At 34.2% G+C, this 72,089-nt stretch overlaps 4 protein-coding genes and 1 long non-coding RNA gene across 7 annotated transcripts; 3 read left to right on the top strand and 2 right to left on the bottom strand.

Moving 5' to 3' along the window:
* Positions 1 to 25,203: 25,203 nt before the first annotated feature.
* On the top strand, positions 25,204 to 26,137 carry LOC140865852 (uncharacterized). Its single transcript, XM_073270672.1, has one exon. It carries the CDS (start codon positions 25,268 to 25,270, stop codon positions 25,823 to 25,825), a length of 558 nt encoding a protein of 185 aa, XP_073126773.1. The 5' UTR covers positions 25,204 to 25,267; the 3' UTR covers positions 25,826 to 26,137.
* Positions 26,138 to 27,384: 1,247 nt separating this feature from the next.
* On the bottom strand, positions 27,385 to 34,625 carry LOC140861728 (pentatricopeptide repeat-containing protein At5g50390, chloroplastic). 3 transcript variants are annotated; one of them, XM_073264746.1, is made up of 3 exons: positions 30,549 to 34,625; positions 30,056 to 30,320; positions 27,385 to 27,774 (listed from the first exon to the last, which is right to left on the bottom strand). In XM_073264746.1, the coding sequence occupies exon 1, from the start codon at positions 34,401 to 34,403 to the stop codon at positions 32,292 to 32,294; it is 2,112 nt and encodes a 703-aa protein (XP_073120847.1). In that variant the 5' UTR covers positions 34,404 to 34,625; the 3' UTR covers positions 27,385 to 27,774; positions 30,056 to 30,320; positions 30,549 to 32,291. The 3 variants fall into 3 exon arrangements, with proteins under 3 accessions (XP_073120847.1, XP_073120848.1, XP_073120849.1); XM_073264747.1 differs by having other exon boundaries at positions 27,385 to 27,768; XM_073264748.1 differs by having other exon boundaries at positions 27,385 to 27,754.
* Positions 34,626 to 36,549: 1,924 nt separating this feature from the next.
* On the top strand, positions 36,550 to 39,833 carry LOC140866466 (protein LOWER TEMPERATURE 1). Its single transcript, XM_073271456.1, has 6 exons — positions 36,550 to 36,786; positions 37,805 to 37,850; positions 38,212 to 38,335; positions 38,449 to 38,525; positions 39,301 to 39,401; positions 39,529 to 39,833. The coding sequence occupies exons 1-6, from the start codon at positions 36,649 to 36,651 to the stop codon at positions 39,556 to 39,558; spliced, it is 516 nt and encodes a 171-aa protein (XP_073127557.1). The 5' UTR covers positions 36,550 to 36,648; the 3' UTR covers positions 39,559 to 39,833.
* Positions 39,834 to 40,547: 714 nt separating this feature from the next.
* Positions 40,548 to 41,142, bottom strand: LOC140894318 (uncharacterized). Its single transcript, XM_073302794.1, has one exon. The coding sequence runs from the start codon at positions 41,106 to 41,108 to the stop codon at positions 40,632 to 40,634; it is 477 nt and encodes a 158-aa protein (XP_073158895.1). The 5' UTR covers positions 41,109 to 41,142; the 3' UTR covers positions 40,548 to 40,631.
* A 7,452-nt stretch (positions 41,143 to 48,594) lies between these two features.
* Positions 48,595 to 49,404, top strand: LOC140894507 (uncharacterized). The gene is made up of 3 exons (XR_012153846.1): positions 48,595 to 48,855; positions 48,948 to 49,166; positions 49,311 to 49,404. It is a non-coding gene; the product is annotated as an uncharacterized lncRNA (long non-coding RNA).
* Positions 49,405 to 72,089: the final 22,685 nt, after the last annotated feature.

The raw sequence follows: 72,089 nt of genomic DNA, 5'->3' as shown, positions 1-72,089 counted from the left end.
AACTAGTAATGTTACTTCTAAACTTACTAAAGCACAAATTTTATTAAGGGAACGGACGAAACGTCCACGAGGATCCTCAAGTTTCAGTCAGGAACTTGAGAATTATTTTACCACTACTTTTGATTTTAGTGATACAGATGAGGAAAACTTCGACATTTTGAGATGGTGGTCGCAAAAAATACAAATATATCCAATTTTGGCTATAATGGCAAAAGAAATTCTAGCTTGTCCGGTTTCAACAGTTGCAGTGGAGCAAGCATTTAGTATTGGAGGAAATACATTGGACGAGAGACGTTCTAGCTTAAGGCCGGAAAATTTGGAAGCCCAATGTTTGCTCAATGATTGGTCAAAAGCCGCTACTCGAACACAACATATTCAAAGTGATGAAGAAGACCAAGATGATATCGAAGGAACATCCGGAACTACGACGGGAGGAAATGCGAGTGAAGTAGAATAAAATGTAATAGATTTGTAATATTAAGTCATAAGATATTAAGATGTTAAAATTCTAATATATTGTTTATTTAATAAATGTAATAGATTTTTATTATGAAGATATGAAATATTTGATTGAGATTATTTAAAGAATATGTCTTATTAAAAATTTGTTTAAAAATTTTTAAAAAATTAAATTTAAAAGTTGCAGTGCCCCAGCCTTGTTTTTGCAGCGCTGGGGCGCTGCCAAAACAGTGCTGGGGGCGCTGCAAAATTTTTTATTTTTTTTTTAAATTGCACGGGTTAGCCCAGACCCTGAACCGGCGGTTAACCGGACCCGGACCCGGACCGAAACCGCCGTTTCACCGACCCGGACCAGAACCGGCCATGGGCGGGCTAGTTAAGGGTTGGTTAAATGTCAACCCGGACCCGGACCGTGGCCAGGTCTAGTTATAGTTATGGTTTCTATACGGGCTCATATACTTTTGGACAGTATATATATATATATATATATATTAAAAAAGCTACCTTATTTGATCGGGTTGGGTATCCGAAACTCGACACAACAATTGTTTTAAATATTTTTTTTATTATATATATATATATATATCAAGAATTCAGTTACTCGGCTAAATCCTTCTTCAAACGATTTATTTGAAAAATTGGTGTGTCACTTGGGACTAGATATATATATATATTGACAAGCGTATCATGTATACATAATACATATTGGCCTCCATGATAAATGGATGATCCAAAAGCTTATAAGATGCGTATTTTACCTGATAGATAGACTCAACAACAATGAAAAATGAATTTATGTCGAACTGAGATGTGCTGCAATCAAAAGACAATGAGCGCGTTTTGGTCATTGCAGCAACAAACAGGCTTTGTGACCTTGATGTGGTCGTGATAAGGCGGTTCCCACGTAGGTAAAAACAGGACTAAAATGTTCTGAATATTCAAGTTTGAATGCATGAATAACATATAATTTTTTTTTAAAAAAACTGGGTTCGCTAGACTCGAGAGTGATGGTTCTTGTCATATCCCAGGCCCAAGTCCGCACTTGTGCGACTTCATAATTGACATATAGAAGTCCATGATAGCGCAATATAAACTCATTTTAAATCCTTTATTTTTTCAAGGTAGGACAATTGGACAAGGTATCATAATCACCTCCCTTTCAAAATGTTGCGTCTTCGTAGCGGCCTGACCCCTCGATCCACCAGCACCGGAAATCTGTAAGTGGCTCCAGTCATGTAGCACTTTGTGTCGCAGGTTCAAAAGGTGGCTTCCTCACACATAACACTTTCCTCGCATCGCACCTATTTCTTGGGATTCTTGCTGGTGACTGTTTGTGATACCATTTTGTCACACTTTGGCTCAGGCCTGCACCTGCGCGGCTGTACGTGGATCGCTATAACAACTAATTTGTATTCGTTCTCGCTTTACAAAAATGATTAACCCAAGCTGCTATAGAAGTCCATTGTAGTCCAATATAAACTTGTAAGGCCCGAAATTATTAAGTTATAAATTACGAAATTTGAGATTTAAATTATGTAATTTATGGATTTGAGAATTTATGGAAATTATAGATTTAATTTTCTAGCCGAAAATATTTAATTTGAGAATTTATGGATTTTGAGATTTAAATTCCGAAAATTCTTAAATTAAAAGATTAAATATTTGATTTGAATATTTATGGGATTTAAGATTTAAATTTCAAGTTTCGGGAATTAAAGAGGATTTAATTCGAAGATGCAACCTGATCAAGGACTGATTTGTAAATATTAAAGTTTCAAGGGCTTAAGTGCAAAGTATCTTTTTAATTATAATCCGAGTATATTTAATTTGGGAATATTTAGAGTTTCGATTTAAATTCTGATATTCTTAAATTATTTAGGATTGAAATTGAATTAAAAAGATGGCTGAGGACTGAATTGCAATTTTTGAAGGTTCAGGGATTAAATTGCAATTTATGCAGTACATATCCGATTTAATTAGATAAATCAAAATTGATACGTGTGAAATTTATATTGAAGTCGGAAATCTGAACAGAAGCCGAGACCATTTTCAATTTCTTTTGATTTCCTTGATTTTCAAAACCACGTAACTTTTGATCCAATTGTCCGATTTCGATACCAAAAATTGTTCTGGAATCCTTGCAACGAGAACTTCGATTTTATGTAAGTCTTGATTTATTTTGGCATGTTTTGACGATTGACATCTGATGGAGATCAGAATTTGATTGTATATTTGTGTTCTTGAACGTTTATATTTCGTATATTCAAAATTGAATCAACGAACGGCAATCGTTTGTATTTGTTATGATTTCCAGCATGTGTTTGATTTGTATATACTATGATTACGCTGGTTTCGATGGTTTATGACTGAGATGAATTGAGTAGAAGTTGCTTATGAAGTTAGAATGGTTTCGATATGTTGTCGATTACCAATTTGCAATCGCTACGCCATCGATTCATGTTTTGAGACAGTTTTGATAGCCTATGACTGAGCTGAGATCTTATTTGAGATGTTATTGATGTTTTAGAAATTTTGTTCTTCAATTTCAGATTAGTTTTGAAGGCTAACGAATCAAGAACTTTGAATTCGAACCGAAGAAAAAGAAGTTGAGGTTTGAAGTGAATTTGGTTGAAGATGAATGCTGATTTTGAATCGATTATGAAATGATAAGATTGAATGAAGTTTGATATGAATGTTTTGATGTTATGTTTCAGATTTGAAGCGTTCAAAATAGAGAATATACGAAGGTATAAGACGATATCGCGAGTCAGGGATTTGAAACTCGAGAATGAAGCTTCTTGAGTTGTCCTGCCAAAATCACATACTTGTTTATCTTTTCGATTTGATTTTGATGTTGTCAATCCATCTCAGGTAGTGGATCTTTAAGTTTGAGTCGATATGATTACGATATGATATTATATTGAATTGATTTTATGCCAAGATCTGAGGCGATCTTATTTTCTAGTCTGAGACGACTACGATAGATGGATATCCATGTCAAGATTGGTTACGAATCTTGATGGCAACGATGATATCTGAATCAATTCTTGATCGATATATGCGTTATTTACTCTATCGTTGAGTCGATTACGATTAGAATTGATATGATTTATTTAACGCAATTATATGTTGATTATACGGGAAATTATATTCTCACAGGAGTTTATCTGGCTGTTGCTTTGTTTTGTATGTGTGCATGGCAACAGATGGGGCAGAAAACTAATCAAAGACGACACTGATAGCTCGGGAGAGAGATGTAGCAAGTGTGGACTCAGGTTTAAGCTGAAGAATGGTAGATATATAGCATCAAACTTAGCAAGAAACTTGAGATTTGAAGTTTGTTTATGATATGTTAAATAGCTTGTAGTTTTGTACTTTTTGAGCTATTAATTTGATGTAAGAAATGCATGAATTGATGCTTGAGCCTTGTTACATGTATAACTGCATGTTTGAGATTTTATAAACCATGATTTGAGTTGGTTTTTGAGGATTGAGATTGAGTTTCCAAATTTTGATAGCAAAAATGATTCTGCAGGATTCTGAAGCAGAGGAGCCCGCTCGATCGGGTGAACTCCACCGATTGAGAGAGGCCTTTAAATTTTGGAAACAAAGAATCGATCTTTTGGGCTCGCTCGATCGGGTGAGTTCATCCGATCGAGCGAGGCCAAAGTTGATGCAGACCCGAGAAATTGATTTTCAAGCTCGCTCGATCGGGTGAGTTTGTCCGATCGAGCGAGGTGCTGATTTTTTAATAAAAAAAATTTAGCTCTTGGTTTTAATATTCCTTTATTATTTGATTAATTGTTCATTAATCATTGATTGGCCTAAGATGAGATTAGCAACCCGAGGTCCCCACAATGTTGGACTAATGGCTATTCTGGAAGTTACCTAAATGTTAGCTTTAGTCGCAAATTATTTGTAGGAGTAGGGCACTCGTTAATCTAACATCTGTTTTTTTTCATTAGAGATCCTGTGTGTGACAGCTGCACTGCACTGCACCGAATCAACAAGATTTTCGAAAACGAGAAAAAAGGTAATTTCACATGTTTGATATTTTATCAAACTTTATTGAAAAATCCAGAGGGACTCAGAAACAGATTTCTTATGAGATATGAGAACTAAACTTATGTGGCATGTGTATCATGTCATGGGTTTTGGCTGATCAAGTATGCGACTTTCTAATCAATTTACTGCAACGATCATTTACCAAGCCTTTTAGCTAGGCATGGCAATGGGGCGGGGCGGGGTGGGGATGAGGATGCCTTCCCCGTCCCCGTACCCGTCCCCGAATTCAAACCCCTTCCCCATCCCCGCCCCGATCCCCATAATTTTTTACTGGGGATTCTCCATCCCCGCGGGACCAAGTCTCCATCCCCGTCTAGGGGTGGCAAAAATTCTCGAAATTCTGACCCTTCCCGAATCCCATCTCATTCTCGTCCCGAAAAATTCCATCCCGACATTTTTCCGACCCAAATTTTTGGGATTTTTCCCATCCCGATTAATATCGGGAGAGGGATTGAGAATAAAACTTATCCCGATGACAATCTCGATCCGTCCCGAAATAATATTATAATATATTTTATTAATATATTTAGCTAAATATTACTGTGTTTCAACTCAAATAGTAATTATAATATTGACTTAATTCACATAATTGTTTATTGTTGAAACTATCGAATAGTAGAATCATGACATTTTATTTTTGTGTATTTTCTAAAAATTAAATTAATAATTTAATTAATTCATATTTATAATTATATAATTAGAACAAATACGTAGAATAATAAATGCAATTTGACAATCTATTTAACAAAATTTATTGATAATTTGTATTCAAACATTTTATTAATAATTATCTGATGCACAATATGATGATTTTCTCTTAGCAAAATTTTGAACCATTATCCAAAATATTTTACTATTATATGTTTTAAGATGAATATTTATTTTTATTTATAAATATAAATTTCTAAATAGAATTTTTTTAAAGTAAAATAATCACATTTTTTAACGAAATCTAAATGAAAAAAAAAAAATCAGAATTTCCTCTCCATACATGACAGTATCACGGATGTTTGTGATTCAGAATATTTGGATCCCTAAATGTGTCAGGTACGGGATCGGGAAAAAAAAAGTTTCCCGATTCTTTTCGGGACGAAAATTAGATAAGAGGGTTACGGGATAGGTCCCGACCCTATTCCATCATATCCCCGTCCTCAATAACCGAATATATATGTATATATATTATTAATATTATAATATATATGATATTAGTAAATTTTATTATATAAAATAAAAAATATTATTCAATTTTATGATAAAATACATAAAATATTTTGAGTAAAAATTTTGATTATAATATTAAATTTTATAATTAATCAAAATATATATAAAAAAATTTTAAATAAAATACTATATATAAAAAATTATTAAGTATATTGTTTTTCTAAATTTATCAAAAATAAATAACATAATATACATATATTAATATTAATAGTTTATATGTCTACGTAATATTAAAAAATTTGATACATAAAAAAGAATAGTAATTCTTTTAATTTTAATATATATAAAATTTTAAATTTAATAAAAATTTGATAAATAAAATATTTGCACATTTCATTATTATTATTATTATTATTATTATTATTATTATTATTATTATTATTATTATTGGGGCGGGTTCGAGGATGGGGATATCATCCCATACCCTCCCCAATATGTTGCGGAGATTTTTTAAAATTCCCAAACCTGAACTCATACCCGAATATTCTTTCCGAACCCGCCCCGTTTCGGGTTTTTCCCGTGGGGACCCGAACCCACGGGAAAAATTGACATCCCTACTTTCAGCGAGCTTTCTTTCTTGTTGTTTCTAATGAATGGATTATTTTGAGGATGTTTAAGATCTAGAGTTCATCTGACTATTTTGTTGCAGTTATTCTATCCTGATTCTGGATGGCATATTTCCTCTGTTAGCCTTATTTGCTTTTAGTATATATGACAAAAACTTCCTAAATTGGAGAAAAGGATCAACAAAATTAATTTGTTTGCATATATATTTTTCTAAAGAGAAGTTGTCCCATGTCTTTATTAGTTGGAGTTAATTGATAGGAACAAGCTGCTGCTCTCGTTGAAGGGAGTTCTCCGCTAGCTTTAAGTGGTAGACCCGATATCCGCCCGTTAAATATAACGACTTCAAATTGGCTCGTGAAATTGTGCACCAAAAACCATTTTGAACTCTGATACTTTTCACCATCAACTCATATCCTTGTTCTTAAATTTTAATTAACTGTTAACATGTCTTTCTTATACATAGGTCTCGGAAAGTGTTGTATCGTCAAACATGACGCAACTTCTCCAGTAGAATGAACTTTACGGTGAAGGAGTCTCAAGGCAAAACTATTCGTATAACTATTTTAATTAAAGGTGTTAATCAATGGCCGTGATAAGGCGGTTTCCACGTAGGTAAAAACAAGACTATAATGTTCTGAATATTCAAGTTTGAATGCATGAATAACATATAATTTTTTTAAAAAAATATTTGGGTTTGCTAGACTCGAGAGTGATGGTTCATGTCACATCCCAGGCCCAGGTCCGCACCTGTGCGATTTCATAATTGACATATAGAAGTTCACGATAGCGCAATATAAACTCATTTTAAATCCTTTATTTTTTCCTGGTAGGACAATTAGACAAGGTATCTGATAAGTACATTTTGTATGCATTAGTTCGTGATTTTTTTATGTTTATTTTGTGTGCATTTATATTGTTTTATGTGCTTTTATGTGTTTTAGTACATGTGTGTGTATTTCACTCCTCGGGTGTTAATTTTGTAGGAAAATAGATTTGTGAAGCATTAATTACGGAGCAGTCTTGGTCAAAAATTCAAATTTAATTTTATAGAGCTCCAAATCCAATCTTTACCGTTCAAAATGAAGTTCCAGATTTTTGAAGCTGCTGTCCAAATTTCAGCTCGATCCGATGGCTAGAACTAAAGATATGAATTTTTCAAGAAAACTGCGCGCAGGCAAGGATGTAAGCACGGACCCCGTGCAAGGGTCCGGATAAGGGTCCGTGCATCTTCGTAAAAAAATCGGCGTTTCCAGTTTAATGCACGGACCTAGACACGGATCCTTATCCAGGGTCCGTGCATGTCGCAGAATCAGAAAAAATAGAATTTTCGGGAACTAAAACTTTCAAGTTTCCGGGCTTTATTTCTTGGGCTTTCAAAGACATATAAATAGGAGATTGTCAGACGTGAAAGGGGGTTGGAATCGCATAAGAGAGACGGAGGCTAGGAGGCTTGGAGATTGAAGAACGCTCCATTCGAGTTTTTCTTCTTTTCTTCTTTAGATTATTAAACTTTTGTTTGAACTATATTTTCATTTATTGATTAGTTTTTCTTCAACCAAGACCGCGAGATTGGGCCAGACAGTTTTATGTTGAATATTTGGATGTTTATTTAGGATTTTTGGATTTTTGTTAATATTATTGATTGTTGGATTTAAATTCCGTCTTGTGAATAACCTGATCAACTATTTACTTGCTTGTTAATTGATTCCAAGTCGACAGAGGAGGAATTGATTTCGATCACTCCAATAATTGACATATGGTTAAACCGACTAGAAATAGTATTCGGTTTCAGTATGCGGCTTTAGGTGAAAACTGAATTATCACAAATATTGAATGCATTCATGTTTGATTAGAATTATGAAAATTAATCCGTCATAACTTGAATAGGTTTAACATGTTCTAGAAATAGACTGTTAAACAAGATAGGATAATTCGCCGTGATTTAAGATTAAATCTGGATCCTGGATTTGCCACTTGTTTGCATGATTTGTTTGGTACCTTCTTGTGTCTTGGTTGTCTCTATTTAATTGAATCTATTCTTCTTCTAGTTTAATTCTTATTTTATTTTTGTAATTAAATTTTAGTTAATTCTTAGCACTTGTTTTATTATTTTGTCTAGATTAAGTAAAATAATTAATTCTTGAGAATTGACAACAGTCCCTGTGGGATCGATACTTGGACTCTCTGTCCACTTTACTATTACTTGACCTAGTGCACTTGCTAGTTGATACCGAATTAAGCGGTCAAGTTTTTGGCGCCGTTGCCGGGGACAGTTCAGTTAATATTAGGATAGATTATTTGTTTGAGACTAGACATTTTTTTAATTGCATTTTTTTATTTTTAATTTTTAATTATTTTTTTTCTTACTTGTGAGGTACTTGGAGATGGATCATCGACAGGTGTTCACAAGGTTTGGCCAACAATACTCGGAGCCCTTCTCTGCTGCTTGGGAGAGATTCAATGATTTGGCTAACAGGTTTAGAGGTCATGATTTTTCGAACTACACTTTAGTTCAAATTTTTTATGGTGGTTTGGATGAGCTAACAAGACGTTGGGTAGATTATGGAGCTTTGGCCACTGGCAGTCACTTGTTCAGCAGAGATGAAAATAGTGCGATGCACTTGTTAAATGATATGACAGATTTCGACTACCATTGGCATTGTGATCTTTCACTGCAGGGTTGGAGTCACCAATATCCTCCAGTTATCGACTCTAAAAATTTTTCGAACCAACCACCGAAGCGTCAAGAAGAGTGTGTAGGGTATTTTGAAGATCATGTGGCTCAGTTGGAGAATCTTTTGCGGCAACAGACAGAGACAAATCAATTCTTAGAAAGCCGTATCAAGTCTTGGGGTCTTTTGGATGAACAGATTGCGCTTCTTAGAGAACCAAATTTGGAGATCTGCCAAGAGAGTGAAGTAACTGAGCCAGCGCATGAAGAAATAATTTTTGAGGAATTTTCTTGTGAAGAAGAGCCAATAGTGTACTTGGAGGAGGAAGAAACATACAAGGCTACATATTTTACCTCGTCAATGGTCGTTCCATGTATACCGTTAGAAGATTCTTTCTTGCCATTGATGCCACCTCCAACATATTCCATCCTCTATGAGCTTCAGCCTAGATTCGGAGTCTCCTTCCAAAAGAAAAATTTCAGACCAAGTGTTGTTGGACCGACGAGCTTACAAAGTATATATCACGCCAAGCTTGAGGGCGAAGGAAATCAAGACCCATACGTAGAGTCGTATGATTCTTACTATGGGCGGCAGCCGCTCTTTGATGGTGGATTCTGCATAGTAGGGCTATAGACTATAAATTTAGCGTTGACTGAGAGGCAACCCAGTGTTTTTGTTTTTGCTTTTTATTTTGTTTTTGTTTGTTTTTATTTGATTTTTGTTTCTTTTCCATGCCAGTTTGTCGTGCCTTCTGATAAATCTAGACTGCTGATACCGTCCCAGCGGATACTGTCAAGAAGGAAGAGGATGAATCAAAAACCAGGGGAGTGTTATTTTTGTTTTCATTGTGTTTTTGTTTGTCTTGCATTCTGTTTATTGTTCTGGAGCATTGAGGGCAATGCTTTGGATAAGTATGGGGGGTAGATTAGTTATTGCATTATTATCTATGTTTTTGTGTTGCATCTGTCATGTTTCGTGTTTGTTTTCATATTGTTTGTTTTTGTTCATTTGTGTTATCTTGCATGAGTTGGATGAGTCATAATAGCCAATGATGATGAAGTTTATTTGAAAAAAAAAATGGTTTTTTGAAAATTTTTGCTCTTGACTGAACATGAGAAACTGTAGGTTGAACCGTGAATATTTTTAAGCACTAATGTTAGACCAGTGAATTGTAGCGAAAGATTTGATGAAGTTTCTGTCTGTTTGACCATTGCACGGCAATAGGTGGTTTGTGGATCTTAATTGTGTTCTATGAATTTTGATGAGTCTCTAGTAAGACACTTATGATCTTGGGCGCACCTAGAAAAAAAAATTATTCAATTCCATCCGGGCCTTGAAAGGATTAAAATCCTATAAAAAATTAAATTTAAGGCTAAGTATGCGGGTTAAATGGGATTGATGCTCCATCCGGGCTATAGACGAGGGGATTAGAAAGAAAAAATAGAATGATTTTTCGTATCCTAGCAAGTTATAGCTAAGTCAGTGGGTAATTATTGGGGCTAAAGCAATACCGGGTGCAAAATCCGGAGGTGTGTAATACATTATCTCAAGGGAGGTGAGTTTAGTCTAGAGGTCGTTGGAAGGAATGGGCACTAGATTGTGATACTTGCACTGATTTGTCATAGGTCCCTAAACAGATTTGAGACGAATTCGATCTAAGTTGCATGAAATCGGAATGACATTTCACACACACACGTTCATGTTAAACCGAAAGCGTATTATGAAAAGTTGAGAGCATGTCTATGTTTTTGGTTTTGTGATTGAACTTCTCGGAGGCTGTGCACATTTATGAATCATCCTTACTTATGTTTTTGTTTGCATATTTTTTTTGCATGTCTTGCTCGAGGGCGAGCAAGAGTTAAGTATGGGGGTGTTGATAAGTACATTTTGTATGCATTAGTTCGTGATTTTTTTATGTTTATTTTGTGTGCATTTATATTGTTTTATGTCATTTTATGTGTTTTAGTACATGTGTGTGTATTTCACTCATCGGGTGTTAATTTTGTAGGAAAATAGATTTGTGAAGCATTAATTACGAAGCAGTCTTGGTCAAAAATTCAAATTTAATTTTATAGAGCTCCAAATCCAATCTTTACCGTTCAAAATGAAGTTCCAGATATTTTGAAGCTGCTGTCCAAATTTCAGCTCGATCCGATGGCTAGAACTAAAGATATGAATTTTTCAAGAAAACTGCGCGCAGGCAAGGATGTAAGCACGGACCCCGTGCAAGGGTCCGGATAAGGGTCCGTGCATCTTCGTAAAAAAATCGGCGTTTCCAGTTTATTTCACGGACCTAGACACGGACCCTTATCCAGGGTCCGTGCATGTCGCAGAATCAGAAAAAATAGAATTTTTGGGAATTAAAACTTTCAAGTTTCCGGGCTTTATTTCTTGGGCTTTCAAAGACATATAAATAGGAGATTGTCAAACGTGAAAGGGGGTTGGAATCGCATAAGAGAGACGGCGGTTAGGAGGCTTGGAGATTGAAGAACGCTCTATTCGAGTTTTTCTTCTTTTCTTCTTTAGATTATTAAACTTTTGTTTGAACTATATTTTCGTTTATTGATTAGTTTTTCTTCAACCAAGACCGCGAGATTGGGCCAGACAGTTTTATGTTGAATATTTGGATGTTTATTTAGGATTTTTGGATTTTTGTTAATATTATTGATTGTTGGATTTAAATTCTGTCTTGTGAATAACCTGATCAACTATTTACTTGCTTGTTAATTGATTCCAAGTCGACAGAGGAGGAATTGATTTCGATCACTCCAATAATTGACATATGGTTAAACCTACTAGAAATAGTATTCGGTTTCAGTATGCGGCTTTAGGTGAAAACTGAATTATCACAAATATTGAATGCATTCATGTTTGATTAGAATTATGAAAATTAATCCGTCATAACTTGAATAGGTTTAACATGTTCTAGAAATAGACTGTTAAACAAGATAGGATAATTCGCCGTGATTTAAGATTAAATCTGGATCCTGGATTTGCCACTTGTTTGCATGATTTGTTTGGTACCTTCGTGTGTCTTGGTTGTCTCTATTTAATTGAATCTATTATTCTTCCAGTTTAATTCTTATTTTATTTTAGTAATTAAATTTTAGTTAATTCTTAGCACTTGTTTTATTATTTGTCTAGATTAAGTAAAATAATTAATTCTTGAGAATTGACAACAGTCCCTGTGGGATCGATACTTGGACTTTCTGTCCACTTTACTATTACTTGACCTAGTGCACTTGCTAGTTGATACCGAATTAAGCGGTCAGTATCATAATCACCTCCCTTTCAGAATGTTGCGTCTTCGTAGCGGCCTGACCCCTCGATCCATCAACACCGGAAATCTATAAGTGGCTCCAGTCATGTAGCAATTTGCGTCGCAGGTTCAAAAAGTGGCTTTCCTGCACGTAACACTTTTCTCGCATCACACTTATCTCTCGGGATTCTTGGTGGTGACTGTTTGTGATACCATTTTGTCACACTTTGGCTTAGGCCTGCACCTGTGCGGTTGTACGTGGGTCACTATAGCAACTACTTTGTATTCGTTCTCGCTTTAAGAAAATGATTAACCCAAGCTGTTTTAGAAGTCTATTATAGTCCAATATAAACTTGTAGCCTATTATATCAACCTTTTTATAGTAATGGCTTCTTACAACGAGATTTATTTGATCCCACAGTGGAGATTAACTCTCCAAAAAAATTTTAAATTTACAAGTCTAGAAGCTTCCATCTAGATAATTCTACACAAGCCATGTATATACAAGTGTATTCTACAGATATTCCAAAAAGTTGGAATGAAGATTAACTCTTCAGAAGCTTCTGACATGTACTTTATGGAAAATACACCCTGATAATATATTTTCAAAAGTTGGAATGGGGAATGCGTTGTAAGTTCTAACTTGTTTATTTGATTATGTTTTCTAAATGAGACATTTATCTGCTTTTGATACATTGCAATAATGCAACTGTTGATTGAAGTGATAGCAAGTTAAATTAAAGTAATTATCATATAGGGGAATATAGAAATGGAATGGAGATATATTTTTGATAAAAATTTTTGAAAGTAATTTAGGTATTTTTATCAAACATGAATTATTTTTGAAAAACATAAAAAATATTAGCTATATTATTTCTCGAACATACATGAATTTATTTCAAGAAAACATAAATATTTATTTTAGTTGTATCTGTACATTCTTGGTTTCAGTTGAACCCTTTTATTTATTGTATCTCATGCAGCCCAACAAGGTATACTTCTATTTGGCCCCCTGGAACAGAAAAAGACAATGCTTGCAAATGTTGTGTAATTCTTGTGGATTAATGGTTAACTTATCGGATGTTGCTAATAGGGCTAAGATCTTAAGAGTGGTTCTGGCTAAGGAGGTGTTATCTACTGATCTGGATCTGAATTCCGAAGCATGTTGGACTAATGGATACTTTGGAAGCGACCTAAATGTTAGTTTTAGTCGCAAATGATTTGTAGGAGCAAGACACTCGCTAACTTAACATCTGTTTTTTTTTTCATTTCAGAACTTTGTGTGACAGCTCCACGGCACCGCACCGAATCAACAAGATTTTAGAAAACGTTACAAAGAATATTTCACATGTTTGATATTTTATCAAACTTTATTGAACAATCCAGAGGGAGTAAGAAACAGATTCCTTATGATATATGAGAACTAAACTTATGTGGCATGTGTATCATGTCATGGTTTTTGTCTGATCGAGTATGCATCTTTCTAATCAAATTACTGCAATGGTCCTTTACCGAGCCTTTCAGCTAGGGATGGCAATGGGATGGGGATGGGGATCTCTTCCTCATCCCCATCCCCAAATTCAAACCCCATCCCCATCCCCGCCCCAATCCCCATAATTTCTTATCAGGGATTCCCATTCCCACGAGGACCAAGTCTCTAGCCCCGTCTAGAGATGAAAAAAATTTCCGAACTCCCGACCCTTTCTGAATCTCATCCCATTCTCGTCCTGAAAAAATTTCATCCCGACATTTTTTCGACCCGAATTTTCAAGATTTTTGTCATCCCGATTAATAACGGAAGATGTATCGGGAATAAAACCTTATCCCGACGAGATTCTCGATCCGTCCCAAAATAATATTATAATATATTTTATTAATATATTTAGCTAAATATTATTTTGTTTCAACTCATATAACTATGGATTTAATTAGCATAATTATTTATTGTTGAAACTATCGAATAGTAGAATCATGACATTTATTTTTGTGAATTTTTTAAAAATTAAATTATTGATTTAATTAATTCATATTTATAATTATATAATTATAAAAAATACGTAGAATAAGAAATGCAATTTGACAATCTATTTAACAAAAGTTATCGAGTAATTTGTATCCAAATATTTTATTAATAATTATCGGATTCACAATAACTTGACAAAACTTTGAACCATTATCCAAAATATTTTACTATTATATGCTTTAACGAAATCTAAATAGAATTTCTAAATAGAATTTTTTTAATAAAATAATCACATTTTTTTAACGAAATCTTGAAAATGAAAAAAAATTCAGGATTTCCTCTCCATACCTGACAGGATCCCGGATTTTTGTGATCCCAAATATTCGGGTCCCTAAATGTGTCGGGTACAAGATCAGGAGAGAAAAAGTTTCACGTTTCTTTTAGGGACGAAAATTGTATAGGAGGGTACGAGACAGGTCCCGACCCTATTCCACCTATATTCCCATCCTCATACCCGAATATATATGTATATATATTATTAATATTATAATATATATGATATTAGTAAATTTTATTATATAAAATAAAAAAATATTATTCAATTTTATGATAAAATTAAAATATTTTGGTTAAAAATTTTGATTATAATATTAACTTTTAAAATTAATCAAAATATTTTAAATAACAAAATTTTAAATAAAATACTATATATAAAAAATTATTAATAATATTTTTTTCTAAATTTATCAAAATAAATAACAAAATATACATAGATTAATATTAATAGTTTATATGTCTACGTAACATGAAAAAATTTGAGAGATAAAAAAATAATAGTAATTCTTTTAATTTTAATATTTATAAAATTTTAAATTTAATAAGAATTTGATAAATAAAATATTTGTACACTTTATTATTATTATTATTATTATTATTATTATTATTATTATTATTATTATTATTATTATTATTATTATTATTATTAGGGCGGGTTCGAGGATGGGGATAACATCACCTACCCGCCCCAATATGTTGCGGGGATTTTTTAAAATCCCCAAACCTGAACTTTTACCTGAATATTCTCTCCGAACTTTTCCTGTTTCGTGTTTTTCCCATGGGGACCCGAACCCACGTGGAAAATTGACATCCATACTTTCAGCGAGCTTTCCTTCTTGTTGTTTCTAATGAATGGATTATTTTGAGGATGTTTATGATCTAGAGTTCATCTTATTATTTTGCTGCAGCTATTCTATCCCGATTCTCGATGGCATATTTCCTCTGTTAGCCTTATTTGCTTTTAGTTTATATGACAAAAGACTCATAACATGGAGAAAAGGATCAACTCAATTAATTAGTTTGCATATATCTTTTCCTGAAGAGAAGTTGTCTCATGTCTTTATCTGTTGGAGTTAATTGATAGGAACAAGCTGCTGCTTTCGCCGGAGATCTCCTCCAGCTTTAAGTGGTAGACTCGATATCCGCCCGCTAAATATGAACGAATTCAAAATGGCTCGTGAAATGGTGCACCAAAAACCATTTTGAACCATGATACTTTTCATCATCTACTCATATCCTTGTTCTTAATTAACTGTTAACATGTCTTTCTTATACCTAGGTGTTGGCTATGGAATGGAGATATATTTTTGATAAAAATGTTTGAAAGTAATTTAGGTAATTTTTTTCAGACATGAATTATTTCTGAAAAAATAAAAAAAAATTAGCTATATTATTTCTGAAACAGACATGAATTTATTTTAGGAAAACATAAATAGTTGTTTTAGTCATTTCTGCTGCATTTGGACTGCTTAATTTTATTTTGGGGAGATTGTATCTGTATACAATCTTGGTTTAAGTTGAACCCTTTCATTTATTGTTTCTCATGCAGCCCTACAAGGTATACTTCTATTTAGGCCCCTGGAACAGAAAAGACAATGCTTGCAAATGTTGTTGCCACTGAAGCTGAACTTCATTAACGTTTCAATGTCCAGTATAGCTTCAAAGGTCGTTCGTTCAAAAGCTAGCTCAATTGATTGTTATATCATTTCAGATGATTTCATAAAAATAAGTGCATTCATCCATATAACTCTAATGACTTTCTTATTTCTACATGCAGCATGTTGGTGAGATGGAGAAATATTCCAAATATGTCTTCTCACTAGCTCACAAACTCGCTCCTAGTGTTATATTTGTTGATGAAGTATGTCATATTAATGTATATGCACAGTGTTACTGATCCTTTAAACCTTTCATATTCTGCTCTGATCCTTTCAGATGTTATGTTCTTTTTTTATCAATATTGTAGGTTGATGGCGTGGTGGGAGGAAGGGGAAACTATGAAGAAAATTGTCATACGTACAATGAAAAAATGAATTTATGTCAAACTGGGATGGGCTGCAATGAAAATACAGTGAGCGTGTTTTGGTCCTTGCACCAACAAATAGGTCTTTTGACCTTGATGTGGTTGTGATGAGGCGTTTCCCACGTATGTAAAAATGAAACCAAAAATGTTCTGAATCTTCAAGTTTGAGCGCGAAACATTCGATTCTTGTGGATCTAAATTCAGAAGCATGTTGGACTAATGGCTACTCTGGAAGCGACCTAAATGTTAGATTTAGAAACAAATGATTTGTAGGAGCAGGGCACTCGTTAATTTAACATCTATTTTTTTTTTCATTTCAGAACGTGTGTGTGACAGCTGCACTGCACCGCACCGCACCGAATCAACAAGATTTAGAAAACGATAAAAAAAAAGATATTTTCACCTGTTTGATATTCTATCAAACTTTATTGAAAAATTCAGAGGGATTCAGAAACAGATTCCTTATGAGATATGAGAACTAAACTTATGTGGCATTTGTATCATGTCATGGGTTTTGGTTGATCGAGTATGCGTTTTTCTAATCAAGTTACTGCAACGGTCCTTTACAGAGCCTTTCAGCTAGTGATGACAATGGGTCGAGGATGGGGATGACTTCCCATTCCCGTCCCCGAATTCAAACTTCGTCCCAATTCCCATAATTTCTTATCGGAGATTCTCATTCCCGCGAGGACCAAGTCTCTAGCCCCGTCTACAGATGGAAAAAATTTCTCAAATCCCAACCCTTCCCGAATCTCATCCCATTCCCTTCCTGAAAAAATTCCATCCCGACATTTTCCCGACCAGAATTTTTGGGATTTTTGTCGTTCCAATTAATAACGGGAGAGAGATCGGGAATAAAACCTTATCCCGACGGGAATCTCGATCCGTCACAAAATAATAGTATAATATATTTTATTAATAATTTTATTAATATATTTAGCTAAATATTATTGTGTTTCAACTCATATAATAATTAAACTATGGACATAATTTGCATAATTGTTTATTGTTGAAACTATCGAATAGTGGAATCATGACAATTTATTTTTGTGTATTTTTTAAAAATTAAATTAATGATTTAATTAATTCATATTTATAATTTTATAATTATAAAAAATACGTAGAATAAAAAATGCAATTTGACAATCAATTTAACAAAATTTATCGAGTAATTTGTATCTGAATATTTTATTAATAATTATCCGATGCACAATAACTTGACAAAACTTTGAACCATTATCCAAAATATTTTACTATTACATGTTTTAAGTTGAATATTTATTTTTTATTTAGAAATACAAATTTCTAAATAGTGATTTTTTTAATATTAAATAATCACATTTTAACGAAATTTTGAAAATGAAAAAAAAAATCAGGATTTTTTCTCCAAACCCGACAGGAACCCGAAAGTTTGTGATCCCTAATATTCGGGCCCCTAATTGTGTCGGGTACGAGAACGGGAGGATAAAGTTTCCCGATTCTTTTCGGAACGGGAATTGGATAGGACGATTACGGAACGGGTCCCGACCCTATTCCACCTCTATCCCCTTCCCCATACCCAAATATATAAGTATATATTATTAATATTATAATATATATATATATATGATATTAGTAAATTTTATTATATAAAATAAAAAAATATTATTTAATTTTATGAATAAAGTCAAGAGTGTTCGAGAAATTCAACTCCCATCAGACATTATTATAGAATGTCTTTTCAAATTGGATGTTGCAGATGTACTCACATTCAAATCAGTTTCGGGAACCAATGTTTTGAAATCAAGTTTCATTCGTGATCACTACAATCGCGCGAAACAGATTTTGGGCAGGTACAGGGTCGTATACAAAGCTAATATCGGGCAAAATAATTGTATGGCATCAGTCCATCTGCAATCCGTACTATATGATAGCTTAATTACAAAAATTTATCCCTGTCTTGCTAGGGATTTGAGATTGTTGGTACATGTAATGACATTGTATGTGTTGAGAGCCGAAAGAATATTTCAATTTGTAACCTTGCTACAGGATATTCCTTTGAGTTACCATCTACTCATTGGGTCTATTACCACTTTATCTTATCTGACCGAGTGTTTGGATTTGGACTCATTGAGTCAACAAACGACTATGTGGTGTTGGAGGTTCGCAAACGACTTTGTCGTTTGAAAATAATTATGAATATGATTTTATACCGCTCAGGTGTGTGGAAGCAGTTGAAAGAGCCCCGCAGTACCCTAAACGCATCATATTTGTCAATGATAGTTTGTATTGGCTCGCCACTAGGTCTAGCTCGACCGCGTCTAGCTCAAATATTATTGTTTGTTTCCATATAGAAAAGGGTAGTGATGGCAATAGGGCGAGGCGGGGATGGGTTTGTCATCCCCATCTCCATCCCCGAAATTAAAACTCACCCCGATCCCAGTCCCCATCCCCAGTTTTTTTTGGGTTCGAGGAATCCCCAAACTCGAACCCACGGGGATTGAACCCCATCCCCGTCCTCATCCCCACGTTGGAGATGAAAATGAGCCAGCGATGGGGGTGAATGCCCGAACCCATGGGGATTAAATCCTCGAATCCATCCTCGTCCTGCTTGAAATATTAAATTTATTCTTAAAAATAGAAAGAAACAAAGAAGATGGCCAGTTGGGAAACTCGGAGTGGTAGGGAAGGAACGAAGAGTGCGACGGGGTGAGAGAGGAACCGACGAAAATGAAATTTGGGTATTAGGTTTTCAGTATGCTTTGTTTAAGAAAAAGCTTGAGGGGCTTCCTGATAATGTAATCATAATTGGTTCAGATATTCAGACTGACAGTCGCAAGCAAAAGGTGGAAGTCTTTGTGAATTCATATTTGTTTAGGAGTATTATTTTGCTTCCCCTTCACTTGTTTAATAATGGAATGCACGGGAGTTGTTCAGTGTTTTTTTGATTCAAACCTCATCAACTTGGTTTTCCTTTTGGAGTGTTTTTTATTTTGACTTCTTGAAGTATCTCTGTATATAATTTTGGTTCTTGTCATATAGTCAGTGTATTACAGTTTCTTGTGTTTAGATTGATAATATTGTTCTGGCTATTTATCACTTTTGATGTTGGGCTCATATAATTTATTATTGATTACCCCAGTATAAAAACAAGTATCACCTCAAGGCAGCTACTCGTTTGTCCGAACTATTTCCCAACAAAGTAGATGTTGAAACCTTGAAACCAATGGCCATTCTGTCTGATATATGAACGGTGAGAACCTTTTTTCATTTTATACATATATGTATACATATATAAACACACACATATGATTCTATGATTCTACATTCTTATTACGATGATATCACCAACTATATAAATTGCGCTCGACATGGATCTCTTTTAAGTGAGCAATTTTAGTTCCTTCAGTCAAAATCACTGTTATCCCTATTTGACATTTAATCTGATGAATCTTCTTAGTTAAACTTCTTTCCATCAAACATTTACAAAATTTTAGTTGTTACTTGTCCCTATTTCACAACATATGCAATAGTGATGCATTTGTCCCTCACTATTCTCTTTTATTCCTCGTGATAGGAAATTAAGTTACTTATTGCATCTTTGATTAGAACATGAACTGTGGATTGCAGATAAAACTCATATTGCACTAATTGGAATTTGTGTCAATCTGCAGGTTTTTGGTTAGGGGTGCCCAGAGACGGATTTACACTTGGCTCATGTTGTAGCCCAGCCTATTGTTTTCTTTTTGCTAAGGATATGGTAGACTTAAACCCAACCCTATTGTTTTTTGGCAAGCATATAATGAATTCTAATTGGAACATACATATTCGGCCCATTTATATAAATATGATAAATTCATTGATTATTGTTTTTTTTTTTATCATTGTTAATTAAATTTTCCAAATCCCTGTGACCCTTATGCCTCTCCGACTATTATTATTTTTAATTAATTTTTATTTATAATTTCGAGTGCTCACCTGAATAAAATTTAATTTTTTCTAGAGTAAACCTTCTTTGGGCATATACAAATATAATATGAACTTCTAGCAAATTAATTGAAGAACAATAAAAGTATGATAATCTATTTATCAAATCTTTATTTAATAATTTTTTTTCTTTTTTGTTGTTTTATTTAATAAAATTTAAATTTTAAGGACATTTAAGATATACTAAAAAATAGTTTTAAAATGAAAATTTTGCATGTTACGTATTAATTTAATTAACAAATAGAAAAAATTTGAAAAATGGTTTTCGTTATTTTTATTTTTTTTTTAAAAAAAACTTATCATCCTAAGCGTATTTGAACCATTGTTTCAAGCACTTTTTTTTAAGTTTGACCAAATTCATTTTCTTGCATATATTTCCCTTCATTTTGTGTCTATCCGCATTAAATATTAATATGTCATATTTGATTTATTAAATTTTCAGAACGTGTGCGTGACAGCTGCACTGCACCGCACCGAATCAACAAGATTTTAGAAAACGATAAAAAAAAAAGATATTTTCACCAGTTTCATATTTTATCAAACTTTATTGAAAAATTCAGAGGGATTCAGAAACAGAATCCTTATGAGATATGAGAACTAAACTTATGTGGCATTTGTATCATTTCATGGGTTTTGGCTGATCGAGTATGCGTTTTTTTAATCAAGTTACTGCAACGGTCCTTTACCGAGCCTTTCAGCTAATGATGACAATGGGCCGAGGATGGGGATGAGTTCCCATTCCCGTCTCCGAATTCAAACCCCGTCCCAATTCCCATAATTTCTTATCGGGGATTCCCATTCCCGCGAGGACCAAGTCTCTAGCACCGTCTACAGATGGAAAAAATTTCCCGAATCTCAACCCTTCCCGAATCTCATCCTATTCCCTTCCTGAAAAAATTCCATCCCGACATTTTCCCGACCAGAATGTTTGGGATTTTTGTCGTCCCGATTAATAACGGGAGAGGGATCGGGAATAAAACCTTATCTCGACGGGAATCTCGATCCGTCACAAAATAATATTATAATATATTTTATTAATATTTTTATTAATATATTTAGCTAAATAATATTGTGTTTCAACTCATATAATAATTAAACTATGGACTTAATTTGCATAATTGTTTATTGTGGAAACTATCGAATAGTGGAATCATGACAATTTATTTTTGTGTATTTTTAAAAATTAAATTAATGATTTAATTAATTCATATTTATAATTTTATAATTATAAAAAATACGTAGAATAAGAAATGCAATTTGACAATCAATTTAACAAAATTTATCGAGTAATTTGTATCTGAATATTTTATTAATAATTATCCGATGCACAATAATTTGACAAAACTTTGAACCATTATCCAAAATATTTTACTATTACATGTTTTAAGTTGAATATTTATTTTTTATTTAGAAATAAAAATTTCTAAATAGTGTTTTTTTAATATAAAATAATCACATTTTAACGAAATTTTAAAAATAAAAAAAAATTCAGGATCTTCTCTCCATACCCAACAGGAACCCGAAAGTTTGTGATCCCGAATATTCGAGCCCCTAATTGTGACGGGTACGAAATTGGGAGGAAAAAAAGTTTTTCGAATCTTTTCGGAACGGAAATTGGATAGGAAGGTTATGGAACGGGTCCCGACCCTATTCCACCTCTATCCCCTTCCCCATACCCAAATATATAAGTATATATTATTAATATTATAATATATATATATATATATATATATATATATATATATATATATATATATGATATTAGTAAATTTTATTATATAAAATAAAAAAAATATTATTTAATTTTATGAATAAAGTCAAGAGTGTTCGAGAAATTCAACTCCCATAAGACATTATTATAGATTGTCTTTTCAAATTGGATGTTGCAGATGTACTCACATTCAAATCATTTTCGGGAACCAATGTTTTGAAAGCAAGTTTCATTCGTGATCACTACAATCGCGCGAAACAGATTTTGGGCAGGTACAGGGTCGTATACAAAGCTAATATTGGGCAAAATAATTGTATGACATCAGTCCATCTGCAATCCGTACTATATGATAACTTAATTACAGAAATTTATCCGTGTCTTGCTAGGGATTTGAGATTGTTGGTACCTGTAATGACATTGTATGTGTTGAGAGCTGAAAGAACATTTCAATTTGTAACCTTGCTACATGATATTTTTACATTTTGTAAAACTACTTCTTATACATGATACTTACTATGTCAGTTTACCACATTTACCATCAACACCTGTGTTATATTAAGCTGTTTCTGTGAATCAATTTTAGTTCATGTGATGTAGTACTTTTATGGACTCTCAAAAGTCAAAATATTTGCAAGAGAATTAAGAGAAGCACCTGCATTTTTTGGAGAAAACATGTGAATCCAATGAGGCTTTAGTAATTTGACCTCATATGCTTCCACCTATTAAAATTGTGTCGATATTTATGCCATATCTTGGCAATTGCAATTGTGTAACTTTTGAGTTACGAATGAAATTTTGAATGAGCTATGTTGTACTAGTCAATTATTTGAATTATGCCGCAAAGCCCATGGTACCAAGTGATCGAGTGGCGACGATTTCGAACCAAGTGAATAAGCAGCCACAATTTCAAATATATATATATATATAGGCGCAATTAAGGGCCGATAATTTAAATGAGATGAAGACAGTAGTATCAAATCAACTTGGAAAATGGTTGCTACTTGCTAGCACACTTCTCTAAAAGAATTTTTTTTTTAATTTCTAATAATTTGTGACATGAATCCAATTTCAAACATATGATCTACTAAATAAATCAAGAATTCCAGGCTCAAAAAAAAATTAAACCTCAGCTTTTCTCTCCAGTTTAATACTTGTGACTCATTGTAATTTGTATACTCAAAAAATTTATTTATTTATTTTGCATAAAGAAATCAAAAAGTAAAAGTCCTCAATGCTAGCCAAACTGGCGGCACATGTTAACAAGATTTTCTGCACAAAAATCTTGAATCCCATATGATGAGATGAGTTCGTCCAAACTGTAAAAACTTTCCCAAAAGCCCTCATAATCATTAATTCATTTGCCTTCATATACTCCCAACAAAATCTATGCTACACATAAAATATAGCCTTCTACATACCGCAACATATTAAATCGATCAATTTGTGGATATCGCATATTTTCATTCTAAATACATAAATTTTATTTCAAGTGTAGCATAGAATAACTCAAAATGTTATCAAAACACACGTCTCGAACTTTTCAAAATCTACCAAGGGGAAACGATAGGTTTATAGGACTAAGGATACAATTTTAAATATTCTCAAGTTTTAGTTTTTTTTTAAAAAAAAACTATACCTAATTTTTTAACGAAATTTAAAATAATATATTGATGCTCGCAAATCTAGCTGGATTAATTCCGAACCATACCCACCCACCCCACGTGCTAGGGAGCGTGGGCTTTATGTAGTGAAAAAAAGTTGATAACTTTTTACACTATTGGCATGAGGGCAGGCAAGATTAGGCCTACCATGCAAAGAAAAGCAAAGTGCCCTCTAATTAAAGACCACAAAACCTAAATAAAAAAAACCCATTGCACGTGGATTTGTAATTATTGCTTCTATAAGCAAATCCATCCTCCCATTTTTTTATATTTAATTTAAAGTCCAATTAATGATTATTTTTTAATAATGGAGAAATCTTCAAGTCAATTAGTAGTTTACTAAAAAAATTAGGCGCTTTTGGGAGAAAAACAAAGGACTTGAAAGAATACGAGTCTTCATCTAGGAGGTAGCACTTTGTATCAAAAATATACATTGGACTTGGCCTTTTTTTATATAATAATAAAGCTTGTGTTAAAGTATTTTTATATTGAGGGATGCTTCTTCTGGATATTATTATTTTTTTGGTGCATATATATTTTTACCATATTTTCTTGAACTTCTTTTTAGGTACCAATAGCCCAAAAAAAAAAAAAAAGAGAGAGTGAGAAGAAGAAGAGGAAGATATACCATACTTATAATTGATTTTAAATGTCATTCTCTTAAAACTAACTACTCCTAAAATGGTTATAAATCACAAGGCAATTTACTCTTCCAAGTCATATTCTCTATCCCCATTCATAGAAAATCAAACTAGTGACAATAACTAGTTAGTTAGACTAGAGTATAAATCCAAAAATTTGGGATATCAATAACCGACGACTTATAATTCATCTGACACCAAAGCTCCAAAATTTGAAACAAGTTCAAGACTCAGTTATAACAAAACTGTCATTCGATTCCAAGAAAAATGACATGATTATGTGATCACATGCATGTTTGGAGACAAATCAAATTTATATGGCCTCATGCAATTATATTTGAGGGAGGACCCATATATTTGATAAAATTAGAAGCCCAAGTTAAAAAAAAAAAGAAAAAGAAAAAGGACGACGTATGAGGTGAAAACTAGGTTCTATATATATTTTTTAACACACAAAAGATCTAGTCCCAAGATCCATCAAATACATAGGATCATGCGATTGTACGGCATACATTGCTAATGTTATTGGTCCCCCGGTCCTTTTTCTTGCATGGAGATCGAATAAAATGGGCATATTTGAAATTAACCCTTTGTGGGAAATGCTTATAAATGTTGCCCTATTTTCTTTCCACTTCATATTATTATAAGCCTAACTCTCTCAAAAAAACCCTTAGCCATTCCATATTAATAATAATTCTAAAATACAATACATATATATTAATAATGTCACATTATTCTTCCATGGAAGAAGACCATCAAGAAATGCAACTATTCTCCAGCATTCCACATCATGCAGTAGCCGCCTCTTCATCATATCCTCCTCCATCTTGGCCGTCGGATTCGTCCGGGAGATACCGATCATCATCGATGGATCATTTCGAGCCTCCGTCGCTAGACCTCAAGCTGTCGATAAGCATGTCACCGGTGCTCAAGCCGCCCTCGGACAATAGCCGTGTGCTAATAAGATCAAAAGTAAGAGATCATAGCTACAATGATCATATGATGATAGATCCTAGCTGCGTTGAAGCTCTAAAGTGGCAAGCAGCCGAGCAGATTCGCCTAGCGTCGATGGAGAAATCGTACGCGGAGCGGCTAAGGGAGCTTACTAGGAGGGAGATGGAGCTAGCACAAGCCGAGTTTGCACGCGCACGCAACATATGGGAGAGGGCTCGAGAGGAGGTGGAGAGGGTGGAGAAAATGAAGGATAGGGCGACTCGAAAGATCGATTCGACGTGTATGGAGATCACCTGCCAATCTTGTAGGATCAAGTTTAGGCCTTGAAATGATCTTCAAAAAACATTTCAAAGTTATAAATGGTTAGCGGCTGATGTTTGGGTGGATTCAAGATTACTGATCATCAAGTATTATTTGGAGGTATGAATTGATGAATTAATTAAAAAAAAAAAAAGGTGGATTGGGGTTAGCATGAATTGCATCTCTATTGAGGTGGTTTAATTTAATTCTTGAATCTTTTTTTTGAATGAGTTCTTGAATCTTTTTTAGTTCTATTTATCGACAGAATCTGAGATGTTTTCTTCGATGTAATCAGAATATATTGGAAGTATTCAAGTGTGAATGAATACTCATAGAGCTAATAATGCAGCACACAATATATTCACATGTATAGAGATCATCTACATGATTTTATGGTTTTTGGTATCACTACATTTAATTCTAGTTTATTGTAAAGGTTCATTTAAAGAATTAATGGAGTCCATTCCTATGGTGTAGTACTTGAACTTAGCAAAATTTGTACATTTAGTTGAGCTTTTATTAAGTAAATTCAGGGGTCAAAAGATACAAATCGCTATTAAAAAAAAAAGTTTTACTTTGATGACATGATCTCTCTCATAGACGATAAAGATTAAAAAAACAATCACGAATTTATCAGGCTTCTTCTTTTTTTTTATTTACCCAAATTTTTTATTAATGTAACGTTTGTATAATTTTTTTAATAATATAATTAGGTCATTTGTAAATTAATTATATATTGAATATTGAATTTCAACTCCGATCCATTCCGCTCCCACTCAATCAAGATGTTCGACTTCCCATGTTGTAGATTAATGCAAGTCTGCCAAATTTTCATTTTTAAAATCAACGTTAAACATAAATCGTTGGGTAGTATAAGGCCAGGGAAAGCTAATGACAATATTATAATTGGCAATTCTCATGTAAAGCATTTTATTTCAGATTTTCACTAAACTTTTATAAATTAATATTGTTAAAGAACATGATATATATTTTATTAATTTAGAGAAGTATTAATTAATCGATAAATTATTGATCATTATTTTAAAGAGTATTTTTTTTTATACAACGAACATAAATTTAATCACATAAAAAAATATATACTTGAATTTCATTAATATCTATATCTTGAATTAATATGAAAAAATAAAATGCATTGAATGTACATAAAATTTTCATTGATCATCGTTTTATGTTTACATACACTCAAATAAAAAAAAAATACATGTTTTTTGTGTGAATATGAAAAAATGAATCTTTTTTGTCTTGGTTCTTCTTCAATATCACACACCCCAACAGTAATTCACGCATTAGTGCAACTTCTACCCATCAATGAATCAAAAAATTTGTGGAAACAAATTAAATCTAAATAATAACGGCCGCGACTGTTTCGACGAACAACGTAAAAGGCGGAGTGATGAATCTTGGTGAAAATTACAGACTCTGTAGAAGTTTGATATGGTCATAGTCAAGTTTAGAACCTTATGGGGTTAGAAAAGGCAAATGAATGAGAACAAAAAGCAAACAAGAATTCAGTGAGAAGAGGACAGCATAGCTGTATACAATTGTATTCAACTTCTTAACTTTACTTCACCCAAAAACCAAACACCCACTATCCATGTCTGGAAACCCAACACATAAAAGAAACACAATACATTTTCAGGATAAGATTATAAGTCTTACTAAAAACATCACTAACACTGTTAACAGTGTGTAACAGCTACCCATTTGACATGTTTCCATCTGAATAATTGTTTTTGTAAGATTCTTGATCACATCCCATCAGATTTTACACACTTGAGAAATGATCTCATGGTCATACATTGGTATTAAGTCACAACGTTCAACGATACTCTGATTAGGGCCATCAGCGAGATGATAAAGGCGTTCCAAAAAGCCGGCCTGAGCTGGGGTCAACATAGAATGACGGGGACGGCTCGAAAGATTTGTCGGCAACACCTATTGTGTAAAGCCTGAAACTAATTAGAACATCAGATAATAGAGCCTTTGAAACTTGTATGCCATTTCGTAAACAATTGTGGAGTGGGTACGAGACATATAATCACTATGGAGACTTGGGAACAGAGCAGGATAGCATGAACAGGCACGGATGTTTGAGTGTCTCAGCCGGTGGACTAGGCGATGACGGTAGTAAATTTTTTCACAATTTTCAATTCAGAATCTCAATATGCATAAAACCAGAATTAAGTGAAATCCAAACAAAATGAAACACACACACACATATACACACAATAGGATAGTGCCATGACAAAATAATTAGTGAACACACAACACCAAATATGTCATATAATAGTTTTGGTCCTTTTAAAAGTTGCTCTTACTTTTGCACGTATAGCAGCAACAAGGTATGGGAACAAAAAAGCCTGACCCTAAAATTATCAAATATTATTCACCCACACAGCTTATCAATGTCGTAGCGTCCTCACCGAGTGCTGAACCAGATGCAGTATCTGGTGAATGAATATTATTTTCCTTTAACTTTTCACATGCATGTTGTCATCCCCAGACCCCAATACAGCCAATATTGGAATTTCAAGAGCTACTACGAATATAATTCGAACCAAACAAATATATATATATACATATATAGTGTTATATGACTGATGGATACACGTGACAATTATTAAAATGGGTAACTAAAACTTCAGGGAGAAAATGTAAAAAGATTGACAGATGAATTATGCTGGTGTTTTTGAACCATTGGTGTTGTGAATGATTTATATCTCGAAGTATGAAAAAATAGACAAAATAATGGTCCAATGCTACATTTCTTGATACCAACATTCATCAATCATTTGTTTTTTGAATATGACAGCTTCTGTATTCTACACTATCTGTCACCAGCGTATTTGATATATTCAGCACATCCACCCGTTTCGAATTCAATCAAATTTAATTTTCATAAAGGCAAACACAGGAAAGAGATAGGACCATGCATGTTATTGAGTGATCCTCAGCATAAATATTATGACAAATCCTTAACATTTGTCTTTTCAAAATGTCAGCATTTCATTCCACAGTAAAATGAACAAGGCCCAGTATTAGATTTATATGAAAAACTCACAAAATATTTCATTATCAACTGAATAATTGCAATAATTATAATTCATATCTGATCACAAAATACAAAGACTTGCACTACCAGGTCAAATTCCGAGAAAGTTAAAATTTTTTGAGGCACAGATAAAAGTTTGAGGTTGTTCATTAAAATGAACTATTTATATAAAGTAGTGCAGAGAACATGGCAGAGGACTTTTGAAGGTGGGCAAGTTTTCATTTTTTGTGGGACTCAAACACTGACAAATTAGAAATGTGGATAACACCATGGCGGTAACAGTTTGGGAGTGGGATATATGCTTTATTATTAGAAGCAATAAAGTTAAAACCATAAAGTGCTTCATCATTGATTTCAAAGTCTTCAAATTACACGTACTTATGTATAGTTGAAATATATATCAAATAAATTAAATATGGTCCACGGAATGAATATAAAAAGTGTTGTGTTACACCATTCTTTAGTGACAATTAGTAGCACTTGCAATGGTTGTAGTATCACAAAGCGTTTACTTGCATTTTCTTCACTTGTTAGACAGTTTTTTGTGGTGGTCCAAGTTATATCACTTTGTGTATATACATATGTATGACACATGTGGAGAGTATACGTATTCGAGATAATCGCGCAAAAGCATTGCCTTATGGGAAAAAGTTCGTAGTCTTGTATCATTCGTTTCCCCTTTTTTTAGATTGTTCAAGAGTATTTTGAAATTATATATCAGTTTTTTAACTTCATGGTTTGGCCTTATAAGTTTAGGGTTATAATCGATATTTTTTTAATTCAGATTTTATCCCAGTGGTAACTTACTAAATTTCCATGACTTCTGTTCAATTATATATCAAGGGTACACGGGATTTTCACCCTTTAGAAAAAGTGAGATAAAAAAATTTCTAAATACAAGAATGAGCAATATATATTCTGGGTATTGCAGACTTTTTGGAAAGTGCGCTTAGTAATATGTAAATTTATATCATATACCTATGATGACATATATGTAATAATTTAAATAAATCTAATACTGTCAACAGCCCTGAGCCTCCACTCAAGGAGACTAAGAACTTTGTATCAACTTTCTCTCATATAATTCTGATAAAAGTGCTCGCTGCTGATACTGTCATTATAAAACGATTCCAGGCCCTCCAAATTAAGAAAAGATTTTTTAAAAAAAGGCAAATGAATATCACCTGTGGCTATTTTTTGAGCAGTTCACATCAATCTTTGAATTAGTCATATTGGTGAGATCCAGCACAATTCAACCAGCTAGCAAGTCACTTTTCTCTTCTGCTTTCAAAGACTTGTCCTGGATAAGGGAAGGGGAAAAAATGGACTCCCCTCCACTCCATGAATCGGGGTTAGCTGCTTTTGCTCCCGTTCACTTTGCTCCATTCCGCCCATCCATTAGTATTACTTAGTAGGGGAACTCCTGGGTGTCAATCCATTTGTGTCTCTCTGGCACATTAAACACAAGGAAATCACAACAATTAATGCATGATAATACATAAAATAGAAAGATCATTTAAGGGATACAACATCATGAATAATTTTCAACGCCTTCAGCCTGGGAAACTATAAACCATGTCGAATAAGATATAACGGATCGAATATTTCGTTTTCCCACGAAGAATTTTTAATCCTTATGTTGAGCACATGGTGGTCTAATCAACTTAAAACTATTACCTAGGTCAAGTATTATCCACGAGACATTTAGTGAGATCTGATGGTATTTCAAATGTGAACCATGCAAGATCAACTGATTTTCATTTTCTCCGGAATTCCCAAGAGCCTTCGGAGTTGTACAGCATTCTGTTAATGCTCCTAATCGCCCATGAGGACCTAAATGCAAACTCTCTTGGCTCGATTCCTGTTGATGCTAACGCTTCAGGGAGGGAGCATACAAAAGCAAGTCGCGATCTCATGTTGTTCTCTGTAATCAATAAATCACTGAACAGGATAAAACTTTATTGCAGAGAATCAACGTAATGCTCATCTTCAAAGGAGATAACAAAGGGCACAAGCGCCAGTTTGTATATATGGAAAATAAATAGCATATGTTTTCTGAGTGCAAAATAAAAACATGGTCCCTGTGCAAAAGAAGTTTCCTTCCACCATTGTTGCCGCTGATATTGATTGATTCTCATCGGAGGAGAGGTTGAGTCGATACTCGTGACATGTTATGGCATGACACAGAATGATGATGACCTTCAGTCATCTAGCTATCAAGAATTTGCTGTTATCAAGAGCCGATAGACACAAGTTGGTTAATTCCAAGATATGTGAAAAGATTTCATAGTTTGACGTCAGAAGAAGCATTTTTTTAACATATGTAAATTTTGAATTATTTCAGTCTGCTAAGAGTACATATTTCAATTCACCTAATTATAATTACACAGGAACACCTGAATATCGTAGTCCTTTTATCTTTGCTAATGCCGTATCACTATTCATCCATTGAGCTTTTTAACAAGATCACGATGCCACCAAATGCATGGGGTGATAATCCCAAAACCCCCTCCATGGTGACAAAGTTCAATTGAACTAGGATGTGTGAATGTGTGACAAAGTAGTTTGTGTAGTTCAACTGATACAAACTTTATATCAAACTGTGTACAGTGAAAAAATGCACACAAGTTCAAAAGATTCAAGAATTTTTTAGGTTTTTTTTGTGATCCACCAAATAACCAATGGTAGAGAACATGATTTCTCAAAGCACGGGTATTGAGTTTGAGTCATTAAGTGACTGCTTCAGTAAAAGAGTAACATGATGAGAAATAAAAAATATTGCCACGTAACAAGACACAACTAAATGGCTTTCACCTTCCATAGCAAAGAAGATACCGGCGGTAAAGTAGCCTTGCCGGAGTGCTGAAAAATGGTAGGACTGATCTCCTTCAAGTTTTGAAATTTGACAAATATGTTTTAATGGTTGACGAACTAACTTGAAATGAACAGAAAGTCCCAATTTTTCCATCAAAGATATCACCTGTAAGCTTACCCTACCCAATATGATGGCATACCACAACGGAGATAGGAAATGGTAATGGAAAATGAGTGAACGCATTCTAGAACAGGGTATCAGATAATGTTTCAAATAACACTAATAAAAATAAATGGACACTCTTCAAGTTATTAGATATAAAAGCAAGGACAGAGAAAGATGCACGGAAGGGGAAAAATATAGTTCTACCCATAAACAACGACGGAATTAAAGTTGAAACCCTGCAAAAATGCCAACCTACATCATCCTCACTTACTCAGCTACAATCAGAAGTGACCAAAGAACATGGTTAAGGAAGACTCATTCCCAGAGGATACAAAATTAGTATGGAGAATCTTATAATCAAACAATTTATGTTCCACAATCATATTGAAAAAACAAGAAGCTATTTGTCTCGTTGTTTTACAAAATTAGCAAAATGCATGTCACCAGTAATCTCCACAAGAACAGCTGCCATCTTTAAAACGATGGAATCTACTAGCATCCCTGAAAACAATTTCTCGTTTGCTAACCAAGGCAATAAGTTTGATAGCATTGTGGCAATCATTGCAAATTCTATGGCTCTGGACAAGTTGCAAAGGAGTTGAACTGGGAGTATTAATAAGCCCAAACGAAATTGCTAGCTTTTCACTATGATGAACTGTCATCAACTGTTCTCTTTCATCAACATCCGGAAGCATATTATTTGCCTCGGGAGCATATCCACGCCGTGAGATTTGCAGCATGATGTAATCTAAATGATCATATATATCCTTCGTTTGAGGATGGGACTTGTCTCCAGTATAGAAAACATTCGGCTGCTTCTTTATTTCTATCCAAGTACAAGCAGGCACCATTCTCATGCCTTTTTTCCTCAAGGTTTGGAAAACTTCTGCTGCTTCTTCCAATTTTCCAGAACCATTATAAATATTCAAAAGCACGACATAATTAGAGAGCTTTTCTGGTTCCATTCCGTACAGTTGCTCGGTTGCATATTTACCAAGCACAAAATTCTTGTGGGCCCTACAAGATGTGAGCAATGCAGCCCACATATTTTTCGTAGGTCTAAACGGAGCATTTCTTATAAATGCCAAAGCTTCATCCAAGAGCCCTTCTCTGCCTAATAGTTCAACCATACAAGCATAGTGCTTTGCCCGAGGCTTCACCTTGTAGTCCCTACTCATAGATTCAAATATTTCCCACCCACGATCAGAGAGCCCCGAATAGCTACAGGCAGACAAAACTGCCAAAAAAGTAACATGACTGGGCATCATTCGTTCATGAACCATGCGCTCAAATAATTCAACTGCCTCAGCTCCCCTTCCATGATTACCATATCCAGATATTAAGGCATTCCAAGACCGGATATTTTTTTGCTGCATTTTTTCAAAGACATTTCGAGCATCTGCTATCCTTCCCCATTTGCTATAGAAGTCCACAAGTGCAGTATTAGCAACCATATCTGACTCAAAGCCATTCCTAATTAGACCAGCATGAACATGTTTGGCATGCTCTAATGAGGCTAGCCTTGTACAAACTGCTAAGATATTTGTGTAAGTAAAATGATCCATTTTGGTGCCAGAATCCTGCATTTCATAGTACATGCTCAATGCTTCTTCACTATAACCGTTAAATGCATAACCCGCAATAATACTGTTCCATCCTACAGTGGTTTTTTCTGGCATTTCATCAAACACAAATCTTGCATCCTCGATGTTACCACACTTGCTATACATGTCAATCAATGTACATGACACAAAAGTGTCCTTACTCACACACATCTTCAAAGCGCAGGAATGCAACTGCTGGCCAATACCAATCAGTTCCAGTCCAGCAGATGCTCGAATCATGGTTGCGAATGTCCTAGACCCAGCATCCGAGAACTCCTCCCACATCATCAAAAACAACCTGAACGCACCTACGTAGTTACCGGAATCCACAAGTCCACAGATCATCGTGTTCCAAGAAACCAAATTCCTTTCCGGCATATCGTCAAATAAATGATGTGCATCAATCATCATACCACATTTTACGTGCATCGCCAACACCCTATTCATCATATATAAATCCAGACCAACCTCGGAATCAAGCATATGACTGAACACCCGCTTGACACCTCTTATCGATCTCAGACCAATGCAAGCGCTTATCAGTGCATCATAAGTACTATTGTCAACATCAAAACTATTCTCGCATTCCAAAATCTCAAACAATTCAAGAGCCTCGTGGTACCTTTTACACAAAACAAGCTTCTCAATTTGACCACAAATACCAGAACAAGAGCTTGAATTCGCCATCTGGGTATCTTCCAAAATGTTTTCTTTATCTTCCTTGAATATTTTCTCATCTCTTTTGAAAGGTTTGGGCATAGGTCGAGGTCTTAATCCATTATCTAACATGGAACACCGAAATTGGGAAAAGGGTGCTCTGCATTTTCTCTTATCGAATGAAAAACACTCGGAAGGTGGGAATTTTTGTTTGAGGATTGTTGAATTTGTAAGCGAACATGCAAGCCTTGAGCTACTTTGAATTTGTTCCAATGGCACAGAAATATCCATAACTCACAGCCGGGGAAGGACTAGATCGAATTACTCTTCCAAAAAACAGAAACAAATAAGGGAATGAAAGGGATTTTACAACAAAAGATTCTGAACTTTACCAGTGGAAAGCTCTGATTATGAACCGAGGAAGAAACAAGTCGGAGCTTCGAAAAATCCGCCAATGGTTGTTGGCTAAGTCCAACTAACGAACAGAAAATATGCATGTTTTGGTCGAGGGATCTCGATTCAAAACTCTAATTTATTTATTTATTTAGAGATTTTTTTTTTTTTGAAACCATTTAGAGAAATATTTAAAACTAACATTTTAACTATTTGATTGATTGGAAATATGAAATAATAAAATGGAATTTTATTTTTTTTCTCAGACGTGAAACCTCGACTTATAAGATTTCGAGACTTGGTCTCAAATTCTATACATTTAAGATCTTTGTTATCAAAGATGGGAAAAAATCAAAGAATACACAAACATATAAAATCATCCATAACAAAAATTAAATTATAATAACGAAGTAAAAATAATATTTTTTTGAATTTCAGATCTAACTTACAATATTTCTAACAAATTAAAATTTTTAATTTAAATAATTTAACTATCATTCAGATATTCATCTTTTATTCAATTAATTGACGAAAATTTTAGTTGAAATACAGATAAAAAACAATATAAATGAATTAAAATCATAAAAAAGAAAGACAATTTCTCAATACTCTTCAAACATAAGTTGTTGGTTAATGGTAAAGGAATTTGAACGAATTTTTTTATTACTGATAATTTACGTGTACAATTTTTTAAAAACTAACCTAAAAATTCAAGGGAAGGCAGCAGTCTCCCCTTGTCCCTACATGAAACCGCCCATGATCTTGGTGACAAAGAATGAACAAACGAAAGCTATTGGTGAAATGTATGTATAAATGAATGCATAATAAAAAATAAATCATACAAAGGGATACGGAATAACTCGAACTCGAGTTAGTCAAGTGGCCAACAGATGAGACCAATTGGGTTACAAACCCGTCTCACAAAATAAATATTATATTATATAACTAAAAATGCTAAAATCGAATAGCGATTGGTAGGAAATTTGAAGGGACTTGTAATTAAACAATTCCGTTTTAAAAATGAAAATTTTAATTGGAATGATTGTGGGATAAATATTTGATCTTGAAATCGATTTGGACAATAAAAAAATATAATTATTTTCTAATCTTTGAATTTGTATTTATCAGCATCAAACTCTTGGTCTACTTTCCAAATTTTAAATTGAATTTTATTGTCACCTATTATATTATTATAGTATAATATAAGGGCAAATATAATCCCATCAGCTTCTCAAATTATTGATTATACACTCGATTCCAATCATTTCAATAAAATTTGAATTACCATCAAATAATCTATTTATTTTGATTATATTTATATGTTTATATTAAATACAAAATATGAAGCCCAGTTAATATTTAATTATATATAAGAAGGCATACTGGATTAGATTAACACAATATATAGATGAAATAAATCCGAGACCATATATTTTTGTTGGGCTCCCAATATATACAACTCTCAACTTCATTTTACCTGTATTTTTATACAATTCTGGATGGAAAGCCCAAATTTGATGGGTCCATATTGACCCAAATACATCGACCTTAGTGTTTCCAAGGGATTTGAATTATTGACCCAAAAAAAAATGAATGCATGTTACATTATTAAATATAAAATATCATTTTTTTAAAAGATAAAATATCCTATCCATATAACATATCTTGTATATTTAAAAGTTTTCATTCCTTCAAAAAAAAATTGCATTATAGTAAAGTTTTTGAGTTACAACCTACCATTACTTCTTAAGACAATATTTGGTTCATGGAAAAAAAATGTATAAAGTGCATGATACAGGTAACAAAAGAATTTTTAGTTCGAACGAACGACACATAAAAATATAAAAAAAGTGTCGATATTGTATGCTAAATAACAAATGGTGTCTTGGCCGAACAAAAACTAATTTGACAAAAGATAACCAAAATCAAGATTATTCTAACTGTTTCAAGTTTGAGATGAAATTTGAGATTTTGGCAACAAATAAATTTTTTAAAAATTTAGGGTTATTTTCGACGTATATATACCCGCCTGGTTTCCTCCTATTGTCAGAATATCATTGGAATTCCCTTTTGCTCTCTAACATTGTATTAAAAATTATTTATAGAAAATATAATTTAATTTATTGTGAAATTAAAAGGCGCCATGGATGGTGGTTGCGCCGCACCTTCGCCGCCTGATTCGGGCAATACGGCCACTGGCTCCGGCGGCAGAGCCACCGAATTCCTGGCCAACCTCCCCTCTCGCGGACTCTTTTCCTCCACGGTCTTTTCCTCCAATCCGGTATATTAACCCTAAATTTGTTTCTTTTCCTTCTTAACAGAGGATTGCTTCATTGCATGTATTACTAATCCTTTAATGCATATGCTACTATCGTGTTGGTCTGAATTGGTAAATTCTGAGAACTTCAAAGGTTTTTCAACCTTTGGTATTTGAGCAATTAACGTGCAGTTATCGGCAATTAAGCAATGTGTTTAGTTTGATGCTGACAAAATGTGAAATTTGACCAAGTTGAATGCAGTTATCGACAATTAAGCAATGTGTTTAGTTTGAATGAACTATGAGAAGAAAATGGGGATTGTTTCTGGATAAATATCTTAAGTCATGACTCATGAATTAAGGTCACCGACTCTCATATAAAGGAACATTGTGTATAGTGGGGAAAGTTAAAAGGATGAAAATCAACACTGTATTCAGTATTGCAGATGGGGCATTCCATGAACGGTTTTACACTGGGAGATTATAATGAAAGAAGGCTATAACGACGGATTTCTCAACTTGATCTTCTGTGACAGTTTATGTAAATGCACTTAGCCTTTCAAAGCTAGTACTTGTTGGTAACTTGCGAAGTGATGGATAAATATTCCAGATATGTTGATATTGGAGTTCCCACACATGTTGAATTTGTTTAGGCATGTGATGTCACCTGATCAAGCCAATGTTTCTTGCTGAGATCTGATACGTCTAAGTTTCATGTTATGAATGAAACATGTGGCTGAAAATAAATGCCAAGAACGATTGAATCAAAAGGGACCAATAGAATTTTCCCAAACATTCTTGAATCTCAGACTGTCACACACACCCAAATTGTATCCTGGTTTCTTATCTTCTCCGTATCATTAAAACTTGAGTGTTATTTTTCACAAATATATTTGCTTTTTCTGCTATCTTTCGTTGGTTGCTTATTTGGTTCTGTAAATATATAGGGAAGGCGAATATTTAATGGTCATTGAATTCCCTGCAAATATCTCCATACTTTTTCACCTTTTTTATGTTGTTTATAAGTTGGACATTTCTGCAGGGTGGAATGCGGGTATATGTTTGTGATCATGATACATCACCTCCAGGTTCTTTGTTACATATTTTAATTATTAATACGATTATGTTCTGCAGAAAAATGTTGTAGTGCTAATTATTATGTATCTCGGATATGATCATTCTTTTTTCTCGAAGAACAGTTCACAGTTTGCCTTTCTGCCCATAAATTGTTTTCGCAATTGTCGATGTGTCTTTTATGGTGTTATTTGATGCTAGGACCTGTTAAAGCATGCTTACTTTTTTGTGGCCAATCAAATCACTTGGCGCGGCCAGCCTCTGACGATTAGGCTGTTTATAGTTATACTTGGAAGATTTTACTTTGTCTACATACCAACATCTTGATAGCTAATTTGGAAGATTGAATATTTCACCTTGTTCTTGTTGTATCAGAGGACCAACTCATAAAAACAAACCAGACAAATATACTGATCAGGTCTCTTATGCTGAAGAATAAGGCTGCTTCTTCTGTAAAAGATGGAAAAAGTCCAGCTGCGGGTCAGAGTTCTAAGAAAAGGTGATGAATCAATCTTACTAGGGTGTTAGCAGTGTGAGTAGGTTCTATATCCCTACAGTTATATGAATCACTTTGTAACCCTTTGGTTCCTGCTCTCTTCCTCATCTTGTCAGGACTGCCGACAGAGCTTTGGACGGTAAGGCTGCAGGGAAGAGGGCAATGTCCAGCTCTCAGCTTGGTTCCTTGCAAGGTGAAATATTTATAGTATTCTGTTTGACAGCTTATTAACTGAGCATTATGCAACTGTTATGACTCCCGAATCTTCGCAAGGTGGAGTGATTTCCTCTTGTAAGTCACCTCTATGCACTCTTAGGGAGTGCCTGTTATCTAATTCTTAGGACAAATAAAGTTCTTGGATGTTCTTCAATGTGTGATATTATTTAAGCTGAGTTGAACGAGCATTGGCTTCATAATTTGAGCTTCATACAAGTTGAAGAATCATATAATTGTAGTAAGTGTTACTGTGGTGATTCCACCATTTTCCTTTATCTTAAATGGGTGGATTGGGCCGAGCTGAAGGCGAACGCAAGTTTGATATCACTAACATGTGAATGAACTTTTGCTTTTCGATTAGACAGCGTCTTGAAAAATCACATCTTGGTTTATGTTCATACTTCTAAGTCGAAGCAAACAACATTGATGGCTCTATTTTCGCTTGTTGACCACTCCATGTGAGAATAAATAGAGATACAAGCTCAAAAGCATCTAGTGAGTTTAAGATTTGACTGGGAAACCAACTCTTTGGTTAAACCTGAGAAAAGAGCAGGGAGCCCATGCTGCACAAAGCAATGAAATCCTTGATTCAAGTACTGTGTAATAATATTGAATTTGTTCTCCTTCTTATAATGTATGTGGTATAGCTGAAGAAACTAGAAAGGGAGTGCTTTCTGTTTCCATAGTTTATCCCTGATTTTAATTATTTTGTTGCGACTAAATTACAATAATGCACATTTTCGTATATGTAGAGGGATCTTCCCAAGTGGCTGACAAAAATCTGCAGAACTTGACAGTAGAAAGACTTCGTGCTCTTCTCAAGGAGAAAGGACTCTCACCGAAAGGAAAAAAGGCAAGTTCTATTATATTCAATTTGTAGCTCCCATACCTTTTTTTGTCCCAGTGTGATGAATTATCATACGATGCAATGACTTCATCAATTTTATTTACACCACTTTTGCTTTCATCTCTGTTAACAGGATGAGTTGATTGCCCGCTTGAGAGGATAAACGGATATCTGAGTTATGAGTTTTGATAGGCCTGTTGACCCACAATTTATGTAAAAGCATCACGCCTTACTTCGGTAGAGTCGATGTGTAAAGTGTGTTGTAGTGTAATGATAAATGCTTTAGAACTTCATTTTGTATTAGCATGCCCTTGCATCTTTAATTTTTCATGTCTTTGTTGAGATGGCATGAGGGCATATATATGAGTAGATTTGGCTTTTGTCTCACCAGTGCTAGTTTTGTTGACAGGGTTATGGTATGGATATGGTGAAATCGAATTTTTTTTCAAAAAAAAAAAATCAACATGAGCCATGCGCTATGCGTGGATAAATCCTCTTTTAGGCAAGTTTCGAAAGATAAATACATGCTCTACTTATTGTATGAAATCGTTTAGTAATACATCATAAAAGTTTTTTCCTTCGCTTTTTAGTCGAGGGAAATGTTTGTTATAATTGAGTCTCGACTCTCTTATTTGGGGCTTTGTCTCATGTTTGCAAGATTGATGCAATATGATATACAAGGATTCGGTTCCATTATAAGATATTCTAGTAACAACTCATACGAGATTCTCCGGAAAGACTACTTGTAAAGGTTAAAGCAAATTTGAACCAAAATGATACGTCTTTCCACCAAATACAAGACTAATATTCAATCCAAACAATTATAAACTTCTCATCTAAGAAAACAATGAAAGCATATTTATTGTTATTTGCGATAATTTTTAAATTCGGCAAAATCATAAATATAGAACGATAAATCTCATATTATTTTTTATATTTCTGATTTTTGGTTAATTTAAATTTTTTTTATTAGAATTCATTCAAATATTTAACACCATATCAATTTATCAATTGTTTACAATTGTCCATATCGATAACAATTAAATTGATATATATAAAAGTTTAAATAAAATTCAACTTCAAATTAAATTAAAATAAAGTAAAATAAAATAAAAATTTTAAAATAATTATATGGAGACATGGCATAACTTAAGTCACATAAAAATTGCAATTGCCAAGACATGGCATAAAATTCAACACAAATAGGTGGAAATTAACACATGTAGTGAAATGTACTTAAGCCTCAATGGATTCACATATTTTCTCCAAGTACAAGTGCTTCTCCTCTTCATCCATGAAAGAAGTAATGGGAAAAGACCTCCCAATTCCCATCGGAGTCTTGAAGTAAATCTTGCTCCCCGCGGATTCGTCGATGCTCATTTCGACTATCGGTACCCACAGAAGAAGCTGCTTGCTTTTGACACCACTCATCTTCTTCATCTTGCCTTTCTCCACAAATGCAGTCACCTCCGTGTCATATCTAACAACACTATTCGTCCCGGCAAAGAAATGCTCGTACGGGGCCTTCTGTCTCATCCACACGTACCCGGTTTCGCGCACCAGGCCACACTCTTGGAGGTTCTTGAGTGGGAGCACGCCTCTTGGAAACCCCAGTTCTTCCAGCATCTTTAGGGAGTGCTTGTAGCACTCCTCGGCTCCATGGACGATTTCGGCGTTTTCGCGGAGATCTTCCCGCTGCTTGTTGCTTGCCATTTGCTAGGAATTTTTGGTGGATATATGAGCGTGAGTTATGGTGATGGGGGATGAAGAACATTGGCTTTTAGCTTATATATATATATATATGTGTGTGGAGAACGTAGTTTGGATGCATGGTTTTGTGGTTGTTTATTGGAAGTTGAGCTGCAACGGTTGTGTTGGTGGAGTCGTTCACCAATTATAGTGTTTAAAGATTTGTCAATCAATGCTTACTATATAAATAATTAATGCTCTATTTCTTTTTTACTTTTTTTTTTTTAATGGGGAACCCACTACCGCTATTTTCATTGTACACTTGGTAAAAATCCGGACTATCGCAATAGCCTGCAAACTACGTTAGTCAGGTAAACCATACTAGACAAGTCCTATGTGGCAGGCTAATCCAAGAAGATGGTAGGTGAAATCGAACTTTTAATCTCTAGCCAATAGTTCACCTATTCTACCAAACTACGTTATTTTGAAGTGTAGACAGTAGATAACATAAAATAAGGTGTAAATATCAAATCAATTTATTAATTTAAAACAATTGTAATAGCAAAATTTGATATCTTGGTTCGTTTTCTATTCAATCTCAAATTTACCCTTATTTTATTTTAGATTCGTAATTCGTGAAAAAAAAATTTATAATTAACGTAATTTATCACAGGGCAAATTTTTCTGAATTCTTGATTATTCTTAATATTATCCAAATTCAAATGTATTCCCTTTAAAATTAAAATTAAAATTAAAATATTTTGAAATTTATGTTAAAATATTAGAAATTAAATTTGAAAAACTAAAATCATAATTAAAATTTTGATGGTCGTTTTTTTTTTTTTTAAAAAAGAACAAAATCGCTCAAGTGTAGTTTTCATGCTAAAAAGGTAGAGTATTTTAGGGATTTAAAAAACAAACCATGGCAATATTAATTTGTCTTTATTAAGTCCTATCTTAACACTAGATCGCAGGCATCGGGCATTAATTCCCGACCTGTACCCAATGATCGGGCCCATATCTGGACCAAGATTAGAGGCCAGAATCTCGAACCAATGCTTACCTTCCCCTGTTAGTTGAGCTTCATCACTCCTAAGTACATGCAGTTTCCGCATTTTTGCCTCCCGAGTCTCGGATGGGCCGGGTCGACATCCGACTCTGGAGAGCCAAAACGCTAGGTGTCTCAGGGGGAGGGGAAGTCTCTATAAAGGCTACCATTTTCTGGACTATGTTTTCGTTCGGAGAAGACTATTTAATTTATTTAAAAAAAAGACATACAAAAGAGGGGGATAATTAATGCACATGCAAACCAGGACGGGTCTGTAATGGACAGCTCGGGTCAGGAACACTCTAAACAATGGAGCAGAGTAACGACGTAAGCTGTGAAAGTGAAAAATGAAATGTTTACCGTCCTATTTATAGGAGTGAAATAATCTCAGCCTTCGGATGACGAAACCAATCAATGGTTCGGGATGGGCCACGTCACTATACTTGTCTCAAGAACCGTACCGTTAGAGAATCTTGGTCATTCATTCATAAGTTGATGCGGATCAGGATCCAAAACCGTGCAAATCATTGATTTGCTCAGCTCGAACTAACAAACAGAAAACACATTGAGTTTGGGACTCAACCAGACCCCTTGGTCTAAACTTCACACTTCCTCTAGACCAGAAAGGGGAGGTACTAATAATGCCCCCATAAATATTTGGGGTCTAGTCTGACCCAAACCCCAAACTCATATTTGGGAAAGTTAGTTCAAAATTCATATGCCAGGGCCCAAAGCTGAGAAAAATCCAGCCAATGCAAAAAGGTAAAATTCAGAGTCCAAGCCCTAGTTGCTAAGCCCATGGGGCCAAGCCCTATTTGGTCAGAGCAAATGCACGACCTGGGCATAAAACGAGGCCTAAGGACGGGATGAAAGTTCAATATCAAAGGTGATTCATGGTGCATAGCCTTAGTTACTGAGCCCATTGGTTTAAGCCAGAATAGGGTGGCATAGAGGCCCGACCTGGGCCCAATATGTGAGGACCTAGATATCGAAAATATTTGAGGATCTTTAACAGATAAAGATAATTTACGATAAATTCGAGATTTGATCAACCATTTAAATGGCTCAAGAGTCCTGGCTGCCATAACAGCTGAGTTCTACTCTAACACAAATTCTACCTTAACAAAGTAACTCACCTCCAGCCTCTATAAATATAGGTATTTCTTATGGTTTTACACATTCACTTCTTGCTCGCTCACACATTCACATAGGTATATTCTCTTGCTCTTACTTTTGTCACGCTCTTCATCTTTCGAACACTAACTTAGACGTCGGAGGGATCATGCCGAAAACACCTTCGACGCCCTCTAACGAAGTTTCTGTCTGTACAGAACACCGTCGTACCCGATCCGACCCGATGCATTTTTGAAGAGATTTGAATATCCGCTCTACCAGACCGAACCCGAGGTAAAATTTTGGTATCATCACGCTCGTTACTTTGTAATCACCCGTTACTTTGATTAATTAAAACTTTGATGCTTAAGAATATTATCTATTATTCCTACCCTATAACTAACGATAAAAACTTGTATGATACGGTCTCATGGATCTTTATCTGTGAGACGTGTCAATCCTACCTATATTTATTTATAATAAAAGTAACACTTTTGGCATAAATCGTAATACTTTTTCATGGGCGACCCAAGTATCAGACATATCTCACAAAATTATCAGTTCGCTAGTGTAGTATCTTCGTGCTAGGTGACTACAAGGTTCTGTCATTGTATCCTGGAATACAGTCATTCATTGTCATCCTCAAAGTATACACATGAGGACGAATCTGTTTTAAGAAAATTGTATATCGTACATGCCTCGGTTCTGTTATATATTAACAGTGTTCTCTGGTTTGATGAAAAGTTCATGTGATTAGTTTAAATAACAAGCACAAAATTGACACGTGAGACCGTCTCATATAAGCTTTTGTCAAATAAAATAGTAAAGTCAAATAACAAAAAAACTTCAAAAATTTTAATTAATTTGTGGCGAAGTAGAAGACAAAAACTCTCATGAGACGGTACCAAACATTAAGTTTGCCAGACGGATCTCTTATTTGGGTTAAATATGTGGAAAATATTTTTTCTATTATTAATATGAATATGATTGACTCGTATCACACATAAAAATTCATGAGAGCGTATTATAAGATATCTGCTCTAAATAAAATAAATGATTGCACAATAATTATTATTTTAAAAAAAAGATAGATTGTTTATTATTAAAATGAACTCTTAATATAATATATCATTGATTGCATCATAATAATAATAATAATAATAATAATAATAATAATAATAATAATAATAATAATAATAATACAAAAATTTTTATGAGATGGTATCACATGACATATCTCTTATTTGGATCAACTATATTTATGTCAAATCAAAATTATTAATTACTGTTATAAATATGGATAGGACACGTCGTCTCAAACGGTTTAATAAGAATCCTACTATGATAATAATTATTATATTATATCTTAAGTCCTACTCGACACCGTTTGGTTTGAGTGATATGATAAATAATACATAGATAAGTAATATAATATTAATTAAAAATAAATAAGAAATAATGGTGTTAATACATTATTTGATTTGATGGATAGATAATAATTCTTAGATTTAATTGATGTAAAATTAATAATTAATAGATGTATAAATAATATGACGAGAATAAAGCGAGATTGAATAAGATTAGTTATATATGTATTAATAATACACCAAACCAAACAATGTCTTAATTAATTATTAATTATTATTATAAAAAGATAACTTATTTATCGCCGCGTACACAAGCCATTCTAGGTTTCCTCCACTCGGGTTGGTTAAAAAAATAGGACTATCATAGGTAGTATTTAAAAAATAAGGATCTTGACTTTTTTTTTTTAAGAAAAAGGGAGTTGACTCTCTTAACCTAAAACTAAACCTATTAAATTAATTAGTTAAGTTAATTAAGAATTTGTCATCTTCTTCCCCAAAATTTCTACACGTTTGTTCCCAAAATAGATCAACCAAAAAAAATTTTGAGTCGACCAAAAGACCCAAGAATTACCAAGAACAACAACTTTTGAATCACTGAAAAAATTGGTGTTGCTCTTGGGCGAGAAAAGTTGCTGCTCTTGGCTTAAGCTGCTGTTTTAGGTCGAAGAGAACAAAAAAATGTTCTTGGATCGATTGATTTTTGCTCTCGGTCGACCCAAAAACAACTCTTGGGTCGAACCCAAGAGGTCGACCCAAATTTCTCTTGGGTCGACCAAGATATTTTACTTTTTGTCAACCCCTTGGGTCGACCAAAAGCAATTCTCAAGTTGAGAATTGCTTTTGGTCGACCTAATTGCTCTTGGGTTGACCAAGAGTTTTTCTCTTGGTCGACCCAAGAGCTTCTTGGGTCGACCAAGAGCAATTTTGCTCTTGGTTGGTCGACCAATCCAATCAAGAGAAAAATTCTTGGTCGACCAATCAAGAGCAATTTTGCTTGCTCTTGGTTGGTCGACCATGGTCGACCAAGAATTTTATGGGTCGACCATGATCGACTGAGAAGTTTTTTTGGTCATGGTCGACCAAGAATTTTATGGATAGACCATGAAAATTTTTTGGTAGATGATCTACCCAAAAATCTCTTGGTAAATCATAGAGATTTTTTGATTTTTATATTTTAAAATATATGGAATCATATAACATAATCGTGAAATCAGTCGATTAATATGTATAATTATAATCATATAAAATAATCATGAAATCAGTCGATTTATATGTTACAATATGTATAATCGTGAAATCAGTCGATTTATATGTTACAATATGTATAATTATATAACATAATCGTTAAATCAATCGATTCATATGTTACAATATGTATAATCATATAGCATAATCGTTGAATCAGTTGCATATAACATAATCGTTAAATCAGTTGATTCTTATGTTGAAATATGTATAATCATATAACATCATCGTGAAATCATTCGATTCATATGTTACAATATGTATAATCATACAACATAATCGTCAAATTAATTGATTTGTATATTGAAATATGTATAATCATATAATATAATTGTGAAATCGGTTGATTCTTGTATTAAAATATGTATAATCATATAACATAATCGTGAAAATCAGTTGATTAATATGTTACAATATGTATAATCATATGACATAATCATGAAATCAGTCGATTCATGTGTTACGGTATGTATAATCATATAACATAATCGTAAAATTGATCGATTAATATGTTACAATATGCATGATCATATAACATAATCGTTAAATCAGTTGATTCTTATATTAAAATATGTATAATCATATAGAATAATCGTGAAGACATTATAAATTGCACGATTATATATCAAACCTTAAATTCATCATTTTGATTGGTAAATTTAGTTGATTAATATGTTACAATATGTATAATAATATAACATAATCGTTAAATCAATTGATTCTTATATTAAAATATGTGTAATCATATAACATAATAGTGAAGACATTATAAATTGCACGATTATATATAAAACCTTGAATTCATCCTTCGATTGGTGAATTTGGTTGATTAATATTTTACAATATATATAATCAAATAACATAATCGTTAAATCAATCGTTTAATATGATACAATATATATAATCATATAATATAATCGTCAAATCAGTCGATTCATATGTTACAATATGTATAATCATATATTATAATCGTTAAATCATTGGTCAAAATTATGTAATTACGGGTCAAAATTATGTAAATATTGGTCAAATTTGTGAAATTAGCAGCGAAAAAATTATTTAAGTGCCTAATTTTTTTTGACAAACAGATCTGTTAAAAATAAAAATAAATGCGTTAAAAACAAACATGTATTATGAAATTGATAATTAGTCTAACCTCTTATGTTCGCATCCTAAATTTAATAAAATTTGGTTTTTTCGCGGCGCACAGTGCTTCTTTCCGCAGCGCGCATAACATGCTGCAGATATTGATTTCCACAGCGCGCGGCGCGCTGCGGAAGATTCTTTCCGCAGCACAAGCTTGAATCGACCCAAGCTCTTGGGTCGACCCAAGCATGGAGAACCAAGCTTCGGTAGATCCATTTAATTTTTTTTAAAAATATTTTAAATAAATAATTTAAAAAAACATATTAGATTTTTGTTCATCTATTTTGAAAGAGTTTGAAAAGAAGAATAGTGAGATAAGATCTGGAAAAAGAAAGAAAACGAGGGAAGGAGACGAGAGTTTGAAGAGAAATAAAGGAGAGAGAAGAGTGTGATAAAGATTTACAGATGAATCGATTTAAGTTTTAATACTAATAAATTTTTTTTATTTTTAATAAGTTAAATAAAGGGGTATATAAGGAAATTAAGTCTTCACTCCTTTTTCTTAAATATAATAGATTTCAATCCCTTCTACCTAAATATCCCTCCTCGACTCACGACCTCTTCAATTCACAGCCAAAACCTTCTTCAAGTTCATCGTAAAACGCTAATACAGGCTCTGTGTAATCCTACCGTCTTCACCAATGGTCAGCAAGAAGGATGCGTACCCCAATTTGGGTTTCCTAACCCGCAGATTTACGGGGGTTATGTTGCCTCGGCCAACCAGAGTCAAGAACAAGACTCCTGCGCCTATCTACCAAATCACGGCGGAGCAGAAAAATTTATGTGATTTGGAATTTTTTTTTAAAAAATAATATTTAATATTTAATAGGTGGAGGATATGGTGGAGATTTATTAAAATATTTAAGGATATTTTAGAGAAATAGAATGTTAAAATAAGCTATTTTTAAAAAAGTAAGGGAGATACTTTTTTCAAAAAATCTTATTTTAACATTTTATTTCTCTAAAATATCCTTAAATATTTTAATAAATCTCCACCATATCCTCCACCTATTAAATATTAAATATTATTTTTTAAAAAAAATTCCAAATCACATAAATTTTTCTAAAATAAAATATTATAACAATTTTATTTTTTAAAATATATTTTTATTCTAAAACTATTTTCATATATGTATAACTCGAAATATTATTTTCATATAATTATACCCTTTTTGGTAATTTCGACGATAAAAGATCTTATAATACCAAACACATCAACATATTTAAGTTATTTAAAATAAGTTTATCCAAACACTTTAACAACTTAGTTTAAAATAAGTTCTAACAGCTTATAAGCTCGTAAAACACAAGAATTGTGGAACTCATTTTTACTTTATAAAAAAAAATTTAAAGTTCCCCAGTCTCCCGAAATTACGAACTATGCTCAAATGCCATGAATTCCTATTCTTTTCTCTATCAGAATTAGATAATTTAGATTTGGATGGAAGGAGGATGTGGCTAGGAAATTTTGCGTGATCAAGTTAATGTGAAAGTAGTGTCAAAGACACTTGAGTTCAATGATTATTATAAGCGAGTTTGGTAGTCAACTCTTGTCGGCTTAAAATTTATTCAGAGGTATGAGCAGAAAAAATTTATGCATCCATTTCCATGCTTCCTTTTGAAATTTTCCTGTTCATACCTGATATTGTACTCGTGTGGAATTATGATCCATCAAACATATTGCTGATTGACTTTGAAATGAAGCAGCTTGTGTCTCAAGATGATTCCTCACGACAAATTTTCGTTTGCAAAGATTTGGTTGATGGCCGCACAGTTTGAAATACGTCAGTTAGATATTGATCGGGCGCGACGAATTTTGGGGTCAGCAATTGGTAGAGCTCCAAAAGATAAGGTATGATTCAACTGATTTGTTGACTGTGATAGATTGTTTTATTACTGGTTTTTCTCTTGGTTTTTACTATAAATTTCTATATTTATTAACAGATATTTAAGAAGTACATTGAAATGGAGCTGCAACTTGGTAACATCGAACGCTGTCGAAAATTGTATGAAAAGTATTTGGAATGGTCACCTGAGAATCCTTATGCCTGGAGCAAATATGCTGAGCTGGAAAGGTCCTTAGCTGAAACCGAACGTGCCAGGGCTCTTTTTGAGCTTGCAATTGACCAGCCTGCACTTGATATGCCAGAAGTTTAATGGAAGGTACTCTAAATTTCTATATTTATTAACAGATATTTTATTGATTACAAAATATTATTTACAAGCTCCACACATTTTTTGTTAAACTCAATTAAGCATGATAAATAAATGTGGCCCAAATTAATTACGGTTTCTTTATTATTGTAGGTGAATGACATGTGATGCAATGACATAAAAAAGGAATGGTTTCATTACGGTATTTAATATCGAAATTTGTAAATTTTATATTTTTAGAATACACCATGTTTTTTGAGAAATAATTTCTCATGTGTAAATGCAATTGATTTTCGGTAGATTTTAACCTAGTATATGGGTAATACCCCAATGATAGATCTAATGTTCCATGATTTGCCACGTCAACAATATATAATCAATTACGTCTATGTCTAAAAATACGAACCGTTATCTTTGAGATCCTTACAGTATATATATATATATATATATATATATATATATATATATATATATATATATATACATACATATATATATAATAACCGAGTTTTTGCCGTTTTTGACAAATTTTCGCCAAAATCATATTGCCAAAACCGGAAATAAAAAATTCCACACTAAAATTGAAATATTTACTTAATTGCATCTTTTATATACATATATGTGCATTAAAACATCATAATCTTTGCATCTTTTTATATACATATATTTACAATATTTGTTTTCCAAACAAATTTAAAAATCATTAATTATTTAAAAAAAGTTCTAAAAATTTGAAAAAGGTTTTAATATGAATGTAAACACACATATATATATATATATATAAACATCATTCCAAAATTTATATATCAATGTTTAATTACGTATGAATATTTACATATATTTGTATACAAATATATAATTCTATAGTCTTTATGTATATTTTCTTTTTCTTTTTTTGATCGGCTTTATGTATATTTTCTTAATCTTTATATATACTAGGTATGGGTCACCTCAATTCATGAGGTATTTACCGAGATAATTCCTAAATATATCCCTCTAGTTTCGCTAACGAGCCGATTATATCCTTTTTGTTTTTTTTGTCCTGAAAATATCCCTTAATAATTAAAAAGTGTCTCGAACATGTCCTTGAAACTAAATAATACCTATTCTGCCATTTATTTCCCAATTTTATTAAAATTATGCATAAGCCCATCATGCTTCCGTAAGATTAAAATTAAATACCTCTTTGACCATAGTGTCGTCTGGTCATATCTGTCGAGTTTTACGAAGTGTTCCTCACACCTCAACCACGCAGTCGCAACAGATGGTTTCTGCACAAGCTCCTTCAACGACACCCAGCACAGCCTTAATTCGTTTTCTATCTTAAGACGTACGGTATATAAGATTAATTATAAAATATAAGCATAGATGAACAAGAGACTTAGAAAATTTATTCAGACAACATATTATTACATAAATCAACCTCCTTTGAAGAGGAGGAGATAACTAGTTTAGCTACTCATAGTAACCTGGTTCTTGAAATACATAAAAGTAAAACTAAATACAAACTTAGAAAGAGAAATATTACAATATTTTATTTGTAAGAAAACTGAAGGGAATGATCGATGTCTTCAGCTTCCTCAAATGCCTGTATTTATAGCTGAAGCTCCACGTGTTTCACCGAGAAACTTCAGGGAATCTTACAGCTGTCTTGAATTATTTATGTCATTATTGATGGCATCTTTTGCTAGTGGGCGAGTCACATGCCCGATGACATCTTTTACTAGTGGAGGAGTCACATGCTTGACTTTTCCTTTTGGATTTATTCTCCTCACATGCCTTCTTTATTGCTGTCGGGGCATCTTTTGCTTTTGCAGTGGGCCCCTGGGAAAACGTGATTTTGGTGGTCCCTGTCCACCCTTGCTTGTCTCGGAAAAAATTTTTCGATCCGTTCGGGGTTTGAAGGTTTTTCCGAATTCTGGCTCCTTCTGGTTTGGACATTCTGGGCAGATATTTCCTGACCATCTTCCAATATGAGCCATGTTACAAAATTTTCGGCGAGTTTCTTTACTCCCCGGCAGCTTGTTGTTCCACAAAAAGTTTCTCTTCTTTTCGAAGAGTTCTTCCGCAAAAGCCGTAGTTTTTCCTGTCATTGTGTTTAACAGGAATGATCCGTTCAAAGAATTCTGATAAAATTTGAACGAAAACTTGACCTTGTCCATCTCGGTGAGACAAACCCAAATACCCCATGTCCTTCTGGTTGAGATTTCATTTTCTCCAAAAGTGGACACCAATGGTATTTCTTCAGATATAGGATCCTTGATAAATCTTTGATTATTTATGTCAGGTCTCCTTAGCCTGATGAAATGAAAAGGCTCGTGTGATCCTTTCCCTGTAGGTTCTGGAGCTGCACTAAAGAAGTATAACTCGAGCACATCTCCTCTGGACAAATGATCATTATTTGCCCATGTTTCTTGGACTGCTTCCTGAATCCATTTTGGTAGCTGAGATATTTCCTGGAAGCCTGGTGAAGTTGTATAAACCGAGGCTAAAGCCCCAAATTCATACCATAGTTTTACATCCTTATGATTGACATTGTTTTTTAGCCAAACCCTTGGATATATTCCTGCAACATCAACCCTGCAAGTGATCGGGTTGATTTCACTTCTCGTCCTTAATTTCTCCCATCTTTGTTGATAAACCTGAAATGGAGAAATGACAGCTGGGTTAGTATCAATCTTAGATTTGCCCTTATCAGTGTTGGGCCTAAGATTGATCTCTTCCTCTTTTACCCAAGAGGTGGGGGGTTGACTTGATGAGTTATCCTCATCTATTGTTGCTTTATCTAGATCATCAAAGGCTGATGATAGATTAGCGCTTGTTTCTTGAGTATTAGAATCCTCAACATCTTGTTTTACAACCGGTGGCTGTTTTTCTTGTTCTTGTAAAACCAATGGTTTTAACATTTCTTGTTTCAGAGAAACTAGTGGTTTTTCTATGGCACGCATAATTGGCCCTTGAATAGCAGCTCATAGTTGAATTTGAGCTTGCATACATCCTGTGATTCGATTGGATACTTTGATCCGATCAGCTTGTTGTAACCTGCCCGCCATATCGGCACTTATGACAAGTTGGTTGAACTCGGTTTGAAGCAACTCAAGGTGTTCCCTGAGATGCCTCTGCATTTTCATGATGGAATCTACGTCACTGCCTTCTATCTCTTGTTAAGAAATCTGCAAGAATATTTTCATGAGATTTAATAATAACAATATCAAAAATATAATTTTGACATAAAGCTTGCCATCTTAATAACCTAGCTTTCTCAGGTTTAAATTCAATCTTATTCCTTAGGAAAGCTTTTACCTGAGTGTTATCAACTTTCAAAGTGAATTTTTTAGCAAGTAAAAATAATGTCCATTTTTCGAAAGCCCTTTTAACTGCATAAAATTTCTTCTCGTTGATATGCCATCTGATAGCCTCAGATTCTGAAAAAAGACCGCTACAGTATCTGCATGGTATTTCTCCATCCGGAGTGATCTTAGTAAGCACTGCTGCCCACCATTCGTCACTAGCATCCGTAAATAACACCAGATCATCTTCATCCACGGGTATAGCCATTTTTGGGAGATTCTTACATATCTCCTTTAATTGGTTCACCCCTTTAGTATGGTCATCGGTCCATCCAAACCTTGCATCCTTTTTTAACAAAGGACTGAACACCTTTCTGTACATTGCCAGATTGTTTATGAACATTCCTGCAAAATTAATCACTCCTAAAAAATTTTGGAGTTGTTTTACATCTTTGAGTTTATCTGGAAAATTCTTTACCTTTTCCACAATATGGGGTTGTAGAATTATTCCAGTTTCATCAATCTCAATCCCAAGGAATTCAATTTTCCTTGTTGCTATGACTGCTTTCTTTTCAGATAAAACCAGTCCTTCTTGTTTACAAATTTTAGAGAAAATCTCTAAATGTTTAACATGTTCATCTATATTTTTTGATGCTATAAGAATATCATCAATATAAACAAACATGAAGTTGAAATAATCTTTACAAAGATTATCCATCTTTCTTTGAAATATTTGGGGTGCATTAGCCAATCCCATAGGCATAACTTCCCAAATATAGTGTCCTTGTGGCGTAGAGAAGGCCGTGAATTTCTTACTGCCTTCTTCCATTCGAATCTGGTAAAATCCAGACTTACTATCAAATTTTGAGAACACTCTAGCATTTCGTACACAGCTAATTAGATGTTCTCTACTAGGTATGAAGTACCCATCAAACTCCAGGATTTTATTAATACCTTGGTAGTTAATAACTAACCTGGGTTTCCCTCTTTTTATTTCACCATGATTTCTGACCCGAAAACCTGGGCTGCTATATGGTGAAACTCCTTTTTTGATTAGACCAAGGTCCAAGTGTTCCTTGATAATTATTCTCATATCCCTTTGATCTGTTATGTTCATTGGGATAGGCTTATATCTGATGAATTCATAATCTTTGCCTTTCTTTAGAGTAAGACTGACTTTGAGTTGATTTCTATCCCACCATGCCAAAGGATGCTCGTTGTAACTTTCTTTGAGCCTCTTTTTGACATCTTCAAGGGATACCTTATTTTCTAACTCTATATCTTTGTGATGTAGAGTTACCTTGAGAAGCTCCATATCCTCTGTTTGGAGTTCTTGTTCTGTTGTTATTTTCAACATGGTTTCTCTAAACCTTCTTGGATCTTTCATTTTTGGGTGAAAAATTTGTCCTTTATCACCATGCTGGCTGCGAAATATGATCGGCAATTGTCGATAAAAAGCAACCCTGAGTCTTTGAACGATAATTTTATGATCACAAATTGTAGTGAACATAAGTCTTCTTGACTCATTGTCTTGTGTGTACTTCTTAAACATTTGTAAGAAGTTATTTCCCAACAGGATATCAGCTCCTATATCATGGAAATAGATTGGTGGTGTCTTTACCTTGTACCAAGGTGTCTGACCTGCTCCTCCCATAAGGATCTCTGCTTGTTTTATTCATTTACAAAGAATTAAAATTCTGAGAGAGAAATCGCGTCCAGCAATTTTTGGTAATTCTTCTTCACATTCTTCAGGGAAGACTCCTCTTTTTGCTGTACAAATTCCTGCTCCTGAATCAATATAAGCTGCAAAGTATTCAGCCTTATATTGTTCATACAACATCCCTATCGGAATGTATATGGAGAATGTACTTGTTGTCATTTTTTAAAGGGATTACTAAATGGCTCTGCCATTTTTAACAGCCTGTGTTGTAACTCAGTAATCCGATTAAGACTATTCGCCTTTAGTATTCTTAAGGCTTCAGAAGGTAGAGTATGGTTACTTCTTTCTACCTCTTCAATGCGTTCTAGTAAATCATGTTCATGACTTACTAATTTCAACAGTTTCTTCTTCCTCTGTTTGTAAACAGAGTTTTCGAATCTGATTAAGGGATTGTCCCTTATCCAATTCTCTTGGTTTTCCATTTCGTAGAATTCTTATTGAATCCTCCAAGTCTTTTCTTTTGCCATGAACTCTATTCCTTTTTCAAGGCGTTTCCATGGTTTATGGTCCTCCAGAAACTCTAGGCCAAGAATGAGCTGATCTACTTCTTTTCCTGGAATTCCACTGATTTGAACTTCCAATTCTCCAATATTTATCAATCCTTGGTAAGTTTCTTTTTCCTATTGTTCCAAATAGTAAATCGAGTTACAAGGGAACTGGTTCCGATGACTTGTAATTTCGAATACTATTTTTACTTCTTTCCATCATTCTGGAGATCTCAGTTTTCCTATTATAGAAAACTCTTTTTCTTCTGGTGGAATTTCTTGAATAGGAGATTTATCCCATCTCCTACTTGTCATTCGGTTTCCTTGGAAAGATAACCTTCGAGATTCTATTTTAAGGTCTCTATATAGAACCGGTCTGTCTTGAATTTGAATGTCTGTTTCCTGAATTAAAGGAAACTCGATTCTTTCTGGATATATTGCATGAGAAACTTTTCCAAAGATCTCTGGAATTTCAATGAACTCATTTCTAATGAATAATTCAGAATGGTGAGTATTAAAAAGAGCATATGAAATTTGATATGTAATAGAATATGACCTATTACCTTCCTTCATTAGCCTTTTTTCTTTGAAGTTTTGATGCAACTTCAAGGCTCGACTAAAGTCCCTGTCAGCTAAATTGTAGGCTATTCTTGGATAAATAACTCATACAATTTTTCCTGCACAAAGATTTCCTGAGATAGTACCCAGGACAGCATCTTGAATATTTCCCATTCTTTTATCGCATACTACGATATCTATAGGTGAATCTATTCCTTCTTTAAAAGTTGCCTTAATCACTATTTGGATTGCTCCAATATGAATCCAAGACATCGTCCTTGCTTCCTCACTTTTCAACTTTTGCAATTCCTCTCTTATTTCTTCAAAAGAAATTAACTGCATCTCTATTTGATTACTTGTTAATTCCATGGGGATTGCCATTTCCCTTCTGGATACTTTGTAAATCAAATTATGTCTTCTTTGTCTAAGCCCTAGGTTGCCTAAGACTCTTTCTACTTGTCCTGCCGAAAATCCCTGGTACTTTTGTAACGTTGGATTTTCTCTCATAATCCTTTGGACCATATTATGAGATATCGTGGTTTGGCTAAAGAAACCAGCCAAACTTTCATGTGTTTCATGCCGAAACACTTCTTCTTTATTCTGATTCTGATTCTGATTTTGATTCATCCTCAGAATCTTCTTGACTAAACAATATCTCTTCTTCGTATATGCTTTCATCTGAGGGGATATCCTCAAATTGGTATATTTGGACTAGATCTTGAAAGAAGACTGCATCATCCATATCTGGTGTTGCTTCAAAGAGTTTAACTCTTTTTTTCTCGTTTTCTGGACAATTTGTAGATATATGTCCTCTTGCTCCACATGTCCAGCAGTTGCAATCCTTGAAACTTTCACTTGCTCTTGTATGAGTTCTTCTGAAAGTTCTTCTTGACGGTGTTTTTCCCCTGCTTTGTGATGAGCTTGTTACTGGGGATGTCCTTGTAGGTCCACTTCTTCTTCCTGATCTATAAGATCTGGCCTTTTGTTTGGACCAAAATGTTCTTGGCTTCCAAGAACTTCTCATTCTTTTATTATAGGGATTATTTCTGAATTTCTTTCTTTTAAATCCCTATGATCTGTTTCCAATGATCGTTGAAAGATCATTTTCTCTACAACATAAAGGTGTACGTTTATCTATACCCCTTATTTTCTTGTAGTTCTTTTGTAACGCTGCCATATGGCACCATTCTGCCAATTTTCCTTTCAAAAAGGACGCGCGTCTTACCAATGTATCAAGATGACCTGGAACGTATTCTTTAATCAGCATTTCTCTCCAGGGACTTGGCATTTTTGCGAAAAATAGCTGAATAGCTACATTTTCCTCGACTCCTGAATTCCATCTATATTTAGTGAATAACATAATGTATTCATCAACTAAACAGATATCATGTAACTCGAGGCTATACAGAGCTTGAGTATATCTTCTCTTTTTCTCTGTATCTTGATTATTGAAATAGTCTACCCCTATGAATTGTGCTTTAAATAGGGTGGCCATTCTTTCTCCAATCTCGCTGAGGGATTCTCCTGCTAAGATTGATTCTTTCGTATCTGGCATAGTAATCTCCCATGCAATCTTGACAGTTCCCATTAGACTCATTTCTAGAAGTTTAATGAATCCTTCTTTATTGAGATCTAACGTCTCTGCTGCAATTCTCATAGCTGACGTCCAATCATCTATAAGATCTTCTCTGTTTTTGAAATCCAAAACATCAAGGTTTAACATAACCCCGTAAGGATGTATTGGGTCTAAAACAGTCTTTCCGTAAGGAGTTTGATGGAGTGGGATTTTACTCCTTCTTGATCTGGTTCCTGCTGGATGTGAATTTTCTCCAACCTGGAACTCACTATGTGGTTCTTCTATTTTAACCACATATCTTGGGGGATTCCCTATGGGTTGTTCACCCTCAGGGGAATTCATTTTTAGATCTACTACTTTGAGATTCGCAAAAGAATCTGCAAGATCTTGTAGATCCTCGAGATTTAATCTTTCTAAAGTAGTCATCAGATAGTGTTTTTCTCTGATACTGCTTTTATAACATTAATCATTCTTTCATCATCAGTTAAAGGTTTTTGAACCATTTAGGTTTTAACTTTCTGATGTAACAAAGGTTCGGTACCAAACGAAAATGATTTATGATTTTGGTTTGAAGATCCTTTATAGAACCAGAAGTGTGTTCTAGATTTATGATTTTGGTTTGAAGATCCTTTATAGTTACAAGAATTTCTTCTTGTTTCTTAAGGATTTCTTCAATCTGCCGGGGTATTTCATACAGCTGATTGCTGTAATATTGTACCGTCTTTTGAATTTCTCTAAGATCTCCGGAGAGTTTAGAGGAATCTGGTGTGATCTCTAGAAATTGAGAATTAAAAATCATAATTCTTAATTTCTTTAGAGAGCATAAAAGACCTAAGTCTCTTTAAGTTTTGTAAATAATCTATTTTGAATAGATTCACTTGTTCATAGGATTTCATATAAATGAAACCCTCTTGGTTCAAACTTTCGTTTGAATCCATGGTTTGTTGAAAATCTCTTCCTCAACAAAAAAATATGAATTAACGAATAATATAAAGTATGAATAAAATAACCTGGCTTTGATACCATTTTGTAGGCCAAAGGGAAATTTTTATACAAAATATTAATATAAGGGTAGTATAGGAAATTTTATAGTTTGGAGGACATATCAGGGAACTTTTTCAGTTTGGAGGACATATCAGGGATCCTTTTTATAAAAAGAGGGACGTAATTGGCCTTGAAAAAAGTGTTAGTATATTTTTGGGAAAGTTAGGAAACTTTAGGGGCATAATCAATAATTATCCCGTATTTACCCGGAGTTGTAGTATAATATATGATTTTCTCCATTCTTTTTAAAAGAAATTAATATTCATTTATATTTATATAAGTGTTATTTTATATTTTGATTTTGTTAAAGTATAACAAATAACAAATAAATGGGTATGATTTGCTTCGAAACACGGTTTGAAGACTTACACTTACACTTAAATAACTAAAAAAACATAAAAACAATTATACATAAAAATATTTGTACTCTATAAAAAGGTGAGAATGAGATAATCCTCAATGAGATTATCGTTCAAGACGACATCATCAACTATGGTAAGCATGAGCTGCAATTTCTTTATTCCATATTTCCATATCCCATGGTTTCACATCCATGAGGACAGAGGATTTTCCACCTGGATACATTCAATCAACAAATTTTCAGTACTTTATCCAGTAATTCAACCATGTCAACTCATAGTTCAAGAATTTTTTTAAAGAACGAAACATCTGAATCATGTGAATTATTTTGGATTCTATGCTCATATAGTTTGCAGTATTTTAAACTCACTCTTTTTCTTTTTGGTGGATTTTTTGCAGCAGTCTCTCTTTTCAGCAGCCTTCTTTTCCTCCTTCTGTCTAATCGCCAAAGAGATCCATATCATCGTCATCATCGTTTCCTGCAGCCTTCTGGATAAATTTTAAGCAAAATCAGAAAAGTGAAAACAAATTAACTAAACCAATTAAGAGTGGCATAAGTTTGGAACAACCCATGCATGTCCCAAAGGAATCCCCCCTTCCCATCACCTTGCAACACGTGCAGACATGGAAAGCATATTCAAAACCCCCCCTCAAAACAGCTGAAAATGCAGAAATAACCTATTAAAAAGCCTCCTCAAATCGATGGTAACTTGAAAGATTAAGATCGCTAGGCATCAAGTGATATGTATTCTACACATAAACAAAGTTACTACCCATATTTGTGTTAGGCAGGTAGGTATATTAAATAAATGCGGTGAGGCCCACATTTATTTAATAAATCATCCCATCCCACATCGGGAAACTGGAAAATGAAACGGAGGAACCTATTATAAATAGACCTTAATTCCTTCGATTTAAGTATCCCATTCTTCTCTTCTTTTGTATTAACAAAGAGAGAAGAAAATATAAAGAGAGAAAAAAAAAGGAGTGTTTTTTTTCGGAGATCTCTTGTGAGTTAGAGAATTATTTTTCGGTAATACTCGAGGTTTGGGCTGGTGAGAGATATAGTGTTTTGTATACACTTGTAATATTTCTCCGGTTATTAAATATTGCAGCAGCTCCGTGGACGTAGCCTTTATTGGGTGAACCACGTAAATCTTGGTGTTCTTGTTGATTGTTTTATTCCGCAATTGTTACTATCGTCATGATCGCATTGATATAAACCATAACAACTGGTATCAGAGCTTTTACGGTGTTCGGGAGCCTTGGTGAAAAATTTCTTAAAATTCTGAGTATGCTCTGTGGTTGCAGCTTTGTCTGATCTTCCACATCAGAAAAGATTTTTTGAAATTTTATTAAGGCAGGTGAAGCGATGGCCGGAAATGACGGATCGGGACCGGGAATCAATAAGTTCGATGGTACAGATTTCACGTTCTGGCGGTTACAGATTAAAGATTATCTGTATAGCAAGAAACTACATCAACCTCTATCCGGGGTGAAGCCAGAAAAGATAGAGGATGATGAGTGGGAGCTTCTTGACCGACAAGTGTTAGGGGTAATACGATTGACCCTAACAAAGAACGTGGCCCACAACGTGGCAGAGGCAAAAACCACGGAGGAGATGATGTCCATTTTGTCGGACATGTACGAGAAGCCATCTGCAAATAATAAAGTATTCCTCATGAAAAAATTATTCAACTTGAAGATGGAGGAAGGTGCTTCGGTGGCGGCACACATCAATGAATTCAACACGATTGTTTCCCAGCTAACATCGGTTGATATCAAGTTTGATGATGAAATTCGTGCACTTATTCTTTTGGCGTCTTTACCAAATGTTTGGGAGCCGATGCGGGCAGCGGTTAGCAATTCTGCTGGAAAGGGAAAGTTACAATTCAATGAGTCAGAGATCGAATCCTTGGTGAAGAAGTTCGCAGGAGGGATTCGGGAGAAGCAACATCATCGAGATCTGCCCTAAATCTTGAAAACAGAAGTAGGGGCAGGAGTAGCGAAAAAGATTCTAACCGATGGCATGGCAGATCCAAATCAAGAACTGGAAAAGAAAAAAATAACTTTGAAAAGAAATTGAAGTGCTGGAGCTGTGGTGAAACTGGTCACATGAAAAAAGACTGCAGATCACCCAAAAATAATGCAAATGTTGTTACTGAGGATGTACATGATTCCTTAATACTATCCATGGAAAGCCCGGTTGATTCATGGGTAATGGATTCGGGAGCTTCATTTCACACCACCGGTGATCGTGAGGTATTCAATAATTACACTGCTGGTAATTACGGAAAAGTTTTTTTGGCAGATGAAAAACCGTTGGAAATAGCTGGTATGGGTGATATCAGTTTGAAAATGTCAAACGGATCCATCTGGAAGCTCAACAAAGTGAGGCATGTACCAAAGTTGACCCGAAATCTGATCTCAGTGGGACAGCTCGATGACGAAGGCCATAAAGTGACCTTTGGTGATGGCTCTTGGAAAGTGAGCAAAGGAGCCATAATTGTTGCTCGAGGAACGAAAACTGGAACCCTCTACATGACTTCCAGTTGCAGAGACATGTTAGCAGCTGTTGATGCTGGAGCTAACTCAAGTCTATGGCACTTTAGACTTGGACATATGAGTGAGAAGGGAATGAAGATGCTGATGTCAAAAGGGAAGCTACCGGAGTTAAAAACTGTCGAACACAAACTGTGTGAAAGTTGTGTTCTTGGAAAACAGAAAAGGGTGAGCTTTTCGAAAGGCGGTAGAGAACCGAAAGCAGCAAAGTTGGAGTTGGTTCATACTGACGTGTGGGGGGCCATCTCCTGTGACATCCCTTGGAGGCTCACGATATTATGTCACATTTATCGATGATTCGAGCAGGAAGGTTTGGGTTTATTTTCTGAAAAATAAATCTGATGTTTACGAGACCTTTAAGAGGTGGAAAGTCATGGTGGAGAATGAGACCAACTTGAAGGTGAAGTGTTTACGGTCTGATAATGGTGGAGAATATGAAGATTTTGAGTTCAAGAAATATTGTGCACAGAACGGGATCAAGATGGAGAAAACCATTCCTGGTACACCTCAACAGAATGGTGTAGCTGAGAGAATGAACAGGACCCTGAATGAGCGAGCCAGGAGCATGAGATTGCACTCTGGACTGCCGAAATCATTCTGGGCTGATGCAGTTAACACTGCAGCATATCTGATCAACAGAGGACCTTCGGTACCACTTGATTGCAGAATACCAGAGGAGGTCTGGAGCGGCAAATGAGTAAACCTTTCGTTCTTGAAAGTGTTTGGTTGTCTCTCATATGTTCACATCGATTCAACCAGCAGAACGAAACTTGATCCGAAATAAAAAAAGTGTTTCTTTATTGGTTATGGAGATAATGATTTTGGTTATCGGTTCTGGGATGACCAAAATCGGAAGATCATTAGGAGCAGAGATGTCATTTTCAATGAGCAAGTTTTGTACAAGGACAAATCTGACATTCCAGTCGGAGATAAATGTCCAGAAGTCCAGAAGACAAATGAAGTGCCATTGATAGATATTCCTATGAATGAGTCGGAGGATAGTAACCAGGAAAAAGAAACTGCACAAGAAGTTGATCCACAAACTCCCGTGATTGAACCCAGGAGATCTTTGAGAACAATCAGACCACCTGATAAATACTCCCCTGCACTTCACTATATTTTGCTGACTGATAAAGGTGAACCGGAGACCTTTGAAGAAGCGATGCAAAATGATGATTCAACCAAGTGGGATTTAGCCATGGAAGATGAGATGGATTCACTATCATCCAATCATACGTGGAAATTGACGAAACTTTCAGAAGGCAAGAAGGCATTACACAACAAGTGGGTGTACCGGATCAAAGAAGAAATTGATGGCAGCAAACGGTACAAGGCAAGACTTGTTGTAAAAGGCTTTCAACAAAGAGAAGGCGTTGATTACACCGAGATTTTCTCTCCAGTGGTTAAGTTAACCACTATCAGAACAGTACTTGGATTAGTGGCTAAGGAAGATTTACATCTGGAGCAGTTGGATGTAAAGACGGCGTTTCTTCATGGTGACTTAGATGAAGAAATTTATATGAAGCAGCCACAGGGATTTGAAGTACGAGGGAAGGAGAAAATGTTATGCAAACTTCAGAAGAGCTTGTACGGTCTCAAACAAGCTCCAAGACAGTGGTACAAGAAGTTTGACGGATTCATGAATAACAACGGTTTCCTGAGGTGCCAGGCGGATCACTGTTGTTATGTGAAGAAGATTGATGGTTCATATATCATTCTACTGCTATATGTGGATGACATGTTAATAGCAGGAGCGTGTCTGAAAGAGATTGATAAGCTCAAGAGAGAGTTATCAAAAGAATTTGATATGAAGGATTTGGGAGCTGCAAAACAAATTTTTGGTATGAGGATCTTGAGAGATAGGGTGAACGGAGTCTTGAAGCTATCTCAGGCAGAGTACGTGAAAAAGGTACTTAGCAGATTCAACATGGATGAAGCTAAACCGGTGAGTACTCCTTTGGCTAGTCATTTCAAACTAACCAAAGCCCAATCACCATCGACGGAGCAGGAGCATGCTTATATGAATAAGGTTCCTTATGCATCTGCTGTCGGAAGCCTCATGTATGCAATGGTATGCACCAGACCAGACATAGCACATGCAGTGGGAGTTGTGAGCAGGTTTATGAGCAATCCAGGGAAACAACATTGGGAAGCAGTGAAGTGGATTCTCAGATATTTTAAAGGTACTATCAGTTCTTCTCTGTGCTTCAGAAGGTCAAATTCAGGCTTACAAGGTTTTGTAGATGCCGACATGGGTGGTGACCTAGACGGCAGGAAGAGTACTACTGGATATGTGTTTACATTGGGTGGTACGGCAGTAAGTTGGGTGTCCAAGTTGCAAAAGATTGTTGCACTTTCGACTACTGAAGCTGAGTATGTTGCAGTGACAGAAGCTAGCAAGGAGATGATATGGTTGAGATCATTCCTTGTGGAATTGGGTCAGAAGCTTGAGGATATCACATTACACTGTGACAGTCAGAGTGCTATTCATTTGGAAAAGAATCCTGTTTATCATGCTAGGACGAAGCATATACAGGTTCGGTACCATTTCATCAGATCTGTTCTGGAAGATGGAATCTTGATGCTTGAGAAGATTCCTGGAAGTAAAAATCCAGCTGATATGTTCACAAAGGCGGTGACCACTGACAAACTGAAGTTATGCTCGAATTCAGTCGGACTGCAAGTATGAAAGAGAAAGCATGAGTTGCTGCATTGACTGTGTGAAGCCATGATTGGAATCAAGTCTTCAAGTGGGAGAATTGTTAGGCAGGTAGGTATATTAAATAAATGTGGTGGGGCCCACATTTATTTAATAAATCATCCCATCCCACATCGGAAAACTGGAAAATGAAATGGAGGAACCTATTATAAATAGACCTTAATTCCTTCGATTTAAGTATCTCATTCTTCTCTTCTTTTGTATTAACAAAGAGAGAAGAAAATATAAAGAGAGAAAAAAAAAGGAGTGTTTTTTTTCGGAGATCTCTTGTGAGTTAGAGAATTATTTTTCGGTAATACTCGGGGTTTGGGCTGGTGAGAGATATAGTGTTTTGTATACACTTGTAATATTTCTCCGGTTATTAAATATTGCAGTAGCTCCGTGGACGTAGCCTTTATTGGGTGAACCACGTAAATCTTGGTATTCTTGTTGATTGTTTTATTCCGCAATTGTTACTATCGTCATGATCGCATTGATATAAACCATAACAATTTGTAATTGTATTCTATACATAAACAAGCTCAAAGAAGCAACTATTATATTATCTGTATGAAGAGATTATATATTTGCTATTCTTACAAGAAGAAGAACAATTACCTCATTGCAAAACCGGTAGAACCCCATCCGCTGATCCATGTTCATAACCTTGTAATCAATTTGTATCTGCGATCAACCATAAACAGGTTTATAGAATAAGCATCTCTTGTATGTGTTATAATAGCAATCACATACATAATGTATTTTATATAAGAAAAAACTACACACTACCAAATGTTTAATGCTTATGTTTTGTTTACTCTCAGCAGGGCTAATAAATTTATGAATTAATCGATCAAAGGAACAAAACGTCAAAGCTCTGAACCTTTAGATATTGAGGTGCATGGAAAATGTGATCCTAGGACAAGATCCGACATGACACAAAACTTTCGATGTCAATGCTTTTCTGCTTCTCCTCTGGGAGAAAGTAGAATACGAACTAATAAGGGGAAGAAACAAAGACTAAATTCAACAAAGTGAAGCAACTTTGAAGTGCATTATATAAACTCAAAAACAAGAGTAACAAGAAAAACACAAACTATATACTCATTAAATTAAATAAAACTTTTATAGATCATTAACAATTGCAGGTTGATATTTAGATAGTAACATCATAGACTTTGTTTTCTGTACATTCTCCTGTACCACGCGAACTAAACCGAGTAATCATGTTTAACCACATTTAAGCGAAGCACTACAATAGTGGCAATTTCAGGCGATTGATTCAAGCAAAAATGTAGTATAAACTAAGAAGAAACATAAAAAATATATAATTTTTTCTCAACGGTAGGAGGGCTGATCAACATTACTTTTACAACACACTTCGTAGTAAATGCCTAGGATCAATCTATGCAGAAATACAACAAATAAAAAATGAGACAGGTTTGTTAAAAAATACCACTGTAGAAAGACGGGCAAGCAAAAATCGAAAGAACCACAGATAAAATATTTTAAGACAGTAAATAAAAAAAGCACTCACAGGTCACAACCTCTATCCAGTGCTGGAAGGTGCCTTGTCCACATGAGCAAAATAAAAAGAAACGTGATTTGGTAATGATTGATATCTTGAATCACTCCCATTTGTAGATATGAAATGAAAACATACCTGTAAGTACATACCTTTTATCAAAAGTTGTGTTGCTGCAGAATTTACCATCACCTCAACCTGTTTGGTGATCAAGTCAGAAGCTTCCTCAACAACATCGAGATTCGATTTACAAAGAGTTCCAACCACAGGAACCAGCTTGTTCAATAATGAAAATCACATTTCAAATATCTTAATGAGGTTTGCATAATACTTGTAGGGATTGAAATGAAAATTTGCGATGAGCAGAAAAATAATAAGATAAGAACTTACTTAAGTTAATAAGTATTCGCGGCGTCTAGAACGTCGTGGTATATAACATTTTTTGTGTAATCAGTACTTTTCATTAATGGTGTGGGTGGTCTAATAAGCACTTTCAATTGCTCGATACTTCTTGCTCTTGACATTGCACCATAAAGTTGACCATGTAAGAAGACAGGTTCCTTCAGATAGACACCAAGAAAATCTAAAGTTTGAACTTGTGCTTTATTGATTGTCATTGCATAAAATAAACGTATTGGAAATTGTTTTATTTTAAATGGAATAGGTGAAAAATTATCATGTGGAGCTTCTAATGTTATACGAGGAATAAATACAGCTTTTTTTGCATGGACACCAACTGAGATTTCAGCGTAAATAATATTCGTAGTGAAACCTTTGCAAAGAAGCCTTGTACCATTACAAAGTCCTTCGTTTGGATTAATATTTCTTAACTTTATTTTTAAAGTTAGTTTAAGAGGAGGAAGTCCTTGAGGAGTTAAACTGTGGAACAATTCTTCTTGGTCTGGTATGACACAAGTACTTGTGTTTTCGTCACAACAAAAATATGTAGTCTCTTCGCCATGAAATCTATTAATTAGAACATCATTTATTTCGTGGACAAAGTCATTTCTTGTGGTAAGTATGACCCGATTAACAAATAAAGAGAAATCCATATTTTCATCGTTAATATTTGGAAATACCATGTCTATTAATGTATTTAATGAGTTAGTATCATCTGTAAATAAAACGTTTACTTGAGAAGGTATTTGAAGTTCATCGTTTTCATTAGTATCCTCAATTTCATAAATAATTTTCAGCTAGTAAGAAGAGAAGTAAGGATCAAGGGATGCTCGCATATTTTGCTTAAGTTTTAGTTTATGAAATTGGTTCCATAAAGAGGACATGACGATTGAAGAATCTAATATCATCTTTGCTACCTTTAAGAATTACAGGTAGTGTTTGTCGAAAATCTCCACCGAATACAATGGTTTTACCACCAAATATTCACTAGTAGAAAAATCGCTTAAGACTTCGGTTAATAACCGAAGTTGTAGGATTATAAATACCGAAGTAGTGTCACGTGAAGTAACATGTACTATTTTACTTCGCGTAATCATCGAAGTCGTATCCCTTAAATTACCGAAGTCTTTGGTCGATGCATTGAGGCAGAACCGGTTCATAATCGGACCAATGCCGAAGTAAAAAAAATATATTTTACTTCACCAATTTCATAAGTTGCGTAGTAAAACATATTCTATTACTTCGTCAATTAATGAAGTTGATGAAGTAACAACTATGCTTTGACTTCGGTTCGTAGACAAAGTGAAATATAGTTTTCTACTTCGTCTATTAATGAAATTACTGAAGTCATAGAATAGTTGTTACTTCGGTATTTTCATTAATAGACGAAGCAAAATAATGTCTTTTACTTCATTAATTTCATATATTAGCGTAGTAAAATGCGTCTTTCTACTTCGTCTATTAGTGAAATTGCCGAAGTAATAGAATGTTTTTTACCTCGTTAATTGCGTTAATAAACGTAGTAAAATGAAGTAAATTCTTTGATTTAATTCGTTGATACTAAAATTGCTGCAATCAATAAAACACAGTTTTTTATAATAATTCCATAAATATATTTTTGAAACTTACAAATACACTAATAATATTAATAAATTCATCCCAAAATGACAAAAATACATAAATCAGCAAGTTTATCCACCAAAATAACGCGAATTATATGCACATATCCACACGTATCTCCTCAAAACTAAACACGTACACCTCCACACGTATTTTCTCAAAAGAAAGTATTATCCAAACGTGAATGACATATTTAAGCCCTACATGCGAGTAGACAAATTCACTCCATTCACTTCTAACTTCATCAAATTGTTCTTGACTGTAACACTTATTCTTGACGCATCCTGCAAACTGAAATTCCAACAAAGAGAGGAATGCCACGGTAAACCAACAAGGCAGCTAGTTGCACGGTAAACCAACAAGGCAGCTAGTTGCAAAATGAAATCCAAAATAAAGAATATTCAGCAACCTATTTGGTATGCATGCTGACACATATCAAGTGCTAAGAGAAGATTCAACAACCTATTTCATACACACACTTACGAAAAGTAAAAAAAAAAATCAAACATATAGACACCATTTAAATAGTTTTAGTAAGAAAGAAAAGAAAGGAGTAAAACAAAGCCCTTGAATTGAAACTAGTCCACATGCTTGTAGAATACTGGAGATCAAGAAAAAAGAGAGAATAAGGACGATCCAATTCCACCAGCAAAATCCCTCATCTACATGCTTGCATAAACCGAAAATCAAGAAATAAACACAAAGGGTGAACTATATAGTAGGTTTGATGCTCGAAAGGGCTCTTTCAAAAGATAACAAAAAAACACACATAGATGATTGATTCAATTCAGTACATATAAACAGAAAAAGGCAAATAAGTAAAAATAATACCAGGTCCCAAGGTTCATAAAGTTCTTTTTACTTTAAAAAGTTCAAAACATAAACAATTAGAATCATTTAGCTTGTCCTCATGCAATAGGAAAAGAATCACACTTGCAATAAAGAGACGATCTCACCCTATCTTGCAATAAACAAAAAAACAAAAACAAGGCAGAGTTTCAAACAGAAAAGACTCAAAAAATCTTCAAATACTAAAATCCCAATTACAAAAACACAAAAGTACAAACTTTTTCCATTCAAGAAAACAATCCACCGAATTCATACCAAATGAAGAAAAGTATTTAGAGAATCAACTGCTTACATAGGTATATTTAGAAACATTATATACAAACAATATCCGCCAAGGTAGAACTAGGCATGTTGAGACTAAAACACCATGCACAAACAAAGGCATGCAACATATTAAAAAACAAAGCAAAAATGAACTATCAGGCATGAGATTTGAGAAAGGCATAGCACACTCAACAAAGCAAAAACTAAGTAGCGACATTCTCAAATCCATATACTCCTTATACAAAATATTGTTTTTAATCGAGATATTACATTGATTATTACCAGTAAATAAATGAGTCAATTACCTCAACATATTCACTTGTGTAAGGGACAGTGAAATGAGAAGGGGTCCAACAAGTTCCATCCATATACTCCTTATAAGCATCCTCATCTTCCTTCAACGGTGAAGCAGACTTTACAAAAGCTGTGTATATAAGCTTCCTCACTGTTCTCGATCAAACACACAAACTCGCAAATCTCCTCGTCAAATCCATGGTTGCATTGATCCTGTTTTTGTACTGCTTTCGTGTCCAGATCCCAAAATCTATTTCTGCTTTAATCAAACAGAAAATATCAAATTGGGTCAATAGAATCCAATCATTTCTTCTTAATCTCTACCCGAATAAAATGAATGAAACAATAAATAAAATCAATCACAATCCAATCTCAAACCCTGAACTTTAGCTTCAAACACATCAGCGGAAACATCTACCTGAAACAAAAAACAGGATGAGCAAACCTCTGTAAGCGTAAAACTCCACTTGATGTTCATTATCCTATAAATTAGTCATATTATTAAAATACATTCATATTTCTTGGAGAACAAAATCATCACTGTTCCTTGAGCTTAAAAAAAAAACCAATTTGACAAAAATATGAGATAAAAAAGTATTCATCAGCAAGATGAAGAAAAGAAAGGATTCCTAGTATCTCCACCAGCGCATTCATACATCCCCCCCCCCACCCCCCACCCCACCCCACCCCACCCCACCCATATATGCATGCATGTGTGTGCGTAAATACACACACACACACAAGCGCACGCGTGCGTAAACATATATATACACACATATATATATATATATATATATATATATATATATATATATATATATATATATATATATACCTGATCAAGTGTCAAGATATAATGATCAACAAAACCTTCAGGAAGTGCAAGGTTGTGCACTTGTGAAACATAAGCAAGAACCTAAAGACAAAACAAAAATGGTCAAAGTAAAAAAAAAAAAACCAAAGTTGCATAATCAAATAAGAATTTTCATAATATATCTTTATAGATGTATTTTCTTGCAAGAAGGAAAAACGAATAACAAGAACAAGAAAACAAAAAAAAGATATTTCAGTATGCTTAGACTCTGGCTTGTCGTGTACATGCCCTGCTTCGGAAGGCTTTCTTTTAGCCATGTGCAAATGCAAAAGAACCGTGGGGCGGGACTAAAATTCCAATGAAAAGATAGCTATTCATCTTACATCCCCGAATTACCCGTGCTTTCAAAAACTCATTTTTATCTTTCAAGTAGTTGTATTTCTTCGCTGCTAGGTCTTATTTAAAAAAGTCATGAATGAATAATATAATTGATGATGATAAAGTAATATATTTGCATGGAGTTCTTTGACGATATATATGTTAAGCTACCGTTTGGTTCATAAACGAGATGAGCATGAATGAATAATATAATTAATGATGATAAAGTAATATATTTACATAAAAAAATAGTGCACGCTACTAATATTTCGAATAATTTACATTAGACAATAAGATGAATAATCAACCAAATGTGTTATCCACTGCACAAAAAAATTAGATTCATTATTGTCTTTGATAAATAATACATATATAAATGTTTTCACGTATTTGATATAGGCTTGAATGGCACTAAAGTAACCTTTCATTTCTTGTTGTACGAAATTACCACGAAATCTAAAATATTCTATTATAATCCATAATAAATTAAGACAAACTCTCCTCCAAACTGTTAAGATATTTTGTCATAATGGTAACGGTGAGACCTTAATAACTCTAATGGTCTTGAATTTAAAACTTAATAACATATCATTCTCCAATATGCTATAATCATCTAAAGGGTGATGTCATATTACGGTTTTATACCCTTTCTAAGGGCCGGAACAAAAGTTATAAGATTTTAGGTATTTCTCTCACTTCTAACGTCTTGAATTCTAACATTATGTACCTTTTCAAATTCGGAGCATGAGAAAATAAGCGTAACAAATTGGAACAAAGCAAGTACAAGCACAAGGAAACAAACCATGCATAACAAAACATGTAATGAATCGATCGAATTTTAACACATACATATTTTTTAATATATACACATAAGTCCACTTACCTCATTCAAATGTGTGAACCAAACTTGGTCAAAACTTGGACATAACTTTGGGCACTTATAACTCAAAGTCAAGTATGAATTTGAGCTATATAACCCCTTAGAATATGGCCTTGCTGCTTCCCAAAATAAGACTAATTTAGCACGTGTTTGGCAGCACTGAGTGGCTCAATTTCATGGAGAGTTTTTGAAGAATTTAACACATACGTATTTTTTAATATATAGACATAAGTCCACTTACCTCATTCAAAGTGTTTGTAAGGCCTGTAACAACCATGGTAGGAGTTTTTTCTGGAAACTTTTGGCCACCGAACGCCTGATGCTGATAAATAAAAATAAATGCATGGCTCAAATTAATGAACTAGCTAATAATTGATAAATTCAAACCCCAACAATCTTTATATTCGTTGGCAAGACTACTGCTTCAAGAATATTGATGTTACTGAACACAACTACAGATTATTAATTTAGGTACAATGTTCCGACTAGAAGATGACCATAAAGTACGAAATTACTCAAGTACTTCAAAGTTGTTCCGACTTTCATGAAGATGACTACATCTCAATCTCAAAACACAAAAAACAAAATAATAATATATATTTCTCCTTTTCAGATGGAATATTTAACTTGAGAGACTTCGGAGGAAACGAGCACTGTTTCGGTATCGATCTGTTGCTGATAGCCACGTCGTTCAAACTCGCCAGGAAAGGAGGCGGAGCAAGCCATCCCCGCTAGAGCTTCCGCCGCTTCCAACTCAAACGTCAACATCCTATGTGAGGTGCATAGAATGAAAAAAAATTAATTTTGTCAAGTCCAAGGACATGCCATCCCTATATCTTACCAACCCGTATAAAAATCATTAGATCTTTGAGTTGCTATTACATCCTCTTTTGAATCGGTGTAAGGAACCATCCACATGTTATAGATGTTAAATCCAATACAACTTTCTGTGTGTCCTGCATCTAAAAATGTCCGCCTTGAGACAACAAGATCTCACAAACTCAAACAAACTTAAGCTTATCTTACGTAGCATTTCTTCATAAATTACCAAATCTTTTAGAAGCAACCACAGACACACATTTCCACTAGCATGTCATTTGATAAACAGGAACATTTGAGGACTCGTGAATAAAACAAACCAAATAGTTTCATCGATAAAAAATAAACAGAACAAATTCAGAAATTTTACCTTATACTTTTCCTTGTAGAGTTTCACAACAACAGAATGAGCCAGCAAGATATTATGCCCCACAAGATATGGTTCAGTAGTGGAATTGCCCTTCGAACAAACATCTGAAGAAAGGGATCGATGGAGCTTGGAAGAAAGGGATCGATATGGATTTTGGATCGGAAGACGAAGACCAGCTCGTGGTGGTGGTGGAAGGCTGAAGTTGTGAATCGGCGGGACGCAAGGGATGAAGAAGGTGATCGATGGAGTTTGGAAGAAGGGGATCGGTGGAGTACTTTGGGTTTTTTATGATTTGAGTCTAACTCCAAAAATTGAAGAAAGATAGAAAGCTGAAGGAATTAATTCACCGCTTACATTAAAAATTAATTTTAGTTTTTCACTTTTTACTTCGGCAAAATAATATATGTCGAAGTAATATGTTTTCAAA

This window comes from Henckelia pumila, chromosome 4 (genome assembly GCF_033568475.1).
Source record: "Henckelia pumila isolate YLH828 chromosome 4, ASM3356847v2, whole genome shotgun sequence".
Lineage (NCBI taxonomy): Eukaryota > Viridiplantae > Streptophyta > Magnoliopsida > Lamiales > Gesneriaceae > Henckelia > Henckelia pumila.
Note: the sequence above shows the minus strand (reverse complement) of the source record. Positions and strands in the feature narration are given on the sequence as shown.

Excerpts from the sequence above, each read along its gene's own strand:
- LOC140865852 (XM_073270672.1), top strand. The coding sequence starts at position 25,268 with ATGTCACATTATTCTTCCATGGAAGAAGACCATCAAGAAATGCAACTA.
- LOC140861728 (XM_073264746.1), bottom strand. The coding sequence starts at position 34,403 with ATGGATATTTCTGTGCCATTGGAACAAATTCAAAGTAGCTCAAGGCTT.
- LOC140866466 (XM_073271456.1), top strand. The coding sequence starts at position 36,649 with ATGGATGGTGGTTGCGCCGCACCTTCGCCGCCTGATTCGGGCAATACG. Across the intron at positions 37,851-38,211 it reads TCATGATACATCACCTCCAG|AGGACCAACTCATAAAAACA; the intron begins GTTCTTTGTTAC and ends TTGTTGTATCAG. Across the intron at positions 39,402-39,528 it reads TCTCACCGAAAGGAAAAAAG|GATGAGTTGATTGCCCGCTT; the intron begins GCAAGTTCTATT and ends CTCTGTTAACAG.
- LOC140894318 (XM_073302794.1), bottom strand. The coding sequence starts at position 41,108 with ATGGCAAGCAACAAGCAGCGGGAAGATCTCCGCGAAAACGCCGAAATC.